The sequence below is a fragment of the Mercenaria mercenaria genome, chromosome 16, assembly GCF_021730395.1.
Source record: "Mercenaria mercenaria strain notata chromosome 16, MADL_Memer_1, whole genome shotgun sequence".
In the NCBI taxonomy this organism is placed as follows: domain Eukaryota; kingdom Metazoa; phylum Mollusca; class Bivalvia; order Venerida; family Veneridae; genus Mercenaria; species Mercenaria mercenaria.
Window position 1 is genome coordinate 32,232,575 of NC_069376.1, and position 72,089 is coordinate 32,304,663.

A 72,089-nucleotide genomic window follows, 5' to 3' on the forward strand; every position below is an offset into this window, starting at 1 on the left:
AGCATTTTGGGACAATTATGTGCTGCAGCAGGGTTTTCCATTGAAAGAGTAGTAGCAATAAATTCACCATACATGTATCGTAAATATTTTAGGAAAAAGTTTGTAAAAGTATTTATTTTGGTGGAACTTGTTTGTTTTACATCAATTATCGCTTATACTTCGACTTTCAACAGGGAACCTAAACGGGCAATGCGTACGTGTTGGGTAGGCTTATCTATGTATACAACATGGAGTGTGATCTGTCTTGTCTGCAGCCTGAAGGCATTGGTTATTTTCAAAAAGAGCCTATCAAAGGAGCATGTTATTGTAAATGGACTGGGCAAAAAGATAAGAATAATGAACAGCAGTAAAGAGATCCTGTCAGTTTTCTGCTTACTCTCCGTTTTGTTGCACGTTCCCTTGGGAATCGAACTCGTGGCACGCCAATGCAAGCTGCCTCCAACAGACCACGTGCACACGATCTATGTGGTTTTATTTAATACCGCTATAAACCCATTAATTTATATCTGGCGATTGAGAGAATGTCGTCTGCAGGGTCTGAAATGGTTATCCCAGCTACCCTGCTTTCACTTTTTGAAAAACACTGTAGAAGCACGGCGTATTGATATATTCAACATTCCTGTTGCAGAACAAAGAATTTCTGAACGGCAAATCAAATTTACATGACTGACATGTATTTTACATGTAAAAGGACAATTAGACATTCCTGTTGCAAAACAAAAATTTTCTGAACGGTTACAGCAAATTAAATTGACATGACAGACTTGTTAATTTTACATGTTAAAGGATAATTCGACATTCCTGTTGCAGAACAAAGAATTTCTAAGAGGAAAATTTAATTAACATGATAGACATATTATTTTCATATAATAGGACAATTCATGCAGTTACCGTGGTTAAAAAATGTATTAAAATAGTGTTTTAAAATTCTAAATCGTTTTTCTTTTGAAAACAGATGTAATTATCACTAGCTGTACATGTGACCATAATTTTGTACCAGTATCTTTCTGAATTATTAACTTTAGCTCACAACGATAAATATTGTTTTCGGTCTTTGGGCAAGATTATTTATCAAAAGAATAGCGTTAGTAATACTGGGATGTTTCGTTCGATACTTCTACATTTTGTTCTGATCACCAGTTATCATATATATTTTATGACAAACGTTAAGTTTTAGTCTTTATATCGACTGGTGAGTGAACATGTACGTAAGAGAAATTTCATTCATTTATACTTCTAGTGAAGACCCTTCTCTTTCCAAATTGTGTTTGGTTAAGTGTGTTTCTCGTACTATTTTTGTGTACATTTGTACTATTGTTATTGTAATAGATAAATAGATATTGTGCATTTACATTTACATGTAAGATCGCATTGAAAATAAGTTGTTTCGTACCGTGTACTCTTTATATGACACCTTCGCAAAATAAAATTCCTCTTTCAAGGTTGTTTAAATGGTTCAGCTTGTTAAGCTGAAGTAAGATTGATTTTTTTCAGTTTTAAGAATACTGCTGTTAAGTAAATTACATTGAAATTTTCTTTCATTTTTTAAGAATAAGGCCGCTCTTAAGCAATTACATTTTAATTTTCTTCCAGTTTTAAGAACGCTGCCGCTGTTAAGCAAGTTACATTCAATTGTTTTTTTTTTCACTTTTAAGAACAAGTTACATTGAAATTTTCTTCATGATTTAAGAACAATGCCTCTGTTAAGCTAGTTACATTGAAATTTTCCTCCAGTTTTAAGCACACTGCCGCTGTTGTGCAAGCTACATGAAATATTCTAAGAACACTGCATTTCATTTATGTATTAAAATAAGATAAATTTCAAAAATACTTTCAATATTTTATGCTGCTGAGGAGAAAGGATTAGTATTTGATAACAATCACCAGATATAACTATCTAAAAACTGAACGTGAACAGAATAAGCCCAGTTCTCTGTATGAAATACATATCGACGACTGAATGGAACAAATGTCGTATCTTATTGATTTTAAAGACAAATTCACGACAGTTTTCCTTTATACCCTCTATATAGACCTTTACATTTGTAGACGTACAATGTGCTATGGTCAAAATCTTCTCAAAACAAGAAAATTGAATCAGATAACCACAGAGATTCGTATATCTTTAAAGAAATCAAACTTAAAATGTGTTAGCACTGCACGTCTTTACAACTCTTGGCAGTCTCTGCTGCCGCCATACTGATCCAACAGCTTTGTAGCATTTCATTTCCGCTTTTAAAGGTTCAAAGGGTAAGGAAAGCCCAACAATAAGTTGATTTTACATCTTCAAGCCTTTTATAACGCTGAAAGAATTTTTAAAATCAGACAACTATTGAAAAAGATATGGCAGTTTGAAATTTAAGAAAATGGTTGATCATGGAGGCAGCCATTTTAGTGTGTTTATGACGTCATTTACACACTGCTGAATTCTTTATTTAGCAAATAACCTTTTAAATAGGTTCATTACCATGTGTTTTTGAGTGTAAGGTGTAAGACATGATAATTTCTTCCAATATGGCTGGAAAAAGTAGAGAAAATATTTTACTGTAGTAAGTAAATACAGTTCAAATGTGTATCTAAAAATTCAATAAATCCGCCATTTTTTTGTTGCCATGGAAACAAAATGGCCGCTAATTTGACCAAATATTTAAATGCTCATAACTTTCTCATTTTTAGTCCGATTTTGAAAATTCTTTCACTTCTTTAAATGTTTTAAGAAATCCAAGCTGACGAAATTAACATTAGAACAACGTTGCCTTTCCCTTTCAACCGTTTCTCGACACTTATGTACAAGGTTGTTGAATTTGCCACGGTCCCTGTGCTCTCGGTCATTTTGTCGTCTTAACTTGCCGATATGAACGGCGTCACAAGTGGGAGTTTGTTGGGATAGAACTTGCTTCCAACAGAACACAGACGAACACTTATATCTTCATATTCTTTATATTGTTTTAGTACACTCGACCCTTTACCACAAGGTAAATGATATGTACATTTTCTTTTTTTCTGTACGCTTGTACAGAATGTCTTGATTAAAGATAGATATGTTATATAAATATCTCTTTCCTTATTAGTCGCCTATATTCTCATCTTTGTCATCAAGTCTAGATCCACCAACAAAATAGACGTTTCAAAATATTATATTTTTTTATCTGTCAAAAGAGATTTTATCTGTCAAAAGAGTTTTTGGTCTTAAAATATTTTATTCCGACTTGAATGATAACTATCATAAAGTTTGAAGGGACGCGACGCTTTGTCACTAAAGTTGCTATTTTTAGTTATCAGTTTGTTACGTAATTGTTAAGCAAATGACACGATAAAGCACAGCTCACCTTGTGACCAAGACCGTAACATTGGATTTCGAGGATGCCACCTAATTTGACCGGACCATGAAAGTTACTGAAGCATATAAGATGTCTTTAATTTTACTTACTGACTTTTGTCCTTTAGTCATTAATGTCATTACTGGAATGCACTCGGGCACTCGAGCAAATAAATATCACGTAGCGGAGCTGCTTCTTCAATCCAACATAAACATGGCATACCATATGATAATAAAATTATTCTTTGGAAGTTTAATCGAAATTTCCTTTTGTTTTTAATATAAGAAACTTCAGGCTCAACCTCACTCTATTGACACCTTGTTTTATTGATGATGAGAAGCGATCTTGATTTATGCAAATGTCAGTAAGAGTGGCCTGTCGCTTTTGACTTTTGGAAATGGCATATTGTACGGATTATCAGTATCATGAAATAAAGTATGAAATGATCGTTTCTACCTCAAATGCATAGAGTTAAAGTAGACAACGCTATAATGCTGAAGCTATCATGATAAGCACACTTACACTAGACAATGTAAGGAAATGAAAAGTGCTAGGCAAGTCAAGCTACAAAAGTCCTAAGCTAAATGCACTACGAATTTTCAACAGAATGATGTCTTAAAAAAAAATTCTAGCATAAAACTGCTGTTCTTGTCACTTTTCGGGGGTGTTTTAACAGGAGAGAAAACGTGTGTTAACAGAGAGATTCTCGCGCTCACGTGCTGTTATAACACCTTTTTATATATACATGTTCCGTGGCAAAGCGTAAACGCATTACGGCCCCAAAACGGATAATTCAAAATGAAATGACGTCGACGTGACAAAACAACGTAGACTTTACCGCGCATTTCCTGGAAATTCAATGACGTTGAGGGACAATATATTAATTCACCTGGTTTTTTACGCGTTTTCTGCTAGAATAGCGTTAGCGCGTGTTCTTTTCGTGTTATTACATCTTCAGAATCCCTCGGGATTCTGCAGATGTTATAGCACGAAAAAACATGCGTAATCCCTACAGAAAAACAAAATATGATCCCAATGCACGTGTTGGGGAATACATTTTTATAACACTGATATTGTTTCTGTAAAAATAATATTTGTGTTTTATGCATTAATACAATGTTTCATCTTTCATTGTAAAATTTGTATAACGAACTCGGTTGCCAGGTTTGGATTGAGCAAATTGTGCCACGCAGTGGTTTACCAACCAAGGAAGTGACTGCACTAACCTGCAAACTAAACAAAAATCTGGGGGCTCATATCTATTTCAACAGACCAAGGTGTTAGAGGTTTTTAGCAAAATGACCTACAAATATCTTTACATAAAATATTAGTACTGACCTACAATTACATTGATTTTTCAACTTTGGATAGATCACTGATCAACTGGTGGAAGAGTTGATAAATCCTAAGTGCCAGTCACTTCGAGGGTTGACTATTTAGGTAAAACGCTCGCCTTTAACACCAATGATAAGTGAAGGCTAGTCGCCCGCTAGATTTAAAGTAGAATGCTGATCTTGCGGTCAGCCTGGGAAACGAGCTTCGATTTTTGCGATACAATATTTTCATTGAAAAGCTATTTAAAGGCACACCGCAACCAACTTATTCCGACAATCTTTTAAAGATACAGATAAATAACAACCTTACACAGAAGACACAGAGTGAGGTCAACTTCAACTTAAACCATCAAGTGTTGTGCATAATGGTACATTCGTTCAAGAAAATGTTTTGATATTAAACACATTGTCTTAGCCTAATATATGTCACTGTCAGTTTGCAACTAAATACTTGTAGTTCTCGTTTTTCATGCCAATCATGTATAGTTACCACCATGGATTCACAAAGAACACAGTATCGCGTCTTTAAACGCAAGCCAATCTTTGAGGCATATTTATTTAGAAGATCACATATCGAGGGTTCAACGCAATAAGGGCGTATCTATATGTAGGTACGCCCTTATTGCATTGAACCCTCGATATAACGACTGGACATCGGTTACTGTATAAATTAGAATAATATTGCCAAGAAGGAATACGACTACTCCTGAGCTTCTTTAATGGACCATTGTGATGCTATGCTATGATGAGAACTAAATTCACGACAATCAATTAAAACTGATGTCTTTAAAGAGATCTTTTTAAGCTATTTTAATTTAAGAATGATGTGATTCTGCAGAAAATAAACAACTGCACTGTTTCACTCTTATTTACTGCAGTACACACGAAAGAAGTTTGTACTTGCATAACTGAACGTTTGTTATATTCAGTAAATAGCAGATGTCTTTTTAATTGTTCACAGTCCAAAGAATCTATAACGGAGCCTTCATACACATGGTTACAAACTTCGCAGTTGTTGGAACGACAGATTGCCTTTATCCACAAAAGGCACTGTATATCTGTGTTGCAGTATGTGACATAACCTGGTTGGTTGACGCTGAAAAAATATAACACGGCAGCAGAAACAGAACTAGGGTTAGGAGGGTGGGTATTTTTGTACACGAAGTGTCGGCATGCCTACTGAAGTATTAAAGGAATGAACCAGTTTTATATATAAAATGACCACACCCGTGAACTTCTTGTGCGTGAAAATGATTAATCGAGGCACGTTATATTATATTGACAGTTTTGAAACAATACTAGAATAAACAGAAATTGTAGCTTTATGTGCCTACTAAACATAACAATAATTTATTTCACGAGAGATCATAGGTTTCTTTAAAACGGTGTTCATATTGAAATAAAAAATCAGAATTCTTAAGACCTGCATCGTACTAAGGTCTTGATTTACAATTTTTTTTATTTATAGATAGCTATATCTCTATTTGGAACATTTTATATTTCTGATATAAACGAAAATATACCTTGCGTTGAAGTCAACAAAGACTTCCTATAGTTTTTTCCTTCAAAGTTTCATAGATTTTTTTCAAATTCACATATATGAGAGGAAAATTTGTGCTGAAAACAATGAACAAATAAAAACAATCGGTCACCAGGCTTGTTTTTTGTGAAAAATTGTTTTGAGCACATCCACTGTTGCTGAAACTGCCAGCGATTTTTCAACACTTTCATGATATTCTGCTTTTTTTTATAAATACCAACCAAAATATGCATCAAGACAGCACAATAAGGTTTATTCTTTTTACAGATTTTATTATATACTTATTTGATATAATAGTCATATTTGTAATACTATATCATTATAATAATGGGTACAAATGAAAAAAAAATCTTGTTTCATCTTCACTTTTGTGAACGTTTTTCAATGAAAAATACCCATAGTGAAGATTTTTTTATGTCCCCGAAGGGAGGCATATTAGTTTTCAACTGTCCGTCCGTTCGTCACAACGTTAACTTTTTGCATGAAGGCACTTTACTCGCGAACCACTGCACCCAGGACCTTCAAACTTCACATGCTCATAGTACTTATTGAGTACAGGACCTCTACTGACTTTGGGGTCACCAGGTCAAAGGTCAAGGTCACAGGGGCCAATGTTAATTTTTTGCATGTCCGTTCGTCACAACGTTAACTTTTTGCATGAAGGCACTTTACTCGCGAACCAAGGACCTTCAAACTTTACATGCTGATAGTAATTAATCAGTACATGACTCCTACTGACTTTGGGGTCACCAGGTCAAAGGTCAAGGTCACAGGGGTCAATGTTAACTTTTTGCATGAAGGCACCTTACTCGCGAACTACTGCACCTAGGACCTTCAAACTTCACATGCTGATAGTACTTATTAAGTACATGACTTCTACTGATGTTGGGGTCACCAGGTCAAAGGTCAAGGTCACAGGGACCAATGTTAACTTTCTGCACGATGGCACTTTACGCGCGAACCACTCCATCCAGGACCTCCAAACTTCACATGCTGATAGTACTTATTGAGTACATGACCCCTACTGACGTTAGGGGCACCAGGTCAAAGGTCAAGGTCACAGGGGTCAATGTTAACTTTTTGCATGAAGTCACTTTACTCGCGAACCACTGCACCAGGACCTTCAAACTTCACATGCTGATAGTACTTATTGAGTACACAACCCCTACTGACTTTGGGGTCACCAGGTCAAGGTCACCAGGTCAAATGTCAAGGCGCTGCGGGGGCATTTGTCACCATTAGTAACAGCTCTTGTTCTTTTTTTAATTTTGAAAAAGTTGTTTTATAGATAGTTTTCCTGTTTTTCTTGTGTATAGATCGTGAACATAAAAATGGCCAAAAATATATGGCTCACCAGGCTAAATTTTATGTTAAGACCGCTTGAATACAACACCTGCTCGGACGGAAAATGGCGCGAACCTGACCAAATTGATTACATGTATATCTGCTATAAGTCTAAAAAAACGTTTAAAAATTCTAAATTCTTTCTATAATTGAATACTAAATAATCTGAAAGGAGATATTGTCTTATCAATACAAAGTTAATTGTCTAAAATATGAACAATACTGTCTTTGTACTAAAATGCGCTGTCAAAACACATAAATGACAAGTCGCATGATACATGTCAGACATGATACATGTCAATAGAACATAAACCAGTATCAACATTTGCGATAGATTACTGATAAAACTTATTAAAAATGTTTTTTTATTCAAGATTCCTCATATTTAAGATTGTCTGTCACATGTTTTAACAAATGTTGACTTCACTTCAATTTTCCATAGGTAGTGTCTGCTGCGCAGAAGGATGCGCATAAAAAACTATAGGAATTCCCTTTAAATAACATAATTAAAATAATAAACTTAAATTCCACCAAGAAAGAGACCATTGTCCAACAGCAAACACATAATGCGAGTGTAGAACATCCAACCCTTAACCGGAACCCCACTCCATCTCCTGTTAAATGTGACCGCTGTAGTCCCTACCCAATCCCAAACCGCTTTGATTTTATGTAGAACATCCAACCCTTAACCGGAACCGCACTCCATCCCCTGTTAAATGTGACCTCTGCAGTCCCTACCAAATCCCAAACCGCTTTGATTTTATTTTGTTAAATAAAAACTTTATAATTTAGAAAATGCAAAGAATTTGTATGCGGAATGAACTGATCGCTATTTGAACGTAATTGAAAGAAAGAAGGAGGGGCAATTATCAAATATATCACGCGGGTGCTTTGTAGATGTGTGCTGGGGGAAGGTGTTTGTACAGCAAATAGGAGAATCTGTAACCTCATGGAAAATCTTTCGTTTTCGTATTTTTAAACTCTATGACCAGAAATGAAATGTTTACTTCAGCTTCTCTTGTTCAAATTCGACATTCAATGATATTATCATGTAAGTTAATATGCGACATCAGATTATGTTATGAAATGTCCATAAAGTATAAGCTTTAAATTGATAGATAAATGATTTTTTTTTTTTTTCATTTTTTTCTTTAACCTAAATTTGTCAAAATATAAGTCAATATGGCTGAAGAATAGTCAATAGTCTGTTTATTATGAATCCCTTATTATCAGGTATAAATCGCATTAGTCAAAGCAAGGCAGCTTTGGATGTGCAACATATTATCTCTATTTTTCTAAGTCCTGCACTGGTAATTTATTTTGATGCAGACTAATGATGACCAAATTTAATAAAACGTGTTAAATTTTTAAAGTAGTTTAAATTCTACGGCCATGTCTTTTTGTCCTACGTATAGTGCGCATGCGCGAAAATTTACTTTCGTTTCTTAGGATAAGAAAAATTGTTTTTCTGTAATAGTCTCAATTTCATTTGTATAGTACCAGTAACATATCTGCATAAAAAATACCAGGTTTCAGCTTAATTAAATCAGTTTTCCAGGTTTTATGGCATTTTCAGTAATGCGGGTCCCTGCGCCAATTTTCCTTCAAAATTGATGCCGCGACATAATTTTTAACCAGTTCTTCTAGCCAGAGCTTGTTTTTGCCTATTTCATCAATTTCCATAATAATTTGCAAGCAAATTACACACTAACACTTTGAAATATACCAAATGTCCCCTCTGAAAGGTATAGATGGGCAAAATTTAGAGTGTAAATGTGCATTTTTTTTTTTTAAATACACCCAACACAGTGAAAATGTGATTTTTGTTGTTTTTTTTTTTTTATCAATTTTTGCAGCAAAATTTCAATGAAATGTTCATTTTTTACCAAAATCTGACCAAACTAGTTCATTTATATCAATATCTGGACAAATCCACATTTTCTTATAGGTCACAATAAGGTAAATAGTTTTCCCTATATATTCTATATAAAACTGACCTTTTTTAAAGAGCTACCAAACATAGCTAGACCCATTTCAGAGAACACATCCTTACCTCATTTTAAAGAGTTATGATAAAACTGATATAAAATGAAAAGAAAAGTATGGGTCATGTATCTTCTAAGAGAGATTTCTCTGGTCACATTTCCTTACTGTAAACTGACATCAAAATCACACTGCTGTGATCTGGAAGTACTACTCATACTAAAATTGAGCTTGACTTCACCAAATTCAACCTGCTCTCCCATTTTTCCTACCAAAATGTCAAAAATACATCCACAATGAAATTTAAATAGAAACTAGCTTCAATTTAGACCCCTGTTGCCATGCCAAGTGAAAAATTAGTGTTCAAATACCTGGCAGCCATTATGCCACTAGACCAGATGGCTCCCACGCTGGTTCCTTTAGTTTAGTTAGGCCAGGAACCGGTCAAGTATAAATTCATCTGTATGGTAACTATTTTGCCATAGGCTGGTATGGTTATGTAATTGTTCCACATATCACATCTATCAAAGACTATTAAGTAACATTTCTATTCTTAGAATATTAAGTAATATTTCTAGTCATACCATGTCAAGTAACACTTCAGATTGTTAAATAACACTTTTATTCTTAGAATATAGAGAAATATTATGAAACATTGTTACACTTAGAGTATCAAGTAACATTTTATCTAAAGTGTGTCGACGATATTTGCAATATTTGATGATTAAATAATAAAAATCTGTACAAAGATCCTTTGGAAGCAAAGAATGCAACCAAGAAGAATAATAACAGACTCGGTTTGACTGAGTCTGTTCATGAGAGGTAATGAAATTTGCAACACCTGTCACGCCCCCTAACAGCGGCATAAGCAGAACTCTATTACACGTATGGTTGAATGGACTCGATGATCCGAAAGGACCAGAAAATGACCAGAGCGTAACGTTTCCTTTCTTTTTCTTTAATGTTGTACGCACTGACACGATTTTTTGAAGGCTGGACACCTTTATTCTTTCAAAACTCGCTGGAATACTTCCTTCCCTGGAACATGTCGACCTTGACAAAAAACAATCAAAACAGTCGTTAGCAAGAAAGTCAAAGATTTTATTCTTTTAAATTCATATGTTTAATTTTAAAATATGCATTCTTGTCTCAAATCTTGATGACAAGCTCTGAAGATTTAAGACAAAAAACTCCGTACGAGTACGTTTTCTCCGAATGTGATTTCGGCGTTCTGCTGGTAATTTGCTGGTACGAGTTGCTCATTGCAGACCTGGAGCGGTCTCTGCACAAGACCGGAAGTGATTATCAATTGCAGCGCACGGCAAAACTACGCAAACTATTGCATGTCTGCACGCATTTAGTGTATAATATATATGTATAATATACTTTCTAAAGGTTACGGTTAGTATTACCATGGTTACATGATATATACATTAAAGATATTTATCATTCAAATCGCTTGAATCCCGTATATATACCGGAGACTGTAATTTATCATAGGTGCTCCAGGTCTGCAGTGAGTCCAAGACAATAACATTAGCAGGCGGAGAGTGACGAAAAGCATAAGAAGAACACGTAATCGAACAGAATTTGCTGAACGTCATTAGGGGTCAGTTACCTTAACAGGGGTGATTAATTGTAGACCTCTTTGAGAAATCAAGCACAGCAAACGCAAGAAGAGCCACATACCGCAAAACAGGTATTCCGGGAGGTATAACTGTCGTTTGAATTATCCGTCTCTTGTTACAATAGACGTATTGCAGAAAGACTGAACACCAAGGTATTGTTCGGACAACAAAATCCATTTGAGCTTAAATTTAAATATTGAATGAAAGAGTCTATATGCTCAACACATCTCAACTTTCTCATGAAAAAAAATTCAGTTGCTAAGATTTAATTCCAAGATTTCAAAGACCATTTGGCACAAAATACAGTCGCAGAAAAATTAGAAATCATCTTGTGTACAAGTTCAATTAGGAAAAGGTTTATTGTATTGTTTTGTGTATTGCTGTTGTTGTTGCGTTAGAAATCGCGCCGACACTTTTAAGGTGATATGTTCTTTTTATAATTATGTGAAATAATATAATGTGAAAACATTTCATGGACATTGGTGCGTACATACATTTCAATTTTTAATTTTCTTATTTCTCCTTTTTTAAAATTTGCAATCTTTCTAGCAATGTTCCCCGACCAGCCCATTTCTTGTGTCATACGATTGGCATAAAATTACACTCTAGGAATTAGCTTTTTTGCACGGAAAACACGTTTGGTCTAAAATATAATCATGGTTTGTGCTCCTCACCATTAATTCCATTCTAAATAAAGGAGTAAGGTGTGCTGATGACACCCCTGTTTTAATCTAGCATACACTCCTGTTTTAACAATCTTTTAATTAATTTCAGATTTAGTATGACATGTCTTAACCAAATATATCTGAGCCTGCTTGCAAACCGCTACGAATTTGAACTATTTATAGAAATGCATGGTGGGTATGTACATTTTGTCTGAAAATACAGCGGCGTCAACTTATTAATATACCCCGTGGTACATGTATTTCGAACCAAATAGCACACCACGCCCATTTTCTAGGAGGGATGACAAAACAAAAAGAAAAGGTTTATGTTTAAGATGAATTACTTTAAAAAGAAATTATACAATTATCTTATTGTTTAAAGTGATTGCTTATGTTAACTTGAATTAAAACTAATTTTTAACTTAACACAGTGCCATTATAGAGTTGAGCTGAGTTGTAAATGTATTACAAAAGATATATGTCAATTTTCTTATTGAAATTCCAATCGTGTTTGATTCTGTTTTCTATTTAGATATAATTATGTTTAACTATACGGCACGCTTTCCACCTAATTTTGCCCCTGAAAATGCTATTTTGTACTGTCGGTGAATCCTTCAGTTGTATAAATTGCCTTGAAGATCCGCAACCACCACCATCACTACTAATCATATTGACCCCAAACATTTATTACCGTGAAGGGTCACTAACAAACCCAAGAGTAAGTAAGTTATAGGGTGAACACAACTTAATCCAATTGTTCTTTATTTCATATACATATTTCATCTACTTACCCTATAACGTTATTTTCATATTTTATAGTTTATGTCAGGTTTTCGGAGACCTGCATTCTCATTTAGAATGATATCATTACAGTAACTGTAGAAAAAGAAATGATAGAGTTAACTGTTATATATAGTTTGTTTCTATCCCATTTTTTCTGGAATAAAAACATACACATTAGAAATGTTTCTGCTTCAAAACTGCCAAAATATTTCGATGAAAGTTCCGGCTGTGAACAAAAGTTGTATTAAATTGGGATCGATATGCATCATTGACTACAAATATGATTACATAGACGATATTAAACGAGTGTCCCTTCATATTAAAGGTATCCGATCCGCGAATAGGTAACACTTCGATGCCTGGTAACCCCATGTTTTCTTGGTATCATTTGAAAGTGTTGTGTCTGCTTAACAAGAATTAGTAACAAGATGACCATAAATAATATGCACAAATCACTACAGACATATTTCTGACCGCGAAATGATAACTCTTACACTGTAATAACTGATTTTCTGTTGAAATATCATTGAAAAGTATAAAGTTAAAAAAAAATGTATAACATATTTTGTCATACATTTTCATTTTCAGTAGACAATACACTTTCAAGTGATATCGAAATTATATGAGCTTACCAGGCATCAATATTTGATATATTTCAATAGCACTATTATATAGAACTGAGGTTGAATTGAATAATAAAATGTGAGGCTCTGTCGAGCATTTCGTCAATTTTATTCAACGAGTTTATTGAATTCAGTATGGAAAGACAGAAATGTAATATTTTTTTATCAAATGTAAGCCTTTCCTACTGAAACATCTATTTTTTTATCTTAAACTATTACAGACCAAGTAAATTCAACAAACATTTCCTATACTTAAAACGACGTCAACGTCAAAGCTCTATTATACTAGTGTATTATCAAATTTATGTAATAACTTTATTTCGATCTGATAAGCTAATATAAAACAAAACAAAACATGAAGTCATTAAAACTATTTATCACATGCTTGACGTCGCGTAAGTGAAATAAAACCATTACATAAAATTGATAATACACTCGTGTAATAAAGCTTTGACGTTGACGTCGTTAAAAGTATAGGAGACGTTGGTCAAATTGACTTGTCTATAATAGTTAAAGAAAGAAGTTTTTTATGTTTCGTCAGGATAAGGTAACATATGATAAAAAATATTACACTTGTGACGTTCAAAACTGAATTTATTAGACTCGTTATATAAAATTTATAAAATGCTCCTCAGAGCCTCATATTTTATTATTTCATTCAACTCTTTTAATAATTTCAGTATGAAAAGACGCTCATGTAATATCCTCTATTTAAAACACGATTGGCACTCCTCATAAAATTTAGAAAAACATGACAGCTATACCACAGTTATAAATATCATTGCTAAACGTAATTTGTAATGTGATGGGTACCTGTGGTGCTTTCCAACAGCGCATGTCACTGAGAACCTAACCTATATAAGTAAGTTTTAAAGCAATATTTTTCGTCATATTTATAAATACAAATATGTTACTGTGTCAAACACCTCGGTTATATCTTGCTTTTTCAATAATTTGAGTGACTTAGACAATTATTGTTTCAAAGGCATTGAAAAACAGGAAGGTAATAACAATAGCGTATTCTACAAATTTAATCTTCTAGAAAATCTCTACAAGCTAGCTCATGCTGATATAAATCTGCATAGGAGTAACAAAGACTTAAACGGTATGTTTGATAAGTTTTGCTAAATAAATGCTTAACTATTATCATGCTAACTTTCTATATGGAACTTATCCATCTTTCAGTTTGGACAGTATCATTAACTGTTAAAAGGTGTGCATACCAAAAACATCCTGACTGAGTGGCGACGTTGCTGGTCATGATATGCAGGCTGGTCATGATCTGCACTAGTCGCAAACGCAGAATAAAACGTGTCCAGCATGATAAGGGTTAAGTACAAATACGTTTCTCTGTGGTCGATTGTTAAAAGCTCGCTGACGTCGAATCACTTCCCCTCATAGCTGTTGGTTAGAAGCAATCTAGCTGGTTTATGGAAGGTCGATGGTTTCTACCCAGATGCCACCCGTGCCTGAAAAATTGCCCAAAGAGGCATCCGGGCTCTTTATCCACTATAAAATGCTGAGAAGTTGCCATATGATCTTTAATTGTATCAGAGTGATGCTAAAGCAAACAAAAGCAAACAAAACATTTTTCCTAAGCAATCAGTTATTTGAACCCATTTATCTTATTTATTTTTATCTTACAAACCAAGCGTTTTCCCGACTTGTCTGAATTTTCATCACACTGCTTATCAAATCTTTGAAATTTTATTCATTTATTTTATTGCAGATGCAACAAATGAATGGAACAAACATTTCCAGGACGTCAACAACACTGTTTCGTAAAGAAAATGATGTCATGTATCATTACATCGTCATTTCCGGTGTGATACTCATGTTCATTCTCACTTCATTGAGCGTAATTATCAAAGCTCCAAGATTTGCAAAGAATATACGATACATGACTTGCAACATAATTTTCTACGATCTGTGCTTCGTTACCGCATTCGCTCTGCGAAACTGGATAATGGACAATCCGAAATGGTTTTATTTTCGGGCAACTCAACACAGCATTTTGAGACAATTATGTGCTGCAGCAGGGTTTTCCATTGAAAGAGTAGTAGCAATAAATTCGCCATACATGTATCGTAAATATTTCAGGAAAAAGTTTGTAAAAGTATTAACTTTGGTGGAACTTGTTTGTTTTACATCAATTATCGCTTATACTTCGACTTTCAACAGGGAACCTAAACGGGCAATGCATATGTGTTGGGCAGGCATATCTATGTATACAACATGGAGTGTGATCTGTGTTGTCTGCAGCCTGAAGGCATTGGTTATTTTCAAAAAGAGCCTATCAAAGGAGCATGTTATTGTAAACGGACTGGGCAAAAGGATAAAAATAGTGAACAGCAGTAAAGAGATCCTGTCAGTTTTCTGCTTACTCTCCGTTTTGTTGCACGTTCCATTGATAATCGAAGTTGTGATACGCCAATGCAAACATACTCCAACAGACCACGTGTACACGATCTATGTGGTTTTATTTAAAACCGCTTTAAACCCATTAATTTATGTCTGGCGATTGAGAGAATGTCGTCTTCAGGGTCTGAAATGGTTATCACATCTACCCTGCTTTCACTTCTTGAAAAAACACTGTAGAAGCAAGGCTTATTGATATATTCAACATTCCTATTGCAGAACAAAGAATTTCTGAACAGCAAATTAAATCAACATGACAGACATGCTATTTTACATGTTAATGGACAATTCGTCATTCCTGTTGCAGAACAAAGAATTTCTGAACGGCAAATTAAATAAACATGACAGACATGTTATTTTACGTGTTAAAGTACAATTATGCATTTCTGTTGCAGAACAAAGAATAAGTCTGCACGGCAAATTAAATTAACATGACAGCCATGTAAAGGGACAATTTATGCAGTTACATTAAAAATGTATTAAAATAGTTTGTTAAAATTCTACATTTTTTCTCTTGAAAACACATGTAATTATCACTAGCTGTACAGGTTTTATATGCGACCATAATTTTGTACCAGTATCAACTTTAGCTCACGACGATAAATACTGTCTTCGGACTTTGGCAATATTATTTATTAAAAGAATAGCGTTAGTAATACTGAGATCTTTAGTCCGATACTTCTACATACTGTTCTGATGGCATTTCTATCATCAATTATCAAATATATTTTTATGACTAATTTTATGACAAAAAACAACTGAATCAGTATGGTATGGTTTATTCGTAAGGTAAGATTGAAGCCAAGTACTCTCATTTCGATATATGATGCAATGACGAGGTTGCGGTTCAACACTTTTACAGAGTTTATCTCGTGTTCCCATGGGGTCATTCAGTTATCAAATTATAAAATTGATAATAAATACTCATATTTCTGTCCATGAAGTGTGACTTTCTTACACAACATATTAAGCAAAACCTTTTTATTTTTGTCTTTGGTTTCCACTGTACCTGTTCATTGTGTATTTCATATATTGTCAACTGAAGAAGCTTATAAAAGCGAAACATGTTTTGACAAGACTGTGTTGGTATGTGAATTTACATTATCATGTTCATATTGATAATTCGTGGCCGAGTGGTTTAAGTTGCTGACTTCAAATTTCTAGCACCTCACCGATGTGGGTTCGAGCTTCACTCGGGGCGTTGAATATTCATATGAGGAAAATGGCTTACGGCAGGTCGGTAGTTCTACCCAGTTGCCCGCTTGTAATGAAATACGAGGGTCCTGCAAAAAGTGTTCTGTCATTGGGTTCGGATTAATTTTCATAAGTGATATATTTTATCAAAATTATTTTTACAAAAATGTATTACAAACCTTAAAAGTATCCCCCTTTACCACAACACATTTTTGTAACCATTTTACTCAATCGCGAAAAGCAGATAAATAGTTTTCTTTTTGGTATCTGTTGGAGACACTGATAAATGGCGCTGTCAAGAGAACTTCTGGACATTTATTATATACCTATATAAATTCTGGTAAAAGTTCGACTAGTATTTCACAATAGAATATCAACATGCAGAAAACAAATCCATATTGTACCTTCCGTATTGTATTTGCCTGACTACTTTCCTTATCACGCATGACTTGACACAGTTTATAAATAGCGCACATAAAAACTTCACTAAGTTCCATTTTAATATCGATAAACACTGAAAATTCCGTTCAATAACAAAACAATAAACAAAAATGTAGAGATATATAATTATAAAAGGGTCATTATAACAGTAGCTAGATCTGGGTCTTTGTATTCGGCTCTCGTGTATTTTGCAAGGTCGGATCACACTCGGCGCTTGCGCCTCGTGAGATCCGATCTGGCAAAACTCTAGAAAAAGCCGAATACAGTATCCCACATCGAGCTACTATTATTTCAACCCTATTATATATTTCTTTCCAGAAAGTATTTTCTTAAGCCTTGGAAATAAAAAAGTCACAGGGACTCACTCCGGTTAGGTGAATAAGGCGGATGGTTTACAACTTCCACCTTTTCAGAAGCCAAAAAGACTTAACAGCCTCGCGCTTGTGAGAGGCGGCGCTGTCGTTTATCAAATGGACTCCTGACCGTCTTTGGTTTGGACATTTATTTAAAGTAAAACTCACTTTCTTTAGTACAGAGTTCTTGTAGAATCATCCAGTGACTGTATGACCAGATGAACAAGGCACTTGAATGACTGGCCCACTAGAATTGAAGAAAAATGCGTACACCATCTTTTTCGAATTTATGGTTCTCTTGGCAATTCAGGGGCGTCTTTTTTATCTTTTCGCTTTTATTGCTTATTAACAGCCTTTCTCTGTGGCTCAAACATGTGCACCCATGTTTCGTCATCTATTAGCAAGTTAGATATAACCCGACTGATATACCAGTACAACTGGCTATATCTTTCACCGACAATCGCGCATCCTGTTCGACCACAGCTTTTACAGCAGCGATGTTTGCCTTGGTAACAGAGGTTTAAGGCTCCAAAGCTTTAACCAACCTAAAAATGGTGCACAATAAAATGGCTTGAGGTCAATATATACCACAAAATTAATCAAATGTCTGCTTTGAATCTATATCAAGCCTAATACGGCATTAATGCGTCGGCTGATTTTTATCTGTATACCGCGTGCCGCTTCTAGACGGTGTTGTTATCTACATCTGGAAACCGCACGCCGCATACATGCGTCTTTACAGTAATAGCTCTGAATTCCGCGTGACGCTTTCAGTCGTCACATTTCATTGGTCTTAAATAAACTCTTTAAGTTTTTTCTAACAAATTGGACCAATCAATTTGTTTGTTGCATCACATTTTTAAAACATAAATAAAAGCGGATGTTGTGAAAAAATGAATGCTTTCGCTGAAGAAAGCTGTAAAAGCGAGCGTCGTTCAAGTTATAATTTGTGATTTCTTGAAACCTGAAAATTACTGATGATTCTTTATATGATCGAAACATAAAAGAATAAGTAAAAATATGAATAAATAAATAAATAAATAAATAAATACCAACGAAGAATCACTAAGCAATGTCAATTGAAATAACGCAACTCAAAAATATATACTTTGTCGTTCGTCGCTACACGGCAAATGATTCCATCTGCGGGATCTTCAGATCTGTCAAAATTTAGCAGAGATAAAAATAAGAACCCAGCTATGGAGCTAGAAAATGCGTTGAGTATATTCTTTATAAGTACGGATCTAAACATTCGAGTCTGGAAACAAATGAACTGTAAATAATTGGGTATTGGTATAAAATACACTTCAATGAAGACAGACGCACAAAAATAATGTGTACGCATCATACCGAAATGCAAAAAAAAATCTCATAAAATTATTTTACGTTTTCATACCGCGTGAACATTGTCACATAGTTTCGTTGTGACGTTGCACACAACACATCCTGGACAAAACTGATAGAATTGTGTTTATATCATAATGAAAAGAAAAGAACTAAAATATTTTCTTTTACATGTAAGATTAAGCTATCTTCCACTCATACACACGAGATCTTTCATCTTTATCTATGCAATATGACAATGCTCATGTGTGTATGGAAAAGTAAAATCATCTTCGTGGGTATTTATTTATTTATTTATTTGTTGTTAATACTGGTCTATAGAATAAACTGTTAATAATAACTCGATCATTCTGACACTTTAGAAACTCTACAAAATTGTTTCAAAATTCAAATTTTCATATCGGAAAATTAGTCCAAAATAATCCCATTTTCAAACTTACAGTTTCTGTCTACGATAGTTGAAATATTCACTTATTTTCATTTTATTACGTCTTCATGATAAATACAAACACTATTTTTATGAGAAATAACTTTATTTTGATGCGTTTTGATTGCCTGTATGTATATAACTGAGTAAAATTAATGTTAGAAAATGACAATAATATTCATTTAGAATTATTTGTAAGAATTGTTCTTATTTGTTATTTAGATCTCTGCATGATAAAATTTAGAATTTTATAAATGTTGTTTAGCCAAAGCAAAATCTGATGGGAGATTATGGTTATTTGTTTTGTGTCTTTATTTCAACTGTCTGTTAAAAATGACTGTACTACACAGCTGCATGAAATTAGCTTTGTTGTGTAGCTACTTCAATTTACTTACATAGAGTGCAAATTCCATACCAATTAACACATATTTGATGTCATGTGTCACTAATTAATAACAATATCCCAAGCAAAAAAAACCCTGCAAAATCAAAGTTATCTCTCAAAACATCTCTAGGTATTCAGGGGTAGATTTGGCTTATCAACATCCTAGGTGGCTGAAAGATAAATATCAGCAGAGTGGAAGTAGAGATAACGCTTTAGGGTAGAATGAGTTAATATATTTAACAATTTCAGTCTTTCGTCCATTTTACAATGTGACATGTAAATTGGTCAGTGTATTTGACTTGTATTTCAATTTAAAATAACTTGGTCATTTAAAAAGCACTTTGCACGAAATGAACGGATAATGTTTAGCTATTGGACACACCATTCAAGTGGAATGAATCGTTTTAAAAGGTACCTTTTTGCAGGACCCTTGAAATGCACACCCTAGAAATGACTGTACTCCCCTTATACCTGTTGCGACAGATCAAAACAATAAACAGGCAGGCCGAAGGTAAGAAATCGTCTTAAAATTAATTATCTGGCTTTACACGGTATGTGTATTTAAGTTTAACGATAAGTCTAACATAAATATGTGTATATGGTGATAACAGAGAAGTAATGTTTACAAAATGCTGACAAAATGTTGACTGATCACACTCATTGCATGAAAATTCACTCGACCAAGTCACGAAACTGATGAATAACTCATCAAATTGATTTGCAATCCAACAAGCAAATTCGATGAATTGGTATCCCCCGCCGAAAGGGTCTGTGGTGAGGAATGGCAAAAAAATATATCCGGCAAAAAGTTAAGGATGTTACTAAGAAGCAATTAAATTCCAATAGTCGAAATCAACTTAACAGAAAATGAATGCTTTCTTTTTTGGCGGGGTGGGGTGGGGGGGGGGGGGGGGGAGGAGAAACGGGGGTGACCAGGTGAGGGTATAAAACTTCACATGTTGATTGTAAATATTGATTCAAAATTAAAAATGCAAAAATGGGGTGGGGGATGCATGATCGGGTTGGTAGGCATGACTGGGTGGAGAAGTGAGGTGGGGGAACAGTACAACTTTGCATGTTGATAAATATTCACGGAAGATTTGAAAAATAAAATTAAAAAAAGGAATGATTTTTTTAGGTGGGGGTGGGGTGCGGGGGTGCTGGGAGTGGGAGGGTGTGTGACCAAGGCAAGGTGGTGACAAGGTGTGCGTACACAACTTCACATCTTTATAATAAATGTTCATGGAAAAGAATGAAAGAAGTTTAATGAAATTCTACCAATTGGTTAGTTTGTTATGTACAAATTTGTGGAGTTTAAAACAATTAAAGGACAATAACTCTAAAAAAATCACCAATTCAAAAAAAAACTGAAAGTGCATCATCGCAGTATGTTGGGTCATGTTTATTTCAATTTTTTTTTGAAATTCTATCTGCTACTTACTGAGAAATGAATGCGGACGGACGGAAATGTCCATTTTTGACTATTTCAGGGGCAATAACTCTGAAAATAAGGGGCGGACCCAGGTAAAAACTTGACGGGCATCATCGCAGTATGTAGGTTCATGTTTATTTTAAGTTTTATGAAATTCTACCTGCTAGTTACTAAGAAATGGCTGCGGACGGACGGACGCACGGACGGACAACACCATTTCAATACCCCCCTTCATCGGCGGGGGATAATAATCCATGATGTTTTCTGAAATAGGCATGCATACTCCATAAATGTATGTAAATAAGATGTTGCATATCTGTTGCGTTTTCGAAAGAAATTACTTTTTATCTAGTCGGTAAAGAAACATTCACTGTATGCCGACTTGCCAATTTTGATATTTGATCTGAACTCGTATTTTCGACCGACACTGTATTCCATTTTGCGACTACAATAGGCGATTTATGTCCTTTAAGGGCGTTAATATTATAAAAGAATACATACCAAATTGTCTCTATTGATCAGTCGTCATGTATATAATGTCATTTAATGTCGAACCCTCGTGCTATGCATGTGCTTATCCATTTGGGGTGGGGTGGAGGGCCTGTGACTTGCTATCTCTAATTTTATACTGAATTGAATGCTACAGAATCGATTATATGCAAGTATTCCGTGTTAATTTTACAGTAAAATACAGAATAAGAAAATGAAAGTATACACAGGGTCCCTATTATGTCATGCAAGTAATTAACTGTCTGTCGATTCCCTATGGAAGTCACGCGAAGAAATGTTACCTGACGACTTCAAAATGTCGATGAGATGAGATAGGAGGGGACTATTATTTGACCCCCGTCCGCCCATCCGTGTGTCTGTCTGTCTGTCTGTCTGTCTGACTGTCCGTCTGCCAACAAAATGATCCTATGATTTTTTAAAAACTTTTGCACCCACAAGTACCCTACGGCTGGAAATACAGCCGTCGTGTTTACTACCTGTCGTGATTTGACCGTTATTTCTCATGTTTGAAATAATTTACATTTGACAGTGATAACGCTTGCACACGCTGGGAATCTGTCCTAGCGGATTTAGTGGTTTTCATTGCTAAGCCTGGTTCAATCCACTTCCGTTTTTTTTTTTTTTTTTAAATGACGTGAGTTCCACCTCGTCTTTGTTTTAATATCATTGGCAAATTCAGAATATTTTAAAGAAACATTTAAATCGAAAGCTGTGTGTTATTTGGTAAGTATAAATGTATGAGAAATAACGGTCAAATCACGGCGGATAGTCAACACGACGGCTGTATGTACAGGCTAGGGTACCTGTTATTGCACCTACCTTGATACTTCACACACACACAGAGATCAATATGTAGTAAACGCACGTATACTTTTTTTCGGATGGGATTCAAGATGGCCTACTGGCAGCCATTTTGGATAAAAATTTGTTCCTGTTATTTCTTGAAAACTATTGCACCTACCTTTTCAACTTTATACACACATAGAGGGCAGTGTGTTGTTAATGTTCGTGTAATTCTTATCTGGATCAGATCCAAGATGTCGGACTGTAAATCACTTTTCCACTAACAAGCATACACTTCGGGCCCATATATCCACTTATGTGGTACTCATGTTAAATATTTAACCGGTAGGGGACATTACTCCCCTCAAGACTGTGGGGCTGCTTGTTACTCCCCTACTGGTTGAAAAGCAGTTTCGGGACTATATGAATGCGCTTTTCCGCCAGCCCGTCATTCGGTTATTCCGTCGTCTGTCCGTCCGTCCGAAATTTCGTGTCCGTTCCAAAACTCATACATAAAGGGCTTTTAATATTAATTGGCACAAATGTTTCCCATATGAGACGACGTATCATGCGCAAAACCCGGACCCATAGCTCAAAGGACAAAATCACAATTGGAGGTCAAAGTTTAACAGAGCTGTTTCCTGTCTGGTTTATAACTCCAAGAAGGGATTTTAATATTGCTTGGTACATATATACTTTATAATGAGACGATGTGTCATGCACAAGTTTCAAACCCCTATGTCAAAGGTTAAAGTCACACTTGGCAGTCAAATGTTTACATGGCATGAATAGGGATATACTTCATAATGAGACGATGTGTCATTCACGAGTTTCAGACCCCTAGGTGGAAGGTTAAAATAGAGAAAAGTGGAAACTTCACAGGTCGCTCAACACGACAAAAACGAAAATGTTGCAGGCTCGGTTTGATTGAGCCTGTGCATGGACGGTAGAGGAAATGCATGCTTCCGTCCACGCCCTCTAGCCCCGGGTTGAGCGGAACTCAACATTTACACATGCTAAAGGTACAAAAAGCAATTTAGAGACATCCGCAGATGTATTCAAACCAAACGGCTGTTCACGTGTTGAGGCGTGTAATTCCATGAAGAGCGGCAGCGTTTGGTCCCCAGATAAAGTAAAGGGTTTGCCCCAAACGAGAAAACAATGGGCAGAACTAAACAAACTGGAATTTAGGAAGGGGATCTGAGGTTATGGAGCCTGCGTATCACAGGAACTGTCAAAAGACAAAATTAAAAAGCAGGCACCATATCCAAGGGGTGATTATACAAAACCCAAGGCTATGAAAGCGGGAGTATTGGAACCACCCAGGCCGAAATGGTCATGTTGAGAAACGAAACAGTACCATTACCACGACATAAAAGTCGTGCTGAACGATCTGAGAAGATCGAAACTTGGCAGCCAAAGTTTACATGGCTTGAACAGGGATATACCTCATAATGAGACGATGTGTCATGCACAAGTTTCAGACCCATAGGTCAAAGGTAAAAGTCACACTTGGAAGTCAAATGTTTACATGGCATGAACAAGGTCTGTTTCATGTTTCGTCCACAGCTCTGTCATTCATTAAAGGATTTATTAACACTTGGCACAATTGTTTCTCATGATAAGCCGATGTGTCATGTGCAAATTCTGGACCCCTGGCTCAGACGTCAATGTAACAACTGGGGGTCAAAGGTCAACAGGGCTTATTTCCCTGTCCGGTCCATAACTCTGCTATCCATGAAAGGATTTTAATATTACTTGGCACAAATGTTTTCCATGATGAGACGACATGTCATGCGCAAATTCCCGTACCCCTAGCTCAAGTCAAGGTCATAATTGAGGTCAAAGGTCAATAGCGGTCTTTTCATGTCCGGTCCAGAACTTTGTCATTCATCAAGGGATCATAATATTACTTGTCATAAATGTTCCTCATTTAAAAATATATAATAATAGAATAAAAATAGTAATAATAAAAATTAGACCATGTTTTACCTTTAAGTGTCACGTTAAAGAGAAAAGGAAAAAAATGACACGGGCATTGACTACATATTGCCGATGTTTGTGTGTAAAGTTTGAGAGAGGTAGATGCAGTAGTATTCAAGTAATTGCACGGACATACATATAAACAAACCGAACAGACAGACCGCATGGTGACTCTTATATACCACCCTACTTCATACTGCGTTTGCGGGTTATAATTATGAAGAAATACTACAGGAGCATAGGAAAAGCCGATATTTAATAATAAGTGAGTTGCAAACAGGCATACAGTCTCTTTTACGAAAGTCGCAAACACTTGTACAGTACTCAAGCAAGCATGCATACAGTCTGGAAATCACACCGAATCTTCTTTCACTGACGGTTATAAACAAAATGGAGATTTTAGCAATGATTTTATTTTATTTTTTCAAACTAGTATCGTTTCTTTATCCATGAAACAGTGGAATTTACATGTAGATCGTTCTTCAAGCAAAACATATATACTTTTGACGCCGACAATGTACAATTTCTGGACAAAATCAGTGATCAATCGTGTTTTTTGCTATAATTTTACCTGTATTTAGACTAACACATTATACACAGAAACAAATCATGTTCAGCTTCCAATAAAATATCATTTGCTTTAAAATGGCGTTTTTCAACTTTTAGCTGTCAGTTTATAGTTTTGATCAGTCGCAAGAGGAAGAGAGGAAGGACAGTCGTTTATAGGGTGTGAACCTCAGTCCGTGTTTTCATTTGTATAGCCCATCAGAACTGTCAGAAGTATAGTTTTACTAAGTTGAATTTAATACCTATGTCCTTGATTTCATTTATGTAGTGCATCAGTACTTGTATTTGAATGAAAATTCACACTGTCAAATACATTTGTTTAAATAATTAAATTTTAATACTAAATGCGTGATTTCATTTGTGTAGTGAATCAATACTGTCAGGCACCTAAAGCCGTGTTCTCATTTATGTGGTCCATCAGGACTGCCAGAAGTATAGTTTTACTTATGTAATTTTCACTAACTTAAAGTCAGTTTTCAATACCTACTGACAAATAATTTTTTTACTTATTCAGTTTACTACCAAAGTGCGTGATTTCTTTAGTGTAGTCCATCTCCATCAGTACTCTCGGGAGTACATTTAGCTAATTAGGTTTTAATACCTAAATCCATGAAATTATTTGTGAATATATCAGTCCTAGTTTTGTTACACTGTCAGGATAGAATTTAGTAATTCAGTAAAATGAATGCGTACGTCTTTGATTTATATGTGCAATGCATGGATACCATTTTTCTTATTCGAGGGCTTTTCAAAAGAAAAAATTCCAACTATCTAAACTGATTATCCATTAAACATTGCTATTTCTTCACTATTTCCAAATACTTTATAACATACCTACACTTGTTATCCGTTAAAAATGCATATTTCTATTTGCTGACAAAAACTACCTCTATGAATTCTGAATAGTGCAATGTGAAATTATGATTGTAATCCGCAATCTTTGTGTAATTTGGTCATATATTTTTTTTTCATCTTTAATTATTTGAATTTGACAGCTATTGTCCGACGTTTACCTGAAAATATGCCAAAGTACAGCAACACGCCAACGTTGCATGCATCGAAAAGTCCTTTCATTTACAGTTTCATATGGAAGAGAGAGGTAGATGCAGTAGTATTCAAGATCAGCCAGCATGTCCGTTTGAATAATAAGTGGTACTGTCAGAATTGAATGATGGATCAGTCCAATTTAGAAATGTAGCAGGGTAAAGGTTAAGAAATCAAGCAAAAATCCTACCCAGCAATCATGTATACAGCAATCTGAAACAATTGCTCAACAGTGTCTAGATATAAGTTGGATACATGTATGTCAAAACGCTACCAGCAAAACGACATTAGATACATCAGTACGAAGGCAGATTATTTTCCTGACGTAACATTGCGTGAGTACTCCTCGTTTAAATGGGTCAGCAGTGTTGTTGTACTTATAAAATAAACTGGCCCGGTTTATAGGTTGGTCAAGGCTACGGATAAGCGATATATATTGTATTTTGCCATTATTTTTGAGCATGGAAAAAACGACAGAAGTGTAATCAAAGTCATTGCATATTGTATCAAGTAAGTGTCCCGTTCATTACTTGCCAAAACATTAATTTAAAGATGCAAAAGGATTCGTAACATTGTATTAACCCTTATCATGCTAAACGCGACTGGTTGCGACCAGTGTAGATAATGATCAGCCTGCACATCAGTCGCTTTCAAAGCCTATTACAATTAGAGTAACCGTTAGCGAACAGTATAGATCCTGACCAGACTGCGCGGATGCGCAGGCTGGTCTTGATCCGTGCTGGTCGCAAATGCACTATGTTGGCTTTCTCATTGTGTGGCTCAAATGATCATTTGGTTAACTTAAGAACAAAGCCACTGCTCCCTTACCGCCTTTAAACAAACGAAACATTTGGTGACAGAAAAGAAGTCGAGTAAAATCTTATATCTATTTTTTTTTTCTAAAAAGAAACTGTATAGAATTCACATGGTACATGTTTAATTGCTTCCATCATTTGCCGATAGGGAACCGATCACAAACACAGTTATTGTCATAGCAATGTCTGGCATCGTCTTTACAGTTTAGGCCGGGTACGCCGTAACAATCACTTGGGTAAGTACAGCCTGAAGCATAGCAAGAACAAGGAGTATGCAAATATTGAAGTAATCACAAAGGTTATGGTCATATCAATGTCTGATATCGTCTAAACAGTTAAGGCCGGGTACGCCATGACAATCACTTAATAAGTCGGGTAAGTACAGCCTGAAACATAGCAAGAACAGGAAGTATGAAAATATTGAAATAATTACAAATATTATTGTCATAGCAATGCCTGGTATCGTCTGCACAATTAAGGCCGGGTACGCAATGATAATCACTTAATAACTTGGGTAAGTACAGCCAGAAACATGGTAAGAACAACTAAAGAGTATGGAAATATTGAAATAATCACAAAAATTATTGTCATAGCAATGTCTGGCATCGTCTACACAGTTAAGACCGGGTACGCCATGACAATCACTTAACCACTTGGGTAAGTACAGCCTGAAACATGGTAAGAACAACTGAAGAGTATGGAAATATAAAAATAATCACTAAAATAATTGTCATAGCAATGTCTGGTATCGTCTACACAGTTAAGGCCAGGTATGCCATGACAATCACTCTTAAAGTACAGCCTGAAACATGGTAATAACAACTGAGTAGTATGAAACTATTGAAATAATCACAAATTACAGATAATGTCATAGCGTATACTTAAACCTTGTTACAGTAGAGAATAACATACTTCCGCTTGGTACGCTACATGTGCACAATCCACCGTTGGCAACTATTTCGGCACCCTCAGGATGTTGACAGATAGGGAAGCTGTTAGTTCCGGTACATAATGTCGTACTGTTACATTCGCCGTTCACTGTACAGGAAACAGCTGACACTGGATCAACCCAAGCTGAAAAAGAAGAAATAGATGTCACGATAAAACAATTAGATAAACAAGAAAATATGCTTTCTTGTCGCACACGGAATTCAGTACTGTTAACTTTGCTATTCAGGAATTGAGAAATACGTAGCACTGGAACATACCCAATCTTATAAAATTGACGAAAGGTTTTACTGTCGTATGTAGAACTGCTGAAATCGCTATTCACGATACATGAAACATTCGATACTGGAATACGGCTTAAATCCAGGAAAGGACAATAGGTTATACTGTCGCATGTCGTACTGCTTAATTCGCTATTCACGATACATGAAACATTCGATACTGGAATACGGCTTAAATCCAGGAAAGGACAATAGGTTATACTGTCGCATGTAGTACTGCTGAATTCGCTATTAACGATACATGAAACATTCGACACTGGAATACGACTTAAATTCAGGAAAGGACAATAGGTTATACTTTCGCATGTAGTACTGCTGAATTCGCTATTCACGGTGCATGAAGTATACAGCTCAAATTTAGAAAATGGCTCCTGCAAGCCAGCGGATGGCTTCCTCACATACGTATGAAGAATTCTACGCCCCAAGTGAGGCGAACCGAAATCGATGTGATGTGTGCCCCCAAATTAATATATCTAATATCATAATAATACATGTATATAGCAAGAACATGTATGTAAGAATATTAATACATATATAAAGGTGTCAAAATCAGATGCATTACATGCATTCGTTTATTCCAAGAACCCGTAAACAAAACAATATATCAATTTCTGAACGAGGCGACGTTAACACAGAGCTGACTCTTCTCCAGCTTTCTGCATATATAACGTTTTCGCGTAACAGGAAAATGTCAATTATTTGTCAAATTTTAACGGTTAAACGTAGCTATATAACGGCTTCGAAACATTAGTAGATAACATTGTTTATGCTATATGACTCTATCAGAAGCAGTTTCTTAGATATTTTCAAAAATACGATCAAATGATCTTGTTTCAAAAATTGCTTATTTCCAAGGACAATCGCGTTATCCTGAATTTCAATTAATGGAGGATTCAATAAATACACTTTATGTTTTTCATTTCTTACTTATCACTTTGTGTTTCATATTTTAACAAAACCAGTGCTTCTTTATTGATAGTTTCACAATATTCTGCCCTTTTACGATTCAATAAAAAAACCTACGTTGAGACGGTTTTTGTTTTCATTTAATGTATCGGTTTTTAAAATACGCCGAAGGAAACAAAAACATTATATTCATCAAATGTGATAAGGATTCTGACTATCTGGATTAATAAGTTCTTTCATCTCTACATAACAATGGAATGTTATTTTATCTTCTACAAGACATTTTACCATGTCTTCAAGAACATCTGTTATTCCCTTTGTACCATTGACTTCTGTTCAATATGGGCGAAATCGCCGCACAACATAAATTGAAATCAACAAGCTGGTGAAAGGGGTGTTATCGTACAAACTTAACATACTATTGTACAAGAGGGTTTTTTTTTTCTCAATTTTTTTTTGTTCAATTTTGTTGAATGTTTTATTGTTGTTCATGGCTTCATTCCCTTTTTACTTACTGTTTTCAGAATATTTTCTATACCTTACTTATCTGGTTTATTCCATTGTTATTTTTTTTATCTTCTATACAGCTTCGGTAATTTTAGTAAGTAAAGGAAAACCTGACACTATGTCCGGCTTTATCAGATGTGAGATACTTAATATAGAACGATAATGTTCTTTTTTGGTTAGGTTAAATATAACACCGGTACAATGACGGGTCATATGGCAATATGGAAACTTCCCAGCTTTTTGATGGTGGAGGTAGACACAAGATGTCTCTCAGCGTTATTTCATTACGGGTGGGTATCTGAGCAGTACCACCGACACTCCGAAAGCCAGCTGGATACCTTCCACATATAATAAGTTCTACACCCCAAGAGAGAGGCCCGAACTCACATCGGTGACGGATAAGTGATTTGAAGTCAGCGACCTTAATCATTCGGCCAAGAACGCCCCTCAGTGTGATCTGACCACAGGCACAGAGCGAAAGAAAAACCCAAGATCAGACAGAGAGAAATGTATTAAATTAACCGGTGTAACATTAAATATTGACCCCGTTGAAAACTGACCCCGTCAACATTTCAACATTACATTTTGATCAAAAGAGCGTTGAAAACTGATCAATCGTTAAATTTAGATCAATCATGGGGTCACTATATACCGGTTAGTTAAATTTAAGTTAAACGTCGGAGGTCGTCTGGAGAAGATAAACACACTGGAAAGAACCAGAAACTATTGCAGGCTTGCTGGATAGCTTCTCTGAAAATAATTTCACAAGGCCGAGCCCGGGATCAAACTGACAACTTCCCCGTGGTATGAGAGATCATCTATATGTTGGAAGGGGAACTGTTAACGAAAGTTTACCACAAGGATTTTCGACAGGTGGGTGGCGTAGGGCCGGACAGGCACATCGAAACTTTCACACACTCAAGAAATACCTTTTGTGATCAAAACAAGGTATTTATAAGGGATATTTCATTACTCCTGCCGTCATCCATGTGCACTTTTCTTTTCTTTTATTTAGGGGAACGAAATATACTATAAAGTATTCATCTTTTGGGGAGCAATATAGCAAAATATTTGGAAAATATAAGTCAAGTAAAACATATTGACTTCTTCAAAATTTTTCAGATTTTGGAGAAATTATCCCATTGGACCCCTTTAATCCCCATGCTTTTCCCATGCAACGACATACATTCCTTTCAGCGGAAAGTAGGACACTTCATGTCTTTAAAGCCCTGATCCGCGGCTATTCAAATTATTTTGTGTGTATGCAACCCATGATTACAATAGGTAACAGTTAACGGCCACGTGCCACACTTTAGCACGCAAAACCACAGGTATTTCATATAGAATTTTATATAAAATGACTCTATTTTGACATGCGTCTCTGTTCATAGTCAGGAATTTCATGCTTTTTCAGTGACAATTCAAGGTGAAAAGGTAGGACGGGAACAGGGCTTTAAGTGGTGATAAGTTTTGTGATTACAAGTCGGCGAAATTTACCATCCCACGTAGGCATGCTCTCGCTAGAAAAAGGCATGCCAAATAGGCAAGAGTTAATGGTAACATGTAGAAGTTTTGGCTGTACGAAATTCTGAAAGTTTCGGAATGTGCGCAATACTATCTCATTTCACCTAGTCTTAAATTATGAATTGTTTAAGGCATCGCCACAGTGGCGGCCATTTTCCTCAAAATTTTACATGCAAATTTTCATAAAAATAAATAAAAGATTTCTAAGTGGTCAAAATAAAGTCAATAATTTTGTCATAATTATGTTCTAAATATCTGTGTGAATATATGCAAGTAAAAGGATGTGCATTTCACTACCTGTATTATGCCTTTATTCGATATTTTTCTCTGGCCAAAATGACAAAATTTTGCAATTTTACCTGCAGTCAAATTCAATACATGTAAAAAATAATTGCAGCCAATTGTAAAGCAGACCGTGAAGACCAAAGTCTTAGGGAATTATTTTGAAATTTTTACCTGGTTACTGAATTATACACAAAAATCCAAACACCATCAATTTATCCAATTTGATTTATCTGTTCACACATAATTTGCATGTATATAAACAGGTGATATGGTATTACCTAGATACCTGTGGTCAGAAATGCATGTACAAACAACATTTTAAATCAAATAATATACATGGGATTGTCTTTATGTGTCTGTTGCAATAAAAAGGAACAATTTCGACAAAAATTCCTTAAGAGTCAATAGTATACCTATTGTACTTCAAAAAGAACTAAATCTTGTCTTTGTAATATTGTGTTATAATGGATTTTGACTGCGCGTAAGATTTCAGTATTTAGGGGTAACCTTTCGGACTAAACAAGAGCATTTTACAAGCGGCGTATGTACTTTAAATCATCATATGCTTCCAGCTGTTAAAGGCTCTAGTGCAATTATCAAGAGAAAAATACCCGGCCTGAAAATATGAACTGATATTGAGTTGTGACTGTGGCGATGCATTAACTTGATCCATTCATAATATATATTAGATACTAGTATTCGTATCAGTTAGTATTTTACTTTCGGTCATGTAAAGGTGGTGTAACGTTATATTTAGACACCATAGGGGTCCTTTTAAAACGTTGAACATTGACCTCCTGACTCATATCAACGTTACTCCGCTATTGCGTAACAGACCCATAAATCATAAACAACCAGGTCAGTACTTTGTGTCGAATCAACGGCCCTAAATCAATAAGAGCTTTTGAATTTAACGTTGAAATATGACCCGAGTGTAGTTGACTAGTATAAGACATCCCGTCGATACATGACATATATAGTCACCAATTTGTGTAGCTTGGTTTTAATTTCTGTACCTGACTAGTATGTGCAGAGTTATGGCCGATGAATTGTCAAATAATTAGACGTATTATTAGCTTTTGGCGAATGTATGGTAATAGGCAAATTGCGTAAGTTTATAGGGATCAGTTTTAAACGTTGAAATATGACCGGACTATATCTGATCTGTTTTCAACGACGCGTAGATGAATCATTAAATAACGGGCGGGGTCAATTTTTAACGTTTAAAATTGATCAGCCATCCCTTGAAAAAGGACCATGGGGTAAATTTTGAACGGGGTCAATATTAATTTAAAACGGCTAACTTAGCCTAGCTCTTAGCGACCAGAGAGTCGTGTTCTCCGACGTACCTGGTGCTCAGCACCGATGCAAGCGAAGTCGTCTTTCTTCGGAAGAACTGACCTCTCAGTTAAATGGGAGATTCTTACGTCCAGTGCCTGGACCGGGATTCGAACCCTGGACATCTGGATTGACTAGTAAAGCGCGTAACCACTAGACCACCCGGCCACCATGTTGAGAATATAATGTATATGTCGTAATGCCGGTAATGCCCGTAACTATTTACTCGTATTATTTAACCCTTAACCTGCTATATTTCTATAATGGACTGGTCCATCTTTCAATTTGGACAGTACCACTTATTACTCAAAGGGGTTTTCACTGAAAATTTACTGACTGAATAGCGAACAGTGCAGACCATGATCAGACTGCACGGATGTGCAGGCTGATCTTGGTCTGCACTGGTCGCAAAGGCAGAATCATCTGCCGCCAGCAGGCTAAGGGTTAATAAGAAAAAAAGTAGTATCGTTAAGAATGATTAGGAAAATCATGAATAGAAATAACGAAAACTGAAGCATATTATATTAGTCGAATGACCAGCTAGTAGAAATTCTGGATGTATCCGTGATCAATCAAATATACACATTATTTTGGCTTCAATCCATTTTTTGAAAAGTCACAAAAGTACACTAAAATGTCTATAAACTTCCAACAACGCGTCAGTATCTTAAAAAAATTGACGACTAAAACAATATAACGTCATTGTCGTGTCCAATGTTAAAAGAGCATTTAATATTTGTGTAATGTTTAACCATCTTCCGGGAAAAATCAAAATTGTAATAAAACTAATAATACATGATTTTGGTTTTCTTTACAAATACATTTTTAATCGTTTAGTGTTTTTGGAGAAACTAAAACAATAGGAAATATGAGAAATAATAGAAAAAGAAAACATAAAAGCTCTTGGTTTAACCAGGAATGTGAGGACGCTAGAAGAGACTTTAAACGTGCAAACAAGAATTATTCTAAGAATAGATCGAATCAAAATATAGATATACTTATTACAAAAAGGCGCATTTACAGAATAGCTAAAAGGCGAGCACGTACTAAATTTCATTTGAATCAGAAAAAGGAAATGTCATCTTTAGCTGGTAAACGTCCGCAAAAGTTTTGGAAAGAAATTAAAAAATTGAGAAAAAAAAGCTAATAAAAATGAATTGTCATATGAATTTTATGAGCATTTTGAAAACTTGTTTTCAAATGAAGAAATATTTAAGAACAATTTTATTGAGGAACAGCAGGAATAGTAGTGATATTGTTTTTAGTAATGTTGATCAACTTGACATTGATTTCACGATAGAAGATGTTATTACTGCTATTTCTTCCCTTAAAAGTGGTAAAAGTGCTGGAGTAGACCAACTTATTCCTGAAATATTTATTGAACGTAAAACCATTATAGCACCAGTGTTATATAAACTGTTTAATCATATTTTTGATACAGGTGCGTATCCCGAATCATGGTGCCAGGGTGTCATTTTACCTGTGCCCAAAAAGGGTGATCCAAATGATGTGAATAATTATAGAGGCATCACTCTCACTTGTATATTTTCAAAACTGTTTTCAATATTGTTAGACATGCGATTGCGCAAATTGGCCGAAAGTAATGAAATGTTGAACGAGTTTCAATTTGGTTTTAGAAAAGACAAAAGTACTATTGATTGCATATTTGTTTTAAGTTCGATTATTAATAAAATAATAAAACATGAAAAGAAAAAATGTATGCATCCTTTATAGATTTCCGAAAGTGCTTTGATTTATTGTTAAATTAATAGAGTCAGGTGTAATTTTAAAAGTAATTAGAATTTTGCATAGTATGAATAGCTGTGTAAAGTCTTGCGTTAGAGCAAATGGCTCCCTGGCAGACTATTTCGACAGTTTTATGGGCTTAAAACCACTTTCACCTTTATTGTTTATTTTTTTCGTAAATGATATGTATGAAAATTTGCAGACTGATAATATTGATACATTTACATTGGAAGAGATACAGATATTTTTACTATTGTTTGCCGATGATACAGTATTATTTTCCTATTCCAAGGAAGGATTACAAACCCTCCTTAACAAACTGTGTGATTATTGTACAAAATGGGGTATTGTTATGAATGTGGATAAAACTGTTGCTATTGTTTTTAAATTCGGAAATAGAAATGAACATTTTGAAGTACATTATAACAATATATTACTTAAAGTTGTTAAGACGTTCACTTATCTTGGTGTAACATTAACGTCCAATGGTAATTTTTACCAAGCCCAAAAAGCTTTGTCTAATCAAGCATTAAAGGCACTTTACTCTTTGAATTCTTTATTTGATGTAATTTCTTTGAATGTCACAGAAAAGACAAAATTATTTGATAGTATGATTTTACCGATCTTACATATGGATCAGAGATATGGGGTTTTCATAAAGACATTGAAAAAGTTCATTTAAAATTTTTGAAACGAGTTCTTTGTGTACGCAACAGACTACAACATCTGCAATTCTCGGCGATTTTGGAAGATTCCCATTATCAATATTACGAAACGTCAGAACCATTAGATACTGGTACCGAATTATGAAATCCCCTAACTCCCTTTTATACAGATTGATGTTTATAAAAGATGCAAATGCAAATCTGTCGAATGAATGATCGGTCAAAAAATGTAAAAAAAAAATGTGTGTGTGTGTGTGTGTGTGTGTGTGTGTGTGTGTGTGTTCGGGTTTAACGTCTTTTTCAACAATTTTTCAGTCATATAAACGACGGTGTCTTGTAGCTGTGAGCACAATGCCCAACTTTATAGTGCTGCCTCACTGGAATATCACGCCGTAGACACGTGGCATGATACCCTACCCAGTCACATTATACTGACACCGGGCTGACCAGTTCTAGCACTATCTTCTTAATGCTGAGCGCCAAGCGAGAAAGCTACTTGTACCATTTTTTACGTCTTTGGTATGACGCGGCCGGGGATTGAACCCACGGCCTCCCGCACTCACTTGTCAGACTTAGCTTTTTTATATTTATGGGAAACTGAAACTGTTACAAATACACATGTCTTAAATATTGAACAAAGAATATATGATCAACAATTGTAACAATGGTGTGCAGAACTAAGTACCTTCTCTAAATTGGAAAGCTACAATTTATTTAAACAGGAATTTTCTCATGAAAAATATCTAGATTGTATTAATAATGTGAAACATCGTACAGCATTATCAAGCACCATAAACCGGTTTAAGCTCCCCAGTGGTGTTTTTGCCACTGACCGTTCCAAGGCGGTGCCCCACTGTGTTCCTTTATTTGTTCGTTTTGCCCTCGTGTGTTTGCTTTGTATGCGAGTGCGTGCGTGTGTATGTGTTTTTAGTGTGCACGTCTGCCTGCTGTGGGTTTCGTTTTGGGGAGGCTGCGTTTTTGGAACATGGCATTCCCTGTTTGATATTTTCTTTGTTTTTTTAAGTGATCTTCACATAAATTAGCTATTGAAGCGGGTAGATTTAGAAATATTTAAAGAAGCCAACGTTTTTGTACTAAATGTAATATGAGTCAAGTTGAAACAGAGTATCATTTTTTATAAGTGTGTCCATTTTATAATAATTTAAGAAAAACATGTTTACCTAGATATTATTGTTCTTGGCCTAATATAAATAAATTTATGTGATTGTTAATTTAGCAAAGTTTATATACATGGCGACTCAAAAAAGAAATGAAATTAATTAACTATATGTTTGATGTTCTGTTTTTGTTTGTTAACTTTATGTCATAGAGATACGTTATCATGTAAATTGTTTATACTACACTTTTCTGTTCTTATAATATTCTAGATAAATGTATAATGTATAAATCGCCACAAAGTTATTTGGCAATTGACATATATATGTTTATGCCCATAAAATATTTGACTTGACTTGACTTTAATGTTTCTTTTGTGAGATTTTAAAAACAGGATGTTGAAGAAAAATGAACAAGAGCTCATCGAACACGAAATGCCCCCCTTGATGCATTCAGTAATTGCACAAGGAACAGAAATTATATGCTCACTGTAAACAAAAGTTCTACCATTCTGGTTTAATCAGACCTTGACCTTTAACCTATTAACCTAACAAAAGATTACAGAGTGATTCTGGCACCATCCACTGAGCCGTTTTTGAATGTTTCAAATTTCAAGACTAGCTCAAGGTCAAAATCAAGGTAAAATGTTTTCGGTACAAACAATGTGTATGTGGTCCAAATTTGAAAGCTGTGGCTTGAGAAATGTGAAAGCAGGTCACTAGATCAATTTCAAGGTCAAAGTTCATTTCGGTAGACAGAACTTTGCATGTGCTCCAAATTTGGAGGCTGTAGCTTGAGACATGTAAAAGTAGGTAATAGGTAAAAATCAATGTCAAATTTCAATTCAGAACACAAAAATATGCATGCGGTCCAAATTTGAAGCCTGTAGCTTCAGAAATGTGAAAGTAGGTCATTAGGTCAATCTCAAGATCAAAGTTCATTTCGGTACACAAAACTATGCATGTGGTTCAAATTTGAAGGCTGCAGCTTGAGAAATGTGAAAGTAGGTCACTAGGTCAAAATCAAGGTCAAATTTTATTTCAAAACACAAAACTATGCAAGTGGTCCAAATCTGAAGCATGTACCTTCAGAAATGTGGAAGTAGGTCACTAGGTCAATAACCAGGTCAAAGTTTTTTTCGGTACACAAACCTATGCACGTGGTCCAAATTTGGAGGCTGTAGCTACAGAAATGTGAAAGTAGGTCACTAGGTCAAGATCAAGGTCGACTCATGTCAAGGTTCATCTTGCCACTCAAAACTATACATGTGGTTCAAATTTGAATGATGTAAGTTTTATACATGAAGATTCTAAGTTTTTCCCTATATAAGTCTATATGAACAATATGACCCCTGGGGCGGGGCCATATTTGACCCTAGAGGAATAATTTGAACAAACTTAGTAAAGAACCACTAAATGATGATACATTACAAAATATCAAAGCCATACTCTTTGTGGTTTGGACAAGAAGATTTTCAAAGTTTTTCCCTCTATAAGTCTATGTAAACCATGTGACCCCCAGGGCGGAGCCATATTTGATCCTAGGGGAATAATTTTAACATTCTTAGTAGAGGACCACTAGATGATGTCATACACAAAATATCAAAGCCCTTGGCCCTGTGGTTTTGGACAAGAGGTGTTTCAAAGTTTTTTCCTATATAAACCATGTGACCCCCGGGATGGGGCCATATTTGACCCCAGGGAAATAATCTGAACAATCTTGGTAGAGGACCACTAGATTTTGCTACACACCACATATCAAAGCCCTAGGCCGTATGGTTTTGGGCAAGAAGATCAGAAACCGTTTAACTGTTCCTGGCCAATGTGACCTTGACCTTTGACCTAATGACCTCAACATCAATAGGGGTCATCTGGTCATCATGGCCAACCTAACTATCAATTTTCCTGACACTAGGCCCAAGCGTTCTTGAGTTATTGCCTGGAAACCCTTTTACTGTTCCTGGTCACTGTGACCTTGACCTTTGACATACTGACCTCAAAATCAATAGGGGTCATCTGCTGGTCATGGCCAACCTCCCTATCAATACTCGAGTCCCTAGGACTAAGCGTTCTTGAGTTATCATCCGGAAACCGTTTTACTGTTCAGGGTCACTGTGACCTTGATCTTTAACATACTGACCTCAAAATCAATAGAGGTTATCTGCTGGTCATTACCAACCTTCTTATCAACTTTCATGATCCTAGGCCCAAGTGTTCTTGAGTTATCATCCGGAAACCGTTTTACTATTCAGGGTCACTGTGACCTTGAACTTTGACATACAGACCTCAAAATCAATAGGGGGCATCTGCTGGTGATGACCAACCTCCCTATAAACTTTCATGATCCTAGGCCCAAGCATTCTTGAGTTATCATCCGGAAACGGATTGGTCTACATTCCGACCGACCGACCGACCGACATCTGCAAAACTATATACCCCTCCTTCTTCGAAGGGGGGCATAATAAAAATATATCTTTGCGTGATTCGATATTTTTGAAATTTTGATATTTATTTACAACATATTGATCTAATTTATTTAATTCCAAAATAACTACTTCGACAGTGCATTGACCTTTCATGTTGAGTGTATAAACTCTTTTCTATACAGAAACCCTCGCTGTACAAATGTATGCAGTGTCAAATGCGTGTTACAAACGTTACCATTTTGGCTGTTGTACGTGATAAACATTGCATGAGTACCAGTGGCTATTTATGTCTACGTGACTCGCGTCAGGTCATATGATCACCTTACAATTTAATTACCATTAAATGCAAATATATGCGTCAAATTAATACATATCATTATACAAGTTAAAGCATACCAAAAGTTCCTTCTGTGGCATATCTATATAAATATATAATGATTATCTTGTAAAATTTTGGTTGCAATGTCTGTTTTATACTGCCAAAAAAAGTCAATTAGGTATCTACGCTAGTTATCATTTAACATAAATTGTTAAATCCAACAACAAATTAAATCTGTTACCACTTTCAGTTGAGTAAATACGGCAATAAGACATTGACCCGGTCAATCCGTTATGATTCAATGCGTGAATTAAGAGGGTCGCAATGGGGTTTGTTTTCACATATTAACCATGCATTTGAAGATAACGATAATATTTAGTTGTTTACATGTAAATTTGTTTGTACATATGTTATGTTCTTCAAAAATGGAGGAAATAAAAGAATCAGTCAACCATCCTCGGGTTTCGTAATAGGTAATCCATGTACGCGTTCAGTCAGAGTCGCCTCAATTAGGAAAGAATTGTTTTAACGTCAGAGGTTATTTCTAAGGTCACGGAGTTTGACTGGCAAGCTTGTAATGACATCAGCTTTCGATACCAGTAGCTCAGTCAAGTGTGACTTATCAAACTATAATATTCCTTCTCAAGAGAAGGAATAATAAGTCATGATATAAAAGTACGTGAAGAACAGTACATTAGTACCAGTAGCTATTTATGTCTACGTGACATGATCACCTTACTATTAAGTTATATATGCGTTAAAATTAATACATATCAAAAGTCGTGAAGTAAACATGACTCCTGATTTTAATCGCCGGTCCCTAGTTTGTACTATTTGACCGCCCTATATTCAACACATGTTAAAAATTACAAATTAAAAATTGTGAAAATTATTTTTACGTCATGTTAACACTTATTGAATGGCTTGCCGGTTAATAGTTAAAACGATTGCCCGAGGCCCGGGTACACTTTATAATTAAAAATTTGTAAGACTACTGCATGGGCGAAAGGCCTGCACTTTTTAAACGTAGGCATATTTCCTACCTACCAGCTCACATCAAACACAAATTCTCCTCCAATTTACTATATATTGTAAAAGAAAAAAATTCTTACCGAAATAAATGGTTATAACAAAAGCAAAAGCCAAAATCAATTGTTTCATTGTGCAGTCCTTTCGCTTTCCTCTTGGCCAATAACTATCTTAAAAGAACTAAAAAGCACTCGTTCTAAACTGATTATATTATCTTATCTGCATAGAGGTTCATGTCTAAAACCGACTTTTTCTGCCCTAAACCAATTAGGTAAGTGTTACGTAATAGCAAAATCGGTTATTACGTTTTTCATGCTAGTTTTGTTTCATGGCTTTATTACAAACTGCTTTATCATGTTTAAATATTTATTTTCTTAGAAGCTTTGTTTGGTACGAACATCTAGCTTCAGTACTACAAACATAGGTCTGGAGATTGTTTATTCAGCATGTCCAATGTAAATAAGTACTGCTTTACTTAATGTAATTAAACAATATAAATGAGTACTGTTTTGCTTTATACAACATGGCCACTACGAATAAGTAATATCTCACTATGTATACCATGGCCACTACGAATAAGTAATATCTCACTATATATAACATGGCCACTACGAATAATTAATATCTCACTATATATAACATGACACACAACTGATTTAGCATTGATCTAACTCCCAAGGCTGATCACCACAAAATCCGTCTGTTCTTTATTTCATATAATCACCAAGAACTTTGTCGCTGGAGAGGGGGTGATAACTTTTATATAAGAGAGCTACAATTCTTTAACTCAACCCTTTAAATTAACCCCTTTTCGCTTCTTTCAAGGTTTCTATTCGAAACTTAAAATTCTTACACCGCCATTTTTATCGAACATGCGATAGGAACATGCCAATTTCGACAGAATCCTGCACGTACTATACTGAAACGCAATGGAGTAAAAGAAAACACGGCGCTATTGAGAAATGACACGAGGAGAGGAAGGAAGATTAGGACTATTTATGTTTAGTCTACTTGTGTAAACTTACATTTGATTTGGTAGTGATCACCCTAAAACATAAGCTATTCCACAAACAAACCGGTCATTTTGTCATTTTGTCATTTTGTCGCAAACAAACCAAAATAATAATAAAAGGGACAGCAACTTATGTGTGATGTTACTGTTCCATAGATTCAGCTGATGATATTCTTTGTTCCCGCTGATGGCATAGTTATGTGAAAAATTATTATATCATTTAGGCAGTTATATAGCCTAGACATTGGTATCAGTCCCAACAGGATAAATTATTGCACATATATAATTCAACAAAACACATTGATTCTGATATAAAACATTTGTTTGTTTGTTTTAAACGCACACAGACACAATTATAATGTTATATGACGACTTGCCACCTTTTAATTGTTTTAGAAAGACCCCAGGTGCCCCTCCGTGTACTATTTCATCACGTGCGGGTACCTGTGTAGAACTATCGACCTTCTGTAAGCCGGCTGGATGACTTCTTCTCATGAAGAATTTAGTGCCCTGAGCGAGGCTCGAGTCATTATCGGTGACGGGCAAGTGATTTGAAGTCAGCGAACTAAACCAATCGGCCATGAAGGCCCCCTAATGTAAGATATGTTCAGCATATTTACTTCGTCTGTGATTTATAAAGGATCATATTGATCCGAGCAGCATTCTGGCAGCGCCATGCGAAAACTGGCACGGCACCAGTAGCTCCCTTGCTTTGCACTGAATATTAAAAGGGGCACTTGTTTATCTTCCCTCATACCGTCAGGAATATATACCGTCTTGAATGGGGTGTGGAGAGTGATAAATATAAATTGTAGAGTTGTTCCATAATCGACCTAAAATAAATTAGTATGATCAATACACTGCGCATACGCATGTACATGAGAATTTAAAGCTACAATTTAACATAATTCATGCAACCACTAAAACAGTAGTTGGAAAATATTGTACTTTTGATGTTTGATAAATTCATAATGTATGGTACTGGATCGACAATTTCCGTCGTATTGGATCGACAAGATACATTGTATTGGATTGACAAGTTCCGTGGTATTGGATTGAAATTGGATCGACGATTTCCGTGGTATTGTATTGACAAGCTCCGTGGTATTGAATCGACAAGTTCCGTGGTATTGGATGGACAAGCTCCGTGGTATTGGATCGACAATTTCCGTGGTATTGGATTGACAAGCTCCGTGGTATTGGATTGAAAAGTCCCGTGGTATTGGATTGAAAAGTCCCGTGGTATTGGATAGAAAATTTCCGTAGTATTGGATTGACAAACTCCGTGGTATTGGATCGACAATTTCCGTCGTATTGGATTGACAAACTCCGTGGTATTGGATCGGCAATTTCCGTAGTATTGGATTTACAAGCTCCGTGGTATTGAATCGACAATTTCCGTAGTATTTGATTGACAAGCTCCGTGGTATTGGATCGACAATTTCCGTAGTATTGAATTGACAAGCTCCGTGGCATTGGATAGACAATTTCCGTAGTATTGGATTGACAAGCTCCGTGGTATTGGATCGACAATTTCCGTAGTATTGGATTGACAAGCTCCGTGGTATTGGATAGACAATTTCCGTATTATTGGATTGACAATCTCCGTGCGATTACATATTGTAAAATACTTTCTAAACGCCAAACTTTCAAATATTTCTACAGTGAATTTCTTTGGTAATCGGTTGCAAAATATAGTTCTGGAGCGTTATAAATTCAAGATTAAATTAACGTCGATTGGAAGAATGTGCAATGAATTCAGCTGTTCGCGACACTATTCGTTAAGTGCACAAAGTCAGACGCAGGTTTCCTTGATATTTTTTAATTTATAGATGATATAATTCTGAAATGCCATTATCTGACTTAACCTTTAACCTGCTAGCGGCAAATATTCTGCCTCTGCGACCAGTGCAAACCAAGATCAGCCTGTATATCCGTGTAGGCTCATCTTGGTTCTCACCGTTCGCTGTTTAGTCAGTAAAGTTGCAGTAAACACCCCTTCTTATAATAAATGGCACTGCTAAATTGAATGATGGATCAATCCATTTTAGAAACTTAACAGGTTAAATGTAGAATGTAACTTAATGGATAATTAAAGAGCGACTCGAATTTAAATTGTCGTCGCAGTGTTACTTTAAATAACGTTTATGATTGCTAATATAATGACCATAACACTACATTTAGAAATAAAGAGTGTGTTAAATATTGAACTCTCTTATCAATACCGCTTTACTCTTTCAGATAATGTGATACGAATGAAGAAATGAGGGCATTGTCTATGTACAAGTAAACTTACCTTTCTGAGACAAGATAAGTATCAACTCCAATTTATTGTATTTTGCTCCCTAAATATTTTACACCAAAGATGTAACAACACGTCTTTATATTACGCTTTTCGGTGAAATACTGAAATACATCAGTGAAATAAAATTGATATTTTCACCTTTTAAAGCAGTGAAAATATCAGTTTTATTTTCACTGATACAGAACTAGACCTACAATTGAATGCGAAAGAATAAGGAATTATAAATAGGCCTAATCAGTTATTCTTTTCAACGGATACTTCAATAAAGATATAGAAATATATTAATATGCATGTTTGTACCATATTTCACTCGTAAATAATTGAAAGACTGATAATTTGTCTTCGATCGTGCACCAGTTCACATTTTCTCAATATTTTTATCGTTGAGTCTCTCACGTATTTAGGACAAAGGGAACTAACTGAATTTCCATAAGCCAACATGATTGCAGTGTTTTGGGTTATAAATATTTCCTAACATTAAAACTTTTGATGTCAACTACTCATGGTGAAAACACTATCCATGAGTTCAACGAGAAAACATGTGTTCCAAGGTGATGGATAACAGGTATGTTTCTTGCAGTTCTATGATGGGTCTTGCATAGTGTTTTCATCCTGAGTAGGTGGCATAAAAAGTTTAAATGTTAGGAAATGTCCATAACCCAAAATTTACCCGAATTCCTCACACATTTGATACAAATACAGCCGAAAATATCACAAATCATAAATATGACAAATACGTTTTTGCTTTAATAGGGGTACAGATGCGAAACGTACATTTCACAAATTTGTGACATATTCGTACAATTTGTGTTCGCACGAATTATTCAACATGTGAAAAAAAAAACATGAAAAAAGAACATGAAAAAAAAATATTGCAACTATACTTAATATGAGTATAGATAACTACTGTAATTCAAATTTGTTGTATCAAAGCGACCATTATTCCGAATTATGATGTCATTATTTGTAACAATTCAGCGTTTTAGTAGCCAAAAATGCATACTTTTGGTGTTACGATTGTCCTTCATTTACTCAACCAACAGGAGATACCACATAATTAATTGCAAGAAGAAATTTAACCTGTTCTTTTACATTATTATATGTCACAAGTCGTTTTATGCATGTTACTTGTCGTCCGTGTACCGATAAAATAACATGAAACATGCATGGCACTATTAATGCTTATCCATACATATTGAGACAAAAATTCAAACAAAACCAAATCACAGAAAAAAATGGTTGTTTCACGTAAAATTTGTACAACATTTCAAAATGAATATTACTCTGCAAAACAATTGTCAGTTTACTGATATATACATGGAGTTCAAAAAGAGGCACACTTTTGGACAGTTCAACGCTTGTAGAAACTCACTATTTTCAAAGAACTGTTACACATCTTCGTTTTGATTTGCATTTGCAATAATGGCCCATATAAAATTCCACATAACTAGGTGGAACTTAGTTTCCAACAATTGTTGATTTTTATTTCTTTACAAATGGCGTTCAGTTTTAAAGGGGAACAACTTTTTGAGAATAGTATCCATCGTATGGGACGGTACGGCAGAACATGTAAGGGTCAGGTAGATTGTGGGTAAAGATGTTGTTCGTTTATCAAATATTTCTGTGTTTTGATTAATGAATAAGACAAATTACAACATTCGCCTTCAAAACGGTTTCGCAGTCTTCATTCTTACAAATGATCTTGTAAGCAGTATCTCTGCAGCCGTATGCACGCATTTATTTGCTCTAACACTGTTAAGTGCAAAGTATATTCGCTAGTTTACACACCATGTGTTTCTATGGCGCCGAAATCCACTATTTCTTAACGCGTTTGAGTGATATGTTTTGCGCAAATGATCTGTTGTTTTCGCACTTTGTTGTAACTGGTAATGGTAACAGCGCTGACATTGTTGGATGGAACAGAGTATTTAATTACAGTTTGTAATTTGAATCACCCTTCCCTCTTAACTGTTGATATACAAAACACTGTCAGCGCTGTAACCAATCTTCATAAGGGAGAAGCTTATTGATGACCAACATAAATTCTTTGACAAGAATGTAAAATTTTGTTTTCAGATTGTGTTGTTACTGTTTTATCTAAGCCCACCGAATGCAACTGATTTCTTATTTTGTATGTGTTGTTATTTACGAAAATAAAATATTTAATAAGCGTAAAATTACAATTCAGATTGCTTCCCCACACCACCTACTCCTTCTCCCCGAAATGAAGTCAATATTTATGTTGTAGGGATATGCACAATCTCAAGATTTAGCAGGTACAATTTAGGGATCCTCAGTTAGCGTACGCAATCTCGAGATTGCTCAACAGATAAGACCCTGCTGTAGGTAGATAATCATCAATAAATGACTTTGTTACTTGAGGTTTTTAACCCTGGATTGAGTGCTGCATTTTCAAGTTACAATGAACAAACTGACTTCGAAAGCAAGTTTCACACTCATTCAGAAATAAAAATGAGTTGTTTTTTAAACATGCGCTACAAACTTTGAATCTTTAAAGTTTCATTTAAATGCTGAATTAATTTCATACTTAGGTTTTAATTTAAAGTCTGCGATTTTAAACAGAATGTAGGTAGAATGTTACGAAACCTCAAGTGAAATGAGTACCATTTCATGCTAAAAGTGAAATACGTATAATTTATCTGAAAGCTATGGATATTTTTTCTCCACTTAATATGATTAAGGGCTTTTCCGGTGTACCTTCCTTGTTGTAATTTGTTAAGGAATGTTATTAAGACTTGTTCCGTATTATTCCTTTAAAAAGTGTAGTTTCCGAGCTAAGGATTTAAAAAGTGTAGTTTCCGAGCTAAGGATTTAAAAAGCTAATTTACAGTATGAGATTTTAAACACAGTTTTGCTAGCATTTTATCAATATCGCAGTAATGTACTCTACAGCTCATCAATATTATATGCCCCTAGTGATTTAAATTAATCGGTGATTACGACGACATCATAATTATTACTGCTAATTAGCACCCCCGTGCCCGATCGTTATCAGGTTGTTATAAACGGAACCTCAATCATTGGACAGAACCGTGTTTTCGAAAAAAATATAGTAAGATGACGTTGTTTTTTTTTCTTCTCAGAATTATGTATAAAATACAATATGTATCTAATTCTGAAAACAATAATGAATTCAAGAGGACCAAAGTGCCATACACACTGAATCATGTACGGTAACAACTATGTTCAGTAAAACGAGAGGGTTCCTAAGTCACTCACCTGACCTTGACTGTTTAAACTTGAATGTAAAACTTTTTTGTATGACACGCTGAATCCTGAAAGGTAATAACTGTGTTTAGTATAAACTAGTTGCCCCTGAGAGGAGTAAAGTGCCCCCATTTGAACAAATATGAGAGAGGATCTTACATTGAAGAGAATATACCTTCCATGTCCCTTCTGTGCCGCCGTACGATAGTAGAATAGTTGGGTGACAAGATGGTAGATAAGCGATGGTACGATAGTAGATAGCGATATTAAGATGATGGTGGTAGGATAGCGATGGTATGCTGATAGGACTTACTAGCGCTATCATACCATCCTACCATCGATATCCTACCAGCCCTTATCGTGCAAAAGTCTGTTGAGTTGTCGTTTTATCATGCATTCGACACACCACTGCAATACAACAACAGGACAAAAAGTGCCGTACTGTCGAGTCAGTGGGATGATAACACAGTAATACGACATTCCTTTAAAAACTAGTTTCGGAGAGGAGGTCACAAGTTAAAGTGAAAGTTAAAATATGACATTTCATGTCAGAAGCATAAAGGTTAGCATAACTTTCAAAAATATTGAAGGTGTCGACCTAAAACTTGGTATATATGCAAATGTTGATAAGACGAAATGCACAGCGCAAAAGCCGGTCAGTAAACCAATATATCAAATTAAGCTCGTCAAATTCAATTACTTTTATTGTGTTCGAAGAATACTTAAAATTATCAAGATTATTGACATAAGATAGTGGACCCGTAATAACAACGTATACGATTTCGGCATTCTTCACCTTTTCCGGAAGCATTTATGTCAATCCTTATTTCTATAATTGTCATTAATAAGCAGCTGCTTATAAAGTTTATCAACTTTGAAGTTATATACTATTATTAGTCAACTTTGAAGTTATATACTATTATTAGTCAGTTTTTTATTTAGTAAATAGGCACAGTCCATAATAATAACTATTATTGGTCAAACCTATAAATTAACACAATAGTGGCAAAATCTATGTAGCCAGATGCTCTGTACATAATAAATCAATTAGAAATTGTGCTGTTTATTTTATCCAGTAAAAAATACTTTCCTAAAAGTCATTGTGTTGAAGACATTTGATAATATACACGATTTTAAATTGAATATCTATGGATCGTAATAAGCAATAAGCAACTGCATATAAATATTTGCTCATTTCATTTATTAAAAAAGGAAGTACAAAACTACTCCTTGCCACTGAAAATCAATAAGCGTTTATCCCAATAATGGCGAGACAATCTATGTAGCAAGATTTTGCGCTTGTCAATTTAAATGTGCTATCATAATAAACTATAAATTATTTCATTTCCTGCTAGTATTGTATTTCATAACCACTAAAATTTAAAACCTTCCTTTAAAAAATTCGAAAAAATATAAAACAGAACCTTGCCATGGCAAAATAAAAAAAACTAAGTAATTAATATGGAACATAATATTTCTACCTATACATACGTTTGGAAACAGTTAAATTCATTTTTTTTTTTTTCAGAAAAATGAAAACAAAATTTTGCCATGCCAAAATGACGAATTTTCTTGCCATGGCAACACATTTTGCCATGGCAAAATCGGTTTTGCCATGGCAAATGCAATTTTCTCGTACTTATTTACAAAAAACTAGTAATGATATTATATCAAAACATACTAACTTTAAAAAAGGTGGGTTAATATAACAATTTAAGGCATTTTTCATTTTTGTAAAGCGCGTATAAATATGGGCTGAGTTTGCCAAATACCGGTGTGCCAAAAAGAAACCGGCGGCAATTTTATACAGAATGAAAGCTGTTTTCATGCAATTTGCCATAGAAACGCGTCTTTTGTTTACGGAATTCTGTTTAGCTCATGTCATGTGCCGTCCATCGCACGACACGAAACGCGACAGTATGATACGACGTGCGACACGCAACTTAATAGAGTTTACAACACGACAATACGACATGACGCACGACAATGCGACATGACTTGCGACATTAATTGCGTGGCGCACGTCGTTTAATATCGTCGCACGTCGTATCGCATGTCGTACCTCAACCTAAAAGAGTAGACGGTCGACATTCAACACGACGCGCGACAACGCGATACGACGCTCGACACACGATACGACAAGGGACAATACGACAAGACATCGTGTCTTTATTGACGCGCGTGGAGTCGCATTGTCGTGAGTCATGTCGTGTCGTATTGTCGCGCGTCGTGTTGTGTGTCGACTGCCTAGGTCGACGCAGGACATAGTTATTTACATCTCAAACTTAAAAGCAAAATACTTGAGAGGCTTTCATAACATGTTTGAAATTGTTCAAAAAAGCTTAATGATTTGATTATTAATGCTCAACCTTATATGCCATTTCGGGATATAACCAAGTTACCAAAATTCATCTATACAGTATATAGATTAAATTCATAATAAATAATTTGATAAACGCCCTGTTAGCGTAGTAATTTAAGTAACAAGAATGTCATTCATGGGTTCGCGACAAACTGATAAATTTGTAAATCAGCTGTGAATTCGTCAACACGGTTAGCTCAAGAGATAGTAGTTTCGGGAATTACTTGTGTGATCATTTGCTTAGGCAAAATTATGTCCACAAGGCTATTCGTTATACACATCCGAATTATTTATGCATATTTTAAAGTTGTCTTTTTACTAGAACGTACATGTAATTTCAGTTCAGAGTTTATTGAATGATGAAAGTACATACATGTATACTTGGTTTATGTTTCGTATGCGTGTCGGTTTTATCTAGTATTTTGTTCAAAAGACTTGATTAATTTTAAACGTAAGGCAATAAAATTATCCACAGTCATTTTTTTCTGCCTAGTAAAGACAAATCGTGGCTTTTTTGAGCAACAATGTAAATGCATTTCCTAAAGTATGTCTACATAAACCAGCGGTACAGTGATTTGCAGGTTTCTTAAAGTGCCATTATGGCTAGAAGGCAGATACAAACCTAGACCCATTTATTATTTACCTTCTCATCATATATATCCTGGTATTTTCATTTTTCATTTTTTCTACAAAGTTTAGTATCATTTGTATTGTTTTTTCATCAATAATGCCATCGTTATTTGAGAATCGTTTAGGAAAGATTCAGCACCTTTCACCCGCCATGATGACGTTGCTACATGACGTTACCGTCATAACGCGCGTACATTCCGGTTACCTTTGGCCATAATGATCATTGCGCGTGAGGCACTGCACCATTATAGGTCCGTCACGACAGTTTCTTACGGCCTTTTGTTACTATTTGTAGTAAGATATATAATAATAAGAGAATCTTTCACTGGTTGGAGGTGCGGATGGAAAGATCTGGCTCGAGGGTAACTGTTTAGGCGGTAACAAGGCTCTGACGAGTTACTGCGGAACAGTTACTAGGGTAATGCAATTATTTCATGCAGAAAATGTGTAATAAAACAGTACCTAATGAATATTACGCACGGCGTCCTCTCTGACTCATTGTAATTAAACATTACGTTTACGTTTTGACACAGAATTAGGGTTTAACAGCGCGCGTAATGTCCTTCTTATCAGGTTTACTTCACACTTCTATAATAGATGTAATTTCATTGAATGTTTCTATCTGCGGACGACTGTATTGCTTATATCTTTACTTATCAATAGACTGTTTAAATGTAAACAAGTGCACAGAATCAGCATCTAGAGATGAGCAAACTCTGTCAGATATATGCCGCCCATACTAATAAAATTCTCTTTGGATTTACATCGAACTTAAAGTAAAAACTCTTATCCCTGTAAAACATTTTGTACTGATTTTCTCGACCTAAATATCGTCGATCCCTGGGCCATAATGTGTGTTTATGTTACGAAAAGAAAACAGTTACCATTGTATAATCGGTCGCAACGAAAAAGGAAGATAACACTTCATGAATGGTGTCCGTTAAGTCCCCGTATTCCAAACTTCCAGTCGGTCACTTGGTATTATCGACCCCCTCTTCCGCCACAGCACTCGCACAAACGAAAACGCAACGGATTTACATCTATCTCATTTTCGCGCCATTTCCATATTTAGTGTCTACATATCTTCATTGCAAAGGCTAACATTTACTGCTAATAATAAACAAATACATATGTTCAATCATAAAGTCTTGGTGAGACTCTTTAATGAAAAACATTTTGCATGAAACTAATAGCCCCTCCTCTCACAACTCTGACAGTAATCCATCGATCATCACGAGATTTGGTACAACATTATTTTGTAATTTTGTAAATGTCTTACTATTGTTTTTACAAATATGAGTTTTTATATGACGCTCTCAAGCTGTCAAGAAGATTTATTTAAAGTTTATCGGATACTTGAAAATATAGCTACGTTTTTAATAAGAAATTGCAATACATGTAGGCAAAACTTTTTATTGAAAAAACTATACATCATTTTCGGTCAAAAACGGGTATGCATATAAATGCATCACAATAGTAGACTTGATTACTTTTCGTCGATTATCACCGAATCATTTCAATGGTATGGTAATGATTGCAGCTGATAGCGATTACATATGGTGATTTACGCAACCTCTTTAAACGGCTCAATTAGCACATTATGATATATAGATAATTATCATTAAATTCGTTACCATAACAGCAAGAAATCAGATTTTATGTACATTAATGTGACCGCCCATCAGGCAATAATTCTATACAGGATGCCATAAGGTCAGTCAAAGTAAATCAAAATTCGAACACAGAAAGAATTCTTTATTACAAACGCATAACCATTCTGAATAAAAATTCTCAAAATTTATTTTATTAATAATTATAAGCATGGAAACCTACTTACTTGAGCCTAAACCATTTTTCAAGAAAATTATAGGCTTAGCGAAACCAGTTGTCAGTGGTCCGAAGGACCGGCAAGTCATTAAATAGTATTCTTTTACATGACAGCTGAAACTAATTTTAAATTTTCACTCAAGTTTTGACTTTAGCGCAGCGAACTTGTGTTAAACTTTAAACCGGTCAATATCACAAACTATTAATAGGCGATTTATATAGTTATGTGTTAAGGAAAGGGAACGTATATAGTTCCTAATTCCTAATGAAAAAGTTTTTATATAGCGAATGCGAACATTCAGGTTGTTGACATAATTTACTAACCATGTTTTATGTTTTGAGCTACACTGTGAAATATTCTTATACACATGCTATTTTATCTATAGTTTCAATATTGTGTAAGGGCCAAAGTTCAATAACTGTGAGCATAAACACATTTGCTACTTATAAGTTTAACTGTTTAATTCAGTTCTATTTGAATATGTCACTGTTTTCTACGTAATCTCCTTGAATAATTTTGAGGATCGGACCCAACTATAAACGGAGAAATAATGATATAAAAGAAAGCCGATATCAACATTTTTAATTATATAGGAATGAGATCATTATTTGAAAGCATTTTAAAGCATTATAAATATTATAATTATTGTTCTAATTAAATCAACGGCCTTGTAACTAATTCAATCTAAACAAAAACAGAATTATATGAGATACCAAACGTAGAGCTATGATTTCGGACATTTCTGTGTATGCTTTATAACGTTGCGTCAGTGTTTCGTCTTATTAATTAGTGTTCATTTTCTTTGTAGACAAATGTGCAGAATGTCTTTGGGAAATAAATATTCACAGGATTTTGGGAATATAGTACTTTTCATTACACTTGTTCAAGTGAGATCGATCAGAGCTAATTTTTAAAAATAGAAACGACAAAAATAAATGCTCTTCTTAAGAAATTAAAATCCAAATTTGGAATGATAACACAAATTCAAAACGACCAGAAGAATTAATGTTAGGTTTTGTTAAGATACAAATAAGTCAAATAAGAGACGCTTCTCCAGTTGTAGAACTTACTAAAAGTTTTTGAAATGATGTTTTCATTTCATTGTCTTTTGCATTCAACCATAGGCCTTCGAAAGAATGTTCATACTTTCCTGATGCCGAACCACGCCTTCCTTACAGATAACTTCATGGCACAGTCAGCATCTGCTATAGCGCGTGTTTACAACAGATAACGCGCAGGCGCGGATAAGGCAGACCGATCAAAATCGAACAAAACAGATTTTTAAACAGTGTTCCTTATACATACCATTAAGCAGTCTGTTCCCCTCATTGTTTTGTGTAAAACTCAATTGCTGCAAATACAATACTGGCAAAAAATATTCTTCGACTGATATATCCTCTTCTCTTCCTATAAAGGAACGTATATATCCTGTCAAACATAGTCCGCTAAAGTTATATATCTGCCACGCTTCAGTACTTCACTAGTCGCAAAGGCAAACTCACTTGCCGCCAACAATCTACAGGTTAATTTGGTTTGACACATTGAGCGAGTTGTCTGATTCCTGAGTAGTTTTACATGAAAATCGCACAGCATATGAAATAAGTACAATATTCTAAACAGTAATTGTCAATTTACCGATGGATTCTTGAATTCCCGAAAAGGGACCACATTGAGGGTCACCTTTCTGGACAGTGAAGCGCCTTTAAAATCTCACAATTTGCAAAGAAATGTTGTAAATCCTCGTTTTGATGCATTTGCAACAATGTACGAGTGCGAAATTTCAATAACTTGGTTAAGCATCGTTTTCAGACATTTTAAAAATTGTTTATTTTATTTCTTTTTACAAATGGAAATCTTTTTCAAAGGCGGACAACTTTTTGAAAATATTTGATGTTTTAGACAGAAAGGGACAATACGTTTAAACATGTATTGGATTGTTGCTAAACATGTTGTTCGTTTTCCAATAATTGTTAGAGGTATAATTTACGGCTCATTATATTTTTTTTATGGAATAATCATGTCTGTTTCACGAAAGTCATTATATTCATTTGTGAATGACAAATTGTGAAATATTGCATATTACGGACAAATAGAAAAGTGACTGTCCTAAAATTAAAATATATTAGTATGACATGTAAGATTTTCCTTGATTTCCTTACTTATTTCTATTGGTCCGTCAAACGTATTTTGACTGATTGTCTTTTGCGTCAACATCAAATCGCCCCTGTTGGATGTACGCACGTATTGAGTGTACTATATACTGACTAAAGGTTAAGGTTAGGTTTAACATAGGTTTAATAGTGTACATTCAATGCGTGCGTACATTCAATGCGGGAGATTTAATGCCGACCTTGTCATTTGCAATCGTATCTAAGGGAAACAACTATTGTAAGCAGATGTACATAATGACTTTCATGAAACAGACATGATTAGTCTATAAAAGGAGAATTACAAACCGTAAAACTAAGTTCTAATAATTGTTTGTAAACGAAAAACATCTTTACCGACATTGAAGTTATTCAATATATGTTTTCCGGTTTTGTCCCCTACTGTCACGTCTTTAAAATATTCTCAAAAAGTTGTCCCCCTTTGAAAAACAATATCATTTGTAAACAAGTGAAAATAAACAATTCTCAAAATTCCTGAAAACGATGTTTAACCTAGTTTTTCGAAATTTCAGCACTTGTACGTTGTTGCAAATGCATCAAAACGAAGATTTGCAACTTCTCTTTGAAAATGGTGAGATTTTAAACGAGCTACACTGTCCAAAAGGGTGGATCCTTAATGTGGTCCCTTTTCGGAAATTTCAAGCATAAATCAGTTAATATATATGATAATCGGTTTCTAGAATAATATACCTATCTCATAAGCTGTTCAATTTTCATGTAAAACAATTCTTTCTTTCTTTATATGATTTGGTGATGTTCAAATTTTAATACGTCAAATATCAATCTTTTGCTTAATCCAACATACAAACGTTTGAAAGTCAGCGTGAATCATTTTATTTGAGCGCAAGTTAGTTTATCATACTCAATAATTTTTAACTTTCGTCCTGGAATTCAACTTTTCTACGAGTGGAATGTTGAATATTTCAATGCGTCTTGCTTCCACTGTGTTCTTCAAGAAATTGAAGCAAGGAAGTTGTGACAAGCATTTCAGACCCTGCAGACGACATTCTTTAAATCGCCTGACATAAAGTAACGGGTTTATAGCGCTGTTAAACAAATAAGGTAGAAAGTATGCATCCGTTCTGTGGGAGTCGTTTCACACCGATGGCTGATTACCTCTATCCCAACAGGTATATGTAACACAACAAAGAGTATGCAGAAAAGGGATATGATAGTTTTACTTTTCCTAAATTGTCTTATTTTAGTTCCGAGATAGGAAAATGTGTCCCCAACTTGCGATAAGCTGCGTTTGAAAATTACAAGCGTCTTCAACGTACAGACTAGACAGACGACACTTAATATTGTGTATAAGGATACCACTGACCAGCATGCACGCCTCGCTAATTTAGGATCCTGGTCGTCAAAAAATAAAGTTATTACAACACCAACTACGTAAAAAAGTAGTTCCAATGACATAAATGCTTTAACATACTTTGTCTTAAAGTATGTACGATACCGTAAGGGTGAGCCAATCGCAGTAAGTCTTTCAACAGAGAAACCCGTGACAGCCAACCAGGTTCCCACAATACCAAGTTGCGTTGCACGAAGGTAAACCAATTTTGGATTGTACACCAAACTGTTGTGCAAACAATATGCTACAGTCCAACAGACATCATAGAAAATGATGTTGCTACACAAATATCGAATATTTGGAGAAAGTTTTGGAGCTTTCAACATGAAGACAATCGATATCGAAGCATTCAACGCTATCAGAACAGAACTGACAATAAGATGATAGGCGACGCCATTCTGTTGCAGAACTGATCCTTCTGACGTCATGGAAATATTTGTTTCGTTCATTTTGGGGAGTCTGCAAAAACAAAAAATACATGTAAATCGTATGTGGGCTGTTCTGGTAGTTATACGTTATCAAGATTTTTGTGCACTTTTTTAAAGTGACCTTAGATATATAAACTTATCAACACAGTATTTTTAATCTCAGAATTGATTCACTGGGAGAAAAGCGTAGGCCTAATTTGAAAAAAAAAACAAAAAAAAAAACACATACACACACTCTACTTTGGATTTTGGAAATATTAATGACCGATTTTCACTTCTTTGTTACTTTAAGTTCTATCATAATATAAAATTGACATTCATATTCATGAATATATTCTATAACTGCGGACGTCAAAGAACATTTTTAAAAAGACGTTAACAAAAATGATACAGCTATAACCAATAAATGATATTATATGAATGCTACATGCTTTATATAATACATCATTGTAGATCAACAAGTTATCCTTTTTACGTTTTGTATTTGAGAACTTATAATGCTTTTTTCTGTACATCTATTTGGGCATATTTCTGAATAAAATTTAAAGGGACACGTCCGCAGATTTATGTCAACGGTTTCGAAAGTCACACAGTTTTTTCATACATTTTGTTGTAAATTAGTAGTTGCAAGTAAAACAGTAGGAATGAAGTAATTCAGTGAGATGTATGCAGAATTTATTTATAAAAGCTCTAGTCTATAAGCTATTAAGAAAGATTTGTCACACAACTGAAATCAACTTTATGGTAGTGGACCCTCTAGTGACCATCGGAAGCGTCATTTTGTTTCCGTATTTCTAGCGTGTGATTTCGGCAATCTCCATTACGTTATCACACGAAAACTTCCGATTGTCACTACGGGTCCATTTAAAGGAAAACGTGATACTTACTTTCATTCTTTCTACCAGTTCTTCTTGTATTATTTCAATGACAGAATTTTCAAAACTCGTATTAAATTATCAAAACGGCAGCCATGTCTTTCCATGGTAATGTAAAACAAAATGGCGGGTCAGCATTATTTTCAAATATCAAATTAAACTGAGTTTCCTCAATTCCTGTACTTTTCCAATCCAGAACAGAAGAGAGAATGATGGTTCATATGAAATTATAGTAATTAATCTATTCTAATCGGTATTTTTGGCAGAGTATTTTTATTATTGTCATTACACTAAAATGGCACATCCATTATTAGCAATTTTCTTAAAACAACCGTATTATTCCCCTTTAAAATACAAGGAATTTAGCCTCAATTTATAGCTTACTGAAAACAAATAAACTTCAATTATATTTTTGAATTAGTTTCTTTTTATATTCAACAATGTTTGCTGGGTTTTTTTACTGTTTTTTTTTATTTTTGTTATTGTTTTGTTTTTTTTTTTTCTTTTTTTAATTTTGGTGTTCATTCGGAGGCATGCCTTTTTAAAGACTAGACTAATCAAAGGAAAACATTGTTTTGTTGCAATATTTTTACAGTAAAATAAAAAGAAACTGTTGAAAACTGTTACCTTGTGTGTCTTCTTGCCGGGCTTTATAGAATTATGGCAATGTTTCCAATAATATTCCAGAATGAATTATATTTGGAAAATAAACAATGAGTTTTAGAGAACGTTTATAACTAGTTTCACCGCCTAAGAAATTACGTTGTCATGACAATTCTACGCAATCAGGAAACTATGTTAAATAATAATGAGTCTGTTAAGTCTGTACATCGTGATAACTAGTAACACCAAAGGATGAAAGTAACAGATCATCTTTAGAATGTGTTAATAAATGATGTAATTCAACGCCGTAGACACATACAGTGTACAAGCCAATAACCCAATCGGAGAATATCGAAAAAGGCGTTTCTTTGCCGAGAGGTGACCATAGAATATGAATATGTTTAGAATGGATTAGAATGAATTTTATCGGCTTTCCGAATATATGCTCGAAAAACTATTACTAAAACTATTATTCTGTACAGATTTTTTTCACTCGCTTAGATGCACCATTGGCAGAATTTACGTTAGAGTGAAATATGCAGCTATGGTAAATTAAATTTCAATACCAAAAAATACCTTAAACGTCATATCTGGTCAAAATCATGACAATGGAACAATAGTAAGGCAACCACATCTGAAAACAACTAATTATTTCGCAAAATGACTATAAATACGTGAGGTCCAACATAATATAATACAAGATAATACAGGTTCTGCAGCGTTTTGTACCCTCACTGACGAACGGACTAGAACTAAACTAGAAAGGGTGGGTCCCAGTTAGGTGTCTGCGCAAAATATTCACATTTAAAGTGGGTGGGGTAATCTGACATGTGACCAGCCAGGAATACTGATTTTCAATGGACGAACTTCACCCAAAAGCTAAAACATTTTTTATTAGTTGAGATATTAAGGTGTTATTTTCAGCAGATATTGTAAACTAAATAAACATAAAAATGACAGTATATCAGTATACTCTGATTAATATTGGAAGAGTGGTACACTCTCAAACTAGGTAAAAGTGGGTGGGGTAATTAAATATTCGAAGCAACACTACAAAATTTGTGCAGTTGTTACGAAATGGCCTCAGATTGTCTATTACTATCTTAATTGTGCCCCCATGGTGGGGGCATATAGATTTGCTCTTGTCCGTGCGTCCGTCCGTCCGTGTGTCCGTCCGAAGTTCGTGACGCGCCTAGCTCAAAAAGTATTTGTTTAAAAATTGATGAAACCTTGCAAGAGTCTTTATCATGATATAAACTTGCGCACCGTCTATTTTTCGTCTGGCTCCGTCCCCTAATTTTAGAGTTACTGCCCCTGAAATAGTAAAAAATGAACATTTTCACCTTGTGACACGCCTAGCTCAAAAAGTATTTGATATAAATTGATGAAATTTTGCATGAGTCTTTATAATGATATAAACTTGCACAACTCCTATTTTTCGTCTGACTCCGCGCCTATTTCTAGAGTTATGGCCCCTGAAATAGTAAAAAATGCACATTTTCACATTGTGACACGCCTAGTTGAAAAAGTATTTGATATAGATTCATGAAACCTTGCATTAGTCTTAATCATGATATGAACTTGCGCATCTCTTATTTTTAATCTGGGTCCGCGCCCTATTTCTAGAGTTATGGCCCCTGAAATAGTCAAAAATGCACATTTTCACCTTGTGACACGCCTAGCTCAAAAAGTATTTGATATAAATTGATGAGTGTTTATCATGATATGAATTTGCGCACCTACTATTTTTTATCTGGGTCTGCCCCCTATTTCCAGAGTTATGGCCCCTGAAATAGTAAAAAAACACCCTGTGTCCTACTGACACATTCTAGTTTTATTAAATACAGACTTGGTTGATAAATTTTAACAAAAAAATTCTCTTTAATAAGACTTTATTCATGTGTGCCATGGAAAATCAATGCAGAAAATGTAATGTTAATTTGAACAATAGCTTTCCTCAAAATATACTGCCTCAGGCAAAACCTTTTGTTAAATACTTTGAGCTTTCAGGGTTAATTTGGTTTGTCTACATGTCATGTTCAAGGTCCATGCTTTTTCCATGACACACATGTATAAAGTGGGAATTTTTTTGTTAAAATTTATCAATCAATGCTGTATTTAATAAAATTAAGATAGTAATAAACAATCTGAGGCCATTTCTGAACAACTGCACAATTTTTGTAGTGTTGCTTCCAATATTTATTTACCCCACCCACTTTTTCCCAGTTTGAGAGTGTACCACTCTTCTAATATTAATCAGAGTGTACTGATATACTGTCATTTTAATGTTTATTTAGTTTACAATATCTGCTGAAAATAACACCTTAATATCTCAACTAATGAAAAATGTTTTAGCTTTTTGGTAAAGTTTGTCCATTGAAAATCAGTAAATTTGATTAGACCACTTTGTGGCTCTGTGATGAAAAAAGTATTCAGTACAATTTAAAATGCAACATGTTGTGTGAATGTCCATTGCATAGTTATTTTATCATGAAAGTTTCAGGTAAAAAGTTAGAACCATTTTTAAAAAAATAACAGAAATTGTGTTCCTGGCTGGTCACCCCACCCACTTTAAATGTGAATATCTATAAAAGTAAGTGAAAACTGGTAACAGTAACACTTGTTAATGAAACATAATACATGTAGGTATATTACTACAAAGTATAAATAAAATCAAAAAACATTTTGCGCAGACACCTAACTGGGTCCCCCCCCCCCCCCCCTTTATATTCCTATTTCATTTGTTGAAAAAATATAAACTTTTGATTGTCATTATTAAACAAAAAGTATTGACATTGAAAAAACAACGTGTTATATTGGTTTAAAAAGTTGTCTGTTGTCCCTAGTCTTTTACAGTCCTTTTAAGACGTTACACAATATCTCAGGATGAATTTATAGTGTAGTATATATCAGATTCATTTTTATATCCAGATAAAAGCATAAACCATTTTTCAGATTTATATCATACAGACATGTTTATATTCTTAAAGTTTAGACTGTTTCAGCCACCTTTATAAATTGTAATTGTAACTTACGTTACTTACGTTAGCTGCTTTTTAAGATTAGAACATCAAATCTATGTAGTAAATAAATAGTTTTAAAATTGTAAAAAAATAAGGTCATTATCATACGTGTTCATAAAAAACTGTTGATATAATTTTTGTTCAATAAAACGTGACTATATATTTAACGTTACCATGTATATTGTAAAAATAAAGTTATAAATAACTTTGTACAGATTTATAAAAATCTGAAGAAGTCACTATACACTGTAACGTTCAATTGTTTTTGTTTGGTAACATCCCTTTCGAATGATATAGAGAAAATTAACAAATTATATGTCGTAACATACGTAACAGTTCCACCACCTTTCAAGTATATACGTTGATTTGAATGGACGTTATGAATGTGTTATCTATTTTAGGTATCAGGTTCAGTTAGATAGACCATAGATATTTGGAAAATAGAAATTGTCATCTGTATTAGCTTACAGTATTAATGAATACATACCTTTAACTTGGTTGCTACGAATACAGTTATGAAAAATTCCTATTGTATACAATATACTGGTAAACAAATTACTGAAATTATTTAAGTAGAGCTTTAAACTGGAATTTAATTCATTTATGTCTTGTACAAAACATACCGTAACGTTTATTTAAAGCAGACGGAAGCATAAAATATCCTAAAATGTAGCAAGAACATGGTAACAAGAATAAAAAAGATAGAAAATATCTTATGTTTTCCTATAAACTTGCTGCTAGTTCAAATTAGCAGCTGCAATTTATGACTTTTAAAAACAGGGACGAAATAAAGAATGTGCTAGATTATAAATATTGTACTCGTAATCACATAAAATAGGCGTTATCAAGCAAACACGTTACAGACAAACAAAGGATTTATGTATAAATAAAAAAAAAGAGACGTCCAATAGAAAATAAGTACCTTTAAAGAATACCATGATCGGGAGTTTGGAGCCAAATCATGTTTGAATGGAGTGTTAAATGTCTTGACAGCTTAGCCCTAAGTGTATCACTGAATGTCAGATAACTCCCCATTTCAATATTTTCCATGTCTCCGACGATTTTCTTTAATATGAAGACTTTTGTAAGAATATCTAATGAATTATAAAGACAAAAATAGTGTAAGGACACCATCGGTAACTCTTTTTAACCCTCAGGGAAGCTTAATTTGCCAAATTTGTCATGTAAAATAACACGAAAATAGACAAAATTAGCTTTCGCAAATGTGGGTGTTACTAAAATCATATGATAAAGACGATGTTAATACATGAATCTAGAACTATAATTGATATTAATCTTTTCTAAAATGATTGTTTTTCTCGACAAATCATTACACGCGCGTATAATTGATCCGTGGTGCCGGAATAATTTGATTTTCGAATGTCGCAAAATCGGTAGTCAGGTACGTTAAAAACTTTTTATTGTATACATTGTGACTAAATACTCGCTAAATAATTTTAAAATTGTGCATAAAAAGTCTTTAGGTATGCAAATTTATTTTAGAAAGACATTTACTATTCCCCGTGATTAAATAAAACTAACAGATTTTAGGATTTTACAAAAGTTTTTAGTGTTACGATAAAAAAGGTCAGGTACGTTAAAGATTTCAGTGAATAATTTATTTATACTGTAACCATTGTTCAAATGATTTCGTTTTCTTTGTATAAAAATTTAATAGGACCAACGGATAAGCATTTAATAAATCGTTTTATGTTGTAATATCTAGTTGTATGACTCAAAGATTAAAACGACCGTCAGGAACGTTAAAGTCAGGTACGTGTACTGCATCGTTCTAAAACGGGAATTAAGCGAAATACTTGCATCTTTCCGGTAAAAAATGGTACATTCGCGTATTAATTGTAAATAACATCCGCCGGAAATGCGTGGTTTCAAAGAGTTTCAGTGCGGTAGACATTCAAACTGAAGAAAGTTTAGAGTGAATTTTGAATCGAGGTTAATCAAGGTAAGAAATACTTCTTCATATATGAATAATGTTTTGAAAGAAAATATAAACATCATTTAGTTAATTCAACATGAAATTTAAACCCTACAATTTCCGGATTTTATTAATAAAGATTGTAAACATTGTTTAACGTACCTGACCGATTCGTTAACGTACCTGACATATATCTTCAGGCGCTTGGCGATGGGCAAGACTAGAGCCGAGTACCAAAAGGAGTATCGAGAAAGGAAGAAGCTTCAAGATAAAGATTTTCTGAAGAGAGAAAGGCAACGAACTAAGCAGTATAAGTTACCTATAAACGCTCTAGATAAAGATAAACAAAATGAACTTAGAGAGAAAAACAGGCTATGGAAAAGACAAAGTAGAGAAAGAAAAAAGAATAAAATACAACAAGAGAAAGATCGAGAACGAGAGGAAAATACCCAAAACTGTGAGACACAAACAAATAGCCATGAAGAGCATTATTCTGAACGGACAACAAGAAACAAAAGTAGTCAATCAATGATAGTAAAAATGAGTTTTGAGCCCAGGAAACGATCACAGAAGAGATCTAAAGCTCTAAGAAAAGCATCAAGAACGATTGAGACTCTGGAAGAAAAAGTGAGCAAGCTTACCAGAAAAAACAAAAAGCTTCGGAAGCGACATGAAAGAGCTATAAAAGCAAATCAGAAAGCAGTAAAAAGTACTCCTACACAAAATGAACAAACAGTAAGCACACCGAAATCAAAAGCAAACCGAGAGATACGTGAACTTGGACTTACCCCAAGAAAGGTACCAACAAAGATAAAAAGGAAGTTAATAATGGCTAATGCTATGATTGCTGAAGTACAATCATCACAGAAGAAGAATAAAACCCAAAAGAAAAGAAGAGTTGTTGCCAATATAGTCAGTGGAAACATTATAAGAAAGTACAGATGTCTTGACTTGATGAGCAAAGAAACAGGCATAGCACGAAGTGTATTGAAAAATGCAAAATCTAAACGATTAATTGCTGTGTCGAGGAGAAGAAAGGTTCTAGAAAGAGAAAGGATAAAGAAACGCGTAATTAGCTTCATGGAACGAGATGATGTAAGTGTAAATATGCCTGGGAAAAACGACTGCAAGAAGACAGAGATCAAAGGCGAAAAGCAACAAGTCCGTGTCCTGACTGACTATTTGTCAAACATATATGAAAAGTTTATAGCTGAAAATCCGGATATAAGAGTGTCTAAATCTGTTTTCTGTCGTCTCAGACCAAATCACATTCTACTGACAAAACTTATAACAAGAAATACATGTTTGTGTAGCAAACATCAGAATTTTGCTATGAAGCTTAAATGTCTAAGATCACTTGGTATTGAAATCTCGCCAAATCCAGAAACAGTCTGTAGAAATGTTACAGAAGATGATCTTAAGAAAATGATAGATGGCAATTTGCTGAGCGATGATGATATAGAATATGAAGAATGGAAGCGTGTAGATGTCGATGGTAAAAAGAAAATGAAAATAGTAAAGACAAAACTGCAGAAAGATGACTTCAAATTGCACATGGATCAGCAATACAAAGAGTTTTTACAGCATGTTTCAAGAGTGAAAACACAGTATACAGCTATAAGAGAACTTGAGGCTGATTTACCACGGAATGAAATACTTGTCCATATGGATTTTGCAGAGAATTTTACGTGCAGCAATGCCGATGAGGTGCAAAGCGCATATTGGAATAGTACTGCAGTTACGCTTCACCCAGTTGTCGTTTATTATAGAAAGGAAGAGCTAGAGCATAGGAACTTTATTTTTGTCTTTGATGTGACAAATCATAATTCAACAGCTGTATACACTATTCTGAAGAAGCTTGTACCAGAATTGAAGTCATTATTACCTGATTTGAAAGTTGTCCACTATTGGACTGACAGCCCCTCCTCCCAATACAGGAATAAGTATATTATTGACATTGTGCAACATCACGTTGATTTGTTTAATGTTCAAGCTAGATGGAATTACTTTGAGTCAGGACATGGGAAAGGGCCATGCGACGGCCTAGGTGGCGTCGCAAAACGTCAAGCAGCAGAAGCCTGTAAGCAAGGTAAAGTTAACATCCAGGACGCAACAGATTTTTTCCAGTGGGCAAAAACTCAGAGAAAAAGCATTGAATATATTTTCTATACCGGATCAGAATACGAAGAAACAGCTAAAGAGCTAGAAACCAGAAATCCCAAAACTATACCCGGAACAATGAAATTACATGCCGTTTTCCCAGTAGAAAAAATGTTATACACCGGAGAAGTATCTTGCTATTGCAAAACCTGTTTGACCGGAGAGCCCTGTGGACATTGGAAGTCGGTGTTGACCCCGTCGACACAGCTTCAAAGTTCGAGCGATAGAAACAGAAAGAAAAGAAGGTCAGATGAAACCGAGGGTGAGAATACAGATAGAATAAAAGTGATGAGAACAAGCCAAAGTGATCCTGTCCAAGTAGAGCAAAATACATCTGAGAAAGAAGGAGCATCTATTTGTGTGCCAATAATTGATAGTTATGCTCTTGTAAAGTGGGATGATGTTCTATATCCTGCAAAAATAATTGCGGTTAATGAAAGTAAACAAGATGTTAAGGTTTCGTTTATGGAAGAGACGAGTAGAAAGGGCGGCCATCCATTATTTAAATGGCCAATAAAACCAGATATACAGTATGTTGACTTTGATCAGATTATTCGAAGAATGGAAGAACCAAAAGCAAGTAGCAAGAGTAGGCGTCAATTCAAACTTGATGAAAACGATTATAACTATTTGGACTCGGATAGCGACTAGTGACAGCATCAGTAGCAATCTGATGTATTCTAAGCTCAACCAGTTTTGGTTTTAATTGTTACATTGTTTGTTTATTTTAGTAACAATTTAAGTAACTGTTAGATGTGTTTAACAATTTGAAGTTTTTAAATTACGAAACAACGATAAATATGTCAAGTACGTTAACATAAATACTTGAGTCATTACAAGAAGTTTTCAGGTAGAGAACAGTAAATATACCGGTTTATTGACAAGCATTTGTAAATTATCACAAAAATGCTTAATCCAAATTGTTCCTTTTGAATTTATATGTTACTTTCTGGCCAAAAATACATTAAGGTCAGGTACGTTAAAATATCATTGTAATTTGTGTTAATGCGAGATTTGAAAGTTGTTAATATGTTGTTTCTAGCCTACATTTAAATTGACATCAAAGAAGATGTTTTTCTAGTCACTTTGCTGCATATTTTTACAATTTGGGTATTTTGTTTTTGTAAGACCTTATGTCAGGTACGTTAACAATAACAGTCTTTATAAAGCGATTTAAAAATTGTTCATAAATATGTTAAGATATTAACATATATGTGTTTTTAAATGATCAATGTTTAATCTTCGTTTTTAAATAAAAAAGTCAGAAAAATAACTATCAAAACAGCAGTTAAATGAATTAAACAATTGCTTTTTACAATTTTTCAATGTAAATCCTTATTAACATAAGTTAACATGAAAACCAAATGAACAAATTATGAAACATACAAAATGTTTGATGTCTTTTTCTTAGGGTATATTAAAACAAAATAAATAAAAACACCAATTGACTCATTTGCAAAATTGTACTGCTATTGACAAGGATAAACTTTTAGTTAACGTACCTGACATTAGAAATAGAGTATATCATTTCTGATGGAAATATCATTAACTGTGTTGGTCCATAGGTGACCCCGTTCTTTTTTTATGTTGTGTTATATGTTTATGAATAATAAAATAAAACAAAACATGATATATTTTGCACTTTATTATTACGATTTTTTCTATATGAATATGTTCAGTTATCTGAGATTCAATGGCATGATATAAGATGTCAATTACAAGCTTACATATGAGAATAAAAAATGACTGAACTTTTATCATCAAAATTTTTACATGTATCGTTTTGATTTGTTGCTTTCTCAGTGAATTCGTTGTATAGGTATGATTTTGCATTTCTATGATAGGTCTTGGATAGTGTTTTCATCCTAAGTAGGTGGCATCAAAAGTATAAATGTTAGGAAATGTCCATTACCCAAAATTTACCCGAATTCCTCACACATTTGTTACAAATACAGCCAAAAATATCACAAATCATGAATGTGACATAATAATACGTTTTTGCTTTAACTGGGGTACAGATGCGAACCGTAAATTTCACAAATTTGTGGCACGATTTTTGTTAATTATTCGCACGGATTCTTCACACATGTGTAAAAAAACATGAAGAAAGGAACATGAAAAAGAAATATTTGCAACTATACTTTATATGAGTATAGATAACTACTGTAAGTACAGTGGTAATTCAAATTTGTGGTATCAAAGCGACCATTATTCCTAGTTATGATGTCAATTACCTGTAACAATTCTTAGTACACAAAATATCATACTTTTGGTGTTACGATTGTCCTTCATTTACACAACAGGAGTAACCATATAATAAATTTCATGAAAAAAACTTAATATGTTCTTTTTCATAATTATATGTGACAAGACGTTCAATGCATGTTACTAGCCTTCGGAGTACCGATAAAATAAGATGACACAAAAATTCAAACAACACCAAATCATAAAAAGAAAGGGTTTATTTTAATAACATCTAAACATGTACATGTATATTACTGTACTAAACAATTGTCAGTTTACTGATATATACATTGAATTCAAGAAGGGCCACACTTTCGGACAGTGCAATGCCTTTAAAAACTCACCATTTTCAAAGAATTGTTACATATCTTCGTTTTGAGATGCAGTTCTGAAATTTAACATCATAACTAGGTGGAACTTAGTTTTCAACTATTGTTGATGATTTTTATTTCTTTACAAATGACATTCGTTTTTAAAGGGGAACAACGGCAGAACATGTAAGGGTCAGGTAGTTTGTTGGTAAAGATGTTGTTCGTTTAAATTTATCAAAGATTTCTGTGTTTTGATGATATACGCCTAAACCTTCATGAATACCGAAAAATAACAGCATTCGCCTTCAAAACGGTTCTGAATTCTTACAAATGATCTTGAAAGCAGTATCTATTTTATGAGGACTCTGCAGCCGTATGCACGCATTCATTTGTTTCAACACTGTTAAGTACAAAGTATATTGGCTAGTTTACACACCGTGTGTTTCGATGTCATTTGTTTACGCATTTGTGTGTTATGCCTCTCGCAAATGACCTGTTGTTTTCGCACGTTGTTGTAACTGGTAATACTACGGTGTGGACACTGTTGGGTAGTACAAAGTATTTAATTACAGTTTGTATTTTGAATCACAGCTTATCAACAGCAACAACACCTTAGTTGTCACATTGTCACGGCAACACGAAATTGACAAGATAACATTTAAAATGATACTGAGGGCACCCTTCCCTCGTAACTGTTGATATAAAACACACATCTTTTGATTAACTGGAAATGTGCATTTAAGTAGCACGCTGTGATGACAATATTGCGTTCATCAGGAAAGCAAACGTACTTTTAATTTGTGACCAATTATGCATAAAGTGTCGTAAATACGTGAGAAGCGTATTGGTGACCAACATAAATTCCTTTTCAAGAATGTAAAATTATATCTTTTCAGATTGTGTTGTTACTGTTTTATCTAAGCCCAACGAATGCAACTATATTCTTATTTTTATATGTATTGTTATTTACGCAAATAATATATTTAACAAGTTAGATTGCTTCCTCATCCCATCCCTACTCCTTCTCCCCGAAATGAAGTCAATGTTTGCACATGTCATTTGAACATGAATCCGTGGGGAAAAACATAGTTTGAATGACATTAACTTCGCACAAGGTTTAAATGACATTGACATTGACTTCATGAATGACATTACATTTTGTCATTTTGTAACATTCTCATTAATATTCATGAATATGCAAATTAGTTAATTAACATAAAGATGCTGATATTTAAAGGCCAGTGTCTTAGCTCCATTTTGACACCATTTGGTTTGTTTTATCACCAAAACTGACCAAGATATGACTGATTAAAATCCATATGGTTGTCCTTTTCAAAAATAAACGGTCGTCATGAAAATAGTAAAATCATATATAGTTCAAAAGAGTTTTTTTCATGGGAACATTTTCTATTTTGAAAGAGTTGGTCCTGCCGAACAATTTGGTACCTATGAAAAAAAGTCTAGAGTGGGTGCATGGTAGACCTTATTGGCCCCCGTACTACATTAAGAGGATCCTTATGACAGTTTTTATATAGTGGGTTTTCAATCTCGATGTTTCCCACTGGAACGATCGTTCTGCGCATGTCACACAATCATTATCTTCGGAGCGCATGGCAAAAACACGCAAATTATTGCATATCCGCATTCATTTAGTGTATAATATGTGTAATATACTGACTTAGGGTTAGGATTACCATGGTTAAAAATATGTACATTAAGTAAATTTATGTTCTCTTAAGAAATAAATTATTTTAATTTTGGTGGGTATCGTCATGCCTAACATAACGCCTCATTGCTAATCCGCACCTGTATTTGTATTTATAGTCGTATCAGTTCAAATACTAGTCTGACAAGTTTTAAACCCACGGGTTTTTTATGGGCAAATTTGTGCAGTGACAAGTACATTCTTTATCGGAAATCCGTAGAGGACAGATCGTTTACAAAATTCCCTCCCACCCTTCCCCTTACAGTAACTTTGTTGTTTTTAACATATTTCTGCCGTCAAGTTTAATTTATTTCAGGGTCACAATGGTGTACCATACTGCTGAACCCTGCCACAAAATGTACTGCTGCATCAAACATGTCACGCCGCTTCGGTAATCTGTGGTATATTGGAAAACAAACTCTTTACAGTGTGTGTGTATAAAATCAATTTTGCTAGTATGCTTCTGTTGGTACATTTGATCATCATGGAACAATACGGTTGAATGGAACCGACTTGATTTTAAACTGCATGTATTCATTTATAAACATTCCGAATGTTACTATCTTTTTCTTTTTGGTACTTTATGGTTCTTTCTTGTTTTTTGTTAAATTTGGTTTAAATTTAAGCACGAAGATATCATGAATTAGCGCGGGTTTACTACACAAAGCGATAACATGCAGGTTCGCCAAATCCTGGAATAGTATTTGCAGAAATATGGGGAGATGGTCTTAATGTCATTTATTCTGTAAAAAACATTAACTGAAATATTTCTTTAAGAAATTCATCGATTTATAATTCGATGACAGGTCACGAACATTACCCATTTTTTTGTTCGTGTTGTTTTTGTTCTGTTTGGCACATTTATTTTATCTACTAGAAACATTGATGTTAGTAAATACTCGGAAAGCATGGGGTGGAGAGAGCCTTTTCGCTGATCAGAGCCTCGGATTCTCCCTACCTCACGCCCTGTTTTCTTACGTTTCAAGTCTGCCGGTTAGCTCAGTCAATCGCTTGGACGGATTATATTATTATTGTAGCGTAATTTGCTATAACCATTCCCTCGCACCGGGTCCGTTTGTTCATATATTACATTAAAACAAATTTTTCAATATTTTATTATTTTTGTGCGTTTGTTTGCTGAAGACTTTCTTAACTTACATCGGAATTTATTTTGATCTTAGTGTTATGTTTCATTTCGTATTTACTTAACCTAGGAAGAATATTTTTGTTGATATATCATCTCATGTCATAGAGATCTATGAGAGCATCTTTGCCTCGTTTCTCATTAGTGCGATTTACTAGAATCTACAATTTCCTATTAGGTATTTCATATTTTCTCATCATTGTCCTATATACCATGTTATATATTTACAATATGCCATAATTTTCATTTAAAAATGTATAATAAAGTCACGGCCTTATCTCACATAATCTTGTTTTGTTTTTGCTATATTACTTGGTTACCTTTGTCTTAAGAACCGATGAACTCCCTTATGCAGTCGGACCCGTACTGTAGACAACCAACAAACACATATAGCCTGCTTACTATGGTCACACGTCACCTGTCTTGAAAAAAAAATGTTTTCACAAATACCAGCATTTTCAGTCCCCAAGGGAGGTTCTGCAGCCGGGTTTGACTGTATATATATATACCCTAACACTCATCAATAAATTAAAGAAACTAGTCATTCAAATCACTTAAATCCGGTATATATCACAGGCGCTCCTGGTCTGTTTTAGTCACTCTAAGCGTTCTGCATTCGGGCAATTGCGTGCTCTGCGACAGGAATGTTGAAGATCTCAATGCGTCTTGCTTCTACTGCGTTCTTCAAGAAACTGAAGCAAGGAAATCGTGACAGATATATCAGCCCCTGCAAACGACATTCTCTAAATTTCCAGGCGTAAAGTAACGGATCTATGGCACTGTTGAATATAATGAGGTAACCGGTATACAGACGTTCAGTGGGAATGAATCTGCACCTACGAGTGATGTGTTCAATTCCAATAGGAATATGTAAGACGACAAAGAATATGCAGACTACTGAGAGAGTCTCTTTACTTCTGCTCAATCTTCTGATGTCGCTGGAGATTCCTGGAGCAACGACTCGACTTTGCAATAAGCTGCGTCTAAAAATAATGAGGGTTTTCAAACTGCAGACAAGAGACACAACGCTTAAGGTTGTGTGCACGGACATCGCTCCCCAACACACGAGCATCGCTCGTTGTGGAGTCGGATCGACGAAAGATATGTAAGCGATAAATGCAGCATAACAAAATAATTCAAGTGAAATACATGCTTTCACATACGTTTTCTTAAAGTATCTGCGATACCTAAATGATTTGAATTGCGCGATAATAAAACCATCTCGGATTGTCCATCAAACTGTGGTGCAACATATAAGCAACTATTACACAAATATCATAAAACATTATGTTGCTACACATGTATCGTATATTTGGCGCAATTCTCGGAGCTTTCATCATGACGATAAACGAGATGACACCAAAAATAACTATCACACCAGAAATGACGATAAGGTAATAGGGAAGTTCGTTCATTTGGTGTAGTCCGGGTGACGTCATCGAGGTGTTTGTTTCGTTCATTTTGCAGATTCTGTGGAATAGAAAAAATGATAGTGACAATAATTACGTCAAAGAGAGAAAAGACATACAACTAAGAATAGCGAGACAATTAAGTTTATGTTTGAAGTTATATTAACATTTGAAATTATGCCAAAAACTATTAATATCATACCGGAAATGACAGTAAGCTGAGAGGAAATACAGTTTATGTTTTGTAGGAAAGTTAATAACGTTATATAAGTGCTTGTTCCATTCATGTTGCAAACTTTTTAGAAAGTGATAAGTAAAGTTGACAACAATGTCACAGAGAAAAATATGTTGCTTATCATGTAAAATTATATTATTAGTGATGGACACATTTTCATGGACTGCAGTTTACATCAGAACCCTTTGGAGTGTATTGAATCTATATTTTCTTTAGCGAACATTGGCAGTGCTAAATATAAAACAACACACTAACAGAGGAGCAGAGACCGGCAATTCGTCGTTCAAATACAAATTTATTCATTGCTGATAACATTTTAACGTAACGTCATTTAAGCGTGTTGTGTTACTTCGCACAAAAGCATATTAGAATATACAATAAAGTAAAATAAATATGAAACTAATGTAAACCGGACATGACTGGGGTTTTCATCATACCGCTCGTTGCACTGAGCATGACTATCAAAACGAAAATGACGACAAAATGATAGGAATGTCAATCTTTTGAGACAATAGTGAAGTCTTGGTCGTAACAAAATTAAAGAAAGTTAAATGACAAACGTAACAGTCAAAAAAAGTAAAAATCACTTTATTGTTAATGTAAAGATAAATGGATTTGTAATTGAGATTTCTGGGAAACAGTACATGTTATATTGATAATATATCAAAAAAGATTATTGCTCACTTACCTTTTCAGTCTTTCTGGGTCTTGTTTATACTAACTTTGGCCGCATTGCACGAGAATTCTGAATGCTTGATTATTTTGAACAGGACACTATCGTAATTTTCCGTTTCCATTGTCTTTGAAATACAATTAACTCTATCGCTTGAGATAAGCGTTAAGTCTAGGAATATCTGTGCATTTGAATAAAACTTTGTACTTTAAAACTTATATAGAATCTCCATGACGTGCGCTGTGACAAAATCCGCAGGTACGAATCGTATTATTAATTACATATTGTTTTGAGTGTACTTTGTCTTGAGGAATGTCAGTCATATTCAGGAATTAGACATTATATTTTTGTTTTATATTTATATATTAGCATTTATTTAATAATGCAATATGACAATTTCAATCTTGATATTTAGCCTTTTCTGATAACCATCGAATTGAAAACAGACACAGCT

General features: G+C 34.6%; 1 protein-coding gene across 1 annotated transcript; it reads right to left on the bottom strand.

Moving 5' to 3' along the window:
- Positions 1 to 26,977: 26,977 nt before the first annotated feature.
- On the bottom strand, positions 26,978 to 40,247 carry LOC128549594 (uncharacterized). The gene is made up of 3 exons (XM_053526602.1): positions 40,089 to 40,247; positions 27,829 to 27,990; positions 26,978 to 27,163 (listed from the first exon to the last, which is right to left on the bottom strand). The coding sequence occupies exons 1-3, from the start codon at positions 40,135 to 40,137 to the stop codon at positions 27,051 to 27,053; spliced, it is 324 nt and encodes a 107-aa protein (XP_053382577.1). The 5' UTR covers positions 40,138 to 40,247; the 3' UTR covers positions 26,978 to 27,050.
- Positions 40,248 to 72,089: the final 31,842 nt, after the last annotated feature.

Bases quoted from the DNA above. Each gene is read 5' to 3' on its own strand.
- LOC128549594 (XM_053526602.1), bottom strand. From the start codon at position 40,137: ATGAAACAATTGATTTTGGCTTTTGCTTTTGTTATAACCATTTATTTC. The intron at 27,991-40,088 runs GTAAGAATTTTT...CTTCTTTTTCAG, and splicing joins TGTTATAACCATTTATTTCG to CTTGGGTTGATCCAGTGTCA. The intron at 27,164-27,828 runs GTATGTTATTCT...GCTATGCTTCAG, and splicing joins ATGTAGCGTACCAAGCGGAA to GCTGTACTTACCCAAGTGAT.